We start from the raw sequence: 72,089 nt of genomic DNA on the forward strand, positions 1-72,089 counted from the left end.
AGAAAAGCAACCAGGATGGTGAAGGATCTTGTCCATGTCATAGGAAGATTGATTAGAGAAACTGAGGATGTTGAGCTTAGAGAAGAATTTATACATGGGAACATAATAACTGTCTTCTAGTGTCTGAAGGACAGTCACATAGAAGGGGGATTATATTAGTTCTGATTGGCCCTACAAGGCTTAACCGAGAACTATGGATGGAAGCTGAAAAGACATTAGGCTTGACGTCAGGAAAAACTTCATAGTAATTAGAGATGTTCATATGGGCTGCTTCAAAGAGTGGGGAAATCCCCCTTGAATGTCTTCAAATAGAGCCTGACCTTTTGTCAGGTATGTTATAATGGGAGTTATTGTGAGAATTCCTTTTATGTATGGGTTTGACTAGATGGTTGCTGAAGTCTCTCAAATTCTGTTATTCTATGAAGTTGCATCAATTTTAAGTTAATATAAGAAAAAATAAACTGTCTACAATTAGCTTAATCCAAAAGTGGAATGGGCTGCTTCAAGAGCTAAGTAGGTAAGTTGAGGCTGGCTGATCATTTGTCAGGGATATTGTAGAGGAGATTGCTGCTTAGGTGTAGACTGAATGAGGTCCCTTCCAACTCTGAAGTCCTGTGATTCTGGGAAGCTGTCCTAGACTAGGATTCAGGAAACCTGGGTCCTCTCCTATGCTTTGGTGCAGACCAGTTTGTTGACCTTGGATCATTTGCTTTGACACCTGCGGCTTGATTGGTCTCAAGGCATTTTCCATTCTATACTGCTGCAGTCCCTCTGGAATGCATCAGGCAACAGCATTATCATCTCTGCTCTTCTGATGAAACTCTTACAAGGGTCTACAATTCATCTTGACTGCGGTAATTCTTCTCTTCCTTCCCAGCCCCCTCCACTTGTCTTCTCTCTGTGAGGCAATTTGTCACCTCATCCTTCCCCAAAACAGCATCCAGAATCTTCTTGGTTCCTATCCACTACAAGAATCTTATGCAATATTCCTTTTTAAACTATAAAAACTTCCATAGACCTTCCTCTCCTTCTCTTGTTATTGATCTAAACACATCTCTTTTACAGTTCAAAAATCAGTCCTTATTTTGCTTGGTGGAGAAGCAGATCCTTACCCTTGTCATAGTTTGTTTGTTGCTATATTCCACTTAATTCTTTGAATCCCAGCCTGTCCTATCCCACCCCATTCCATCCCACCCCTCCCATCCCATTCTATCAATCCCATCCCATCCCATCCTATTTCACCTCATCTAATCCCACCCCTCCCACCCCATTCTATCCCATCCTACCATATTTCATTCTGTCTCATCTCATACCAATCTTTCCCAGCTCAATTCTTCCCATCCCAATTTTTTTTAGTTTTTGATTCTTACCCTTCCCCTATTTTGTTAAATTTACCCCCTAAACTCCTGCATTTTCCCTACCTTTCCTAAAATGTCACCATTTTGTGCACTTTCAACCACCAGAGGAAAAGTGCTGAACTTGTAATCCAGAAGAACTTGGTTCAAATCTTGTTTCAAATACTTGCTGTCTGTGTGATCTTGGGCAAGTCATTTAACTTCTCAACCTTACTTTTCTCATTTGTAGAATAAATAAAATAATAGCTCCTAGCTCACAGGGTTGTTGTAAGGAAAAAAATGAGATAATATACATGAAGTTCTTTGGGATTCCTAAAGTATTTATGTAATTCTCAGCTGTTATTATCCTAGTCTACATTAAAAGAGGCTTGGTGTAGTGTAAAATCATTGAATTAGAAACAAAGAAAGCCAGGTTCTAGGCCCCTGGCCCAATGATTGTGGGACATTAGGTTATGTCATTTGCCTCCTCTAGGTCTCAGTTTTCTCATCTGTAAACTAATGGAACTATAATACATGTTTTCTAAGGTCCTTCCCATGTCTAAAAGTCTTTGTTGTTACACTTTCTCCCTGCAAAAAAGGTCTATTTAAAAGAATACTATTATTCTTCTTGTAAGGCTGCATGACTATGAGTCATTAAAAAAACCTATTTTTTAGAGAAGAAAATGAAGTTGAGGATAACCCAGATAGGAATGGAGGAGTTCAGACATGACTGGAGTGACTGGACTGCAACATATTACAAAGAACTATAAAGGATGATATCAAAGAAATGCCCAATTGAAAAAGAAAATGGGCTGGTTTGTAGGGAGAGCCAGGGATAACAGATAAGACTGTTCTCATGCTGCTTTGGTGTGTTCCTGATACCAAGTGAATGTGAGGAAGGCTTCTGACTTGTTGAGTGGATTGCCACCACTTCATCTCCTCAAGGGCTTATGGGAAGGCATGGACAATGGCAAGGGATGGACAGGGACTGATGGGTCACTATCTGCATTTGGGAGGAGATGCCTACACAGATGATATAATCAATCCAATGGAGAGCTAGAGTATATGTACAAGAGAGGCTTTAAGGATAGAAATGTTGTGACTGAAGTCAGGAAGATCTGAGTTCAAAATCCTCTTCCAACTTCTGTGGGCTGATCAACTCTGGGACCTCTTCCAACTTTTCTGAGCTGACAAACCTTGGGCAAGTCATTCAGCTGCTAAGGGCTTCAAGCAGCTCCTTAGGACTGATATCCTAACTCATAGAGGGGGTATTCCCTAGCTGATAATAATAGCTGACACTTATTTAAGACATTAAGGTTTGAGAAGTGTTTTCCATACAGGATCTCATTTGATCATCGTAACAACCCTTTGAGACAAATGCGATTACTATCCCCATTTTACAGATGAGGACACTGGAGCTCAGAGCCCTGGATATGTCTGGACTATAATTTGCAGAGAAGGAGACTTGCATGAGACAGATGCTCCAGAAAAAAAACAAACCAAAACAATGGCAGTGAATGTGGCAAAGCAAAGGAATCATGGAGCTTATTTGAAGTCCTTGTACAGAGAAAGATGAAGGCGAGGGGCTTGGCAGGAAGGCAGCAAGCAATGAACAGGCTTCTTTGTGCCTAAGCAAGCAAGGTCGTGGTTTATTAACCTGGTTAAAGCTGGTCAAGTTAAAGAGATTCAACTGCAATGAGGGTAAACATGAAACCCTCCCTCCCTTTCTCTTTTCTAGCCCAGGAGTTGAAAAAAAAAAGTGCCTCTCTGTCGTCTAGAGAATTAAGTTTCCATTCTGTAATAAAAAAAAAAAAACGAAACCAAACATGCCCTTTATTTCAAACAAAAACCAGTTAAGAAGGTGGATCCGGGATGGGAAAAAAAACGCACACATTATTCTACATAGCTGATGTGGTACATCGGAGGCATAAACCATTGCATATACTATAAACAAGTGAAGAGTCCCCATCAGTCGGGTTTGGACCAGCGCTGTGATAGATGGCAAACCGGAGGTCATAAAATAACTATCAGTCTGGAACCATGGTTTTATCAACAGTTTTATTTTCCCTGAGACAAGTTATTCTGGAGGGCTGGCAAAGTACCGCCTCTGTTCGAAAAAGGCCTTTTGCGGCTGTGAAGCGCTCACTCTGTTTCATGGCCCCGACGTACGTTCCCCTCGCTTACTAGCTCACTCGCACACCACAAAGTTTCTTTCTTGAACTCCTACACAAAATGTATTTTGGCATAACGGAGAGCTTTCAGAGGTTTTTATTAGCCCCTTGGGCTGGCCCAGAGAAAAATACACTTGAAAATGTAAGGCACAAACTGGAAAAATATTATTTTGACTCTAAAAAAAGCCAAGAAGATATAAAAACCTGAAATGCCCGGTATACCTCTGTGGATTTTTCTCTCTCTTTTTTTCCTTCCTTCTGCTAGAGGAGGGGAATGTGTGTATGTATGTCTGGAAGAGGTGTGGGGGCTGGTGAGCATTTTATTCCGTCTCCCTTAATAGGAATTTCCAAGTATTCAATACATCCATCCTTTCAAAGGCCCACTCCTTTTAGATGGGATGGGAAGAGAGGATGCTTTTATGGTGCTCTTCCACACCCCCTCTTCCCCAACCCCCATGCCCGCTCTCATATATCTGACAGGGCCCATTTGCCAGGTCCTCTGAGTTCCGTTGAAACCCCCTTTCCTTAAAAAAAAAAATCCCCAAATGCCGATTAATCCAAGCAGTAGCAAGGTGTAGCCGGGAGGAAAGAAAGGCAGGCCTCACTGTGGATGCCGTGCCATCTGATGTCGTGATTTCAGCCCCCTTCCTCGCCTCCCGGTGCAAGCACAATCATATTTCAGCTCTAGTCTGCCTGCAGCAACCTGCCCCCCAAATGTACCCTGGGCCTCCCCCGACAGGGCACCTAGACGCGCCGCGCAGGGAGCAGGCCTGGCTAGCCACAGCTATTCATCGCAGACGCTCGTTTTCTCCGAGAGGGCCCGGCACCAACAAAGGGCAGGACTGAAGTGGTTAATGACAAAGACCAAATTGCTCCGGAAAGGGGGTGGGGAGGTGAGGGGCGCTCAGGCTGAGCCGGCGCCTGCAGCAGGAGAGGCAGCAGCAGCTGCCGGGGAGAGGCACGCGCGGGCGGGCGGGCAGGAGCGGGAAGCTGGGAGCGAGCGGAGCGGGGCAGAGCGCAGGGGCGGCGGGAGCTGCGGCGCCCAGAGACCCCCAGAGAAAGGGCAGCCCCGCCGCCCGCAGTCCTCAGCGCGGTTAATCACGCGCTCCCCTCTCGCGGCTGATTTGCAAGAGCAGATTAATCAGAGCGCGCGGCTTGATGAAATTTGCTGTTATTGTGCCCATTTTTAGCAACATCTTTTATTATCTTCATTATTCATTTACAGGGGGACCGGCATCAATTATGCAAATGAGTTCGCAGACTTTGCAGATTACTTCATTTGCTGCTATTGTTTGTGGAAATTTAATTATTAAATATTATTAAGCTCGCGTTTTCTTCAATTTTCCGAGGCTTAGTTTCATTTGATTTTTCCTCCAGCTGCTCTTCTTCCCTTTCAGTGCCAAAACAGCCCCTCATCAAAGCGGCGCTGGCATGTGAAGACCAAATAAAATCTCTTCAATTTAATAATTTTGATGTTAGTCCCTTGTTCTCAGCTGCTTGCTCAAAGCAATGCAGAGAGAAACGCCGAGCACATTCAATTTAATGAGCAGAAATTGAATTCAAGTTTGTTCGGAATTGACTTCAATTAAGCAGAGTCTTAATGATAAATTAATCTCTTTTCTTTATTCCCCAGAATTTGTTTTTCAAAGTAGGAAATTGGACTGCATTGAAAGACCGAAGAAAGAATACCAATTTTAAACTCGATCCTGGGACTGATAGCAAAATTTAATTCTTTATAGGAATATACTTGGACAAATAGCATGCGCTCTATGGCATGTATTATAATTTATATTCATTGTTACAGCTTCCACTTTCATGCGTGGATAAAATGGCAGCTGAATTAAATATGGGCTTGTAATAGACTTCAGAGTTTTAATCTTTATTAAGAAACTCTAATTGAATGCATAATTAGCTTTTCCGGCTTTCGGAAACTAGGTTTAATATCTATGTGGACTGCAAACATGGATCAGGCATTTTCAAGCCATTTTTCCCCCATGAGTTTTATTTTTGAGGACAAATGATCACTCTGTATATGAAATCTGATTTCCCTCTGAAACAAGAAACTGCGAAGCAACAAACTCGGTGCCCCCTGTTTTGGCTGCAGAGACAGCCACCGGTCTTTATTGGAACTGGGGCCAAGGCTGGTAATTTTAAGTTCCTTTTATTAAAACCTCTAATATTCCTCCGGGCCACCCGGATCCATTATTCCTGCCTGGGCCCTGCTGAAAATCTACTACGAAGCTACTTGGGGATTTTAATGAGGACGTCCATATTGATTGGATGGTTACACGGTTTGGGTTAGCTGCTGCCGTCAAAAATGTACCTGCCATTTTTTACCCTTGAATCATGGATCATCTTTCCCGGAACATGCAGTGCATAATTCTCCATGCTCCGTCTGCAAAGCACTGTATCTACATATGCCAAAAGTTATTATTACCGTTCCTTTAGGATTGACCTTAAAAGAGAGGATGTTCGTTCCAAAGAACTTCAAGCTGTTCACTGCAGTGGATTCATAGTCACACATTTTAAATCAATCAGAGTGAGAAAATACATTTAGGATGTTTATGTTTCACTGATCTGCATGGGTCCTCTCTCCTCCCACTCTCCCTCTCATATTCCCACATACGTTTCAATCCTCACCATCCCCATCAGTCTCAGTACGCAGAAAATCGGGATTTTTTTTTAACATGAATTGCTAGTGGTGGAGGGATTATCTTCCCTGTGGCATTGCTATATTAAGGATCTAACATCTTTTCAAGTAATATTAAGTGGCCACCTGCCCTTACTAGAACTAGAAGATTATGGATTTTTAGACGGCAGGGTACAGTGAAAAGAGTCTGAGTTAGGATACTAGGGTTCTGAGCCCAGCTCTGCTGCTAACCAGGTCTTTGAGCCTGAACAAATCTCTTTGCCTCTATGCGCCTCAGTTTCCCCATCTGTAAGTGAGGGAATTGATCTAGATGATTGCTAAGTCATTTCCAAGTCTAAAATTCCATGACTTGAGAAAGACCTTCCAAGTCAGGAAGGGTGTCCTCTTCACGTTGAAGAGGAAGCTAAATAGAAAAAATTACTTCTAATCTTCCAGATGATTAGTGGTAGAGGCTGCACTAGAACCCAGATTTCTTAACTATGCCATCCTATCTCTTAATCATAGCTCTCAGCAGAGCCATAAGTAGAAATTTTGGAACCTGAGAAGGGAGCTCACCAAATGTGATCTGTAGTGTCGGAAGTAGAAAGGAACAGGTAGAGTGGAAAATATGCCGTGGTACCATGCAAGGTTTCCATGATGCTTAAAGACTTGGCAAATCTGGGAGTGGTGGGGCAACAGATTCTGGGGAAAAGAAATACATCCCCAGATGGTGCTGTCAGAACTCTTATATTTTCAGCATCAAAGGGCACCAATGAGACCCAGTCATCCCATCTTAGTTTTGTCTCTGTTGTTCAGTAACTTCTTCATGCAAATATAAATTAGATCTCAGGATCCTAAAGCTGAAAGCGACATTAGAGGTAATCTAATCCAACCTCCTTGTTTTAATCTACAAAGTGCCTTGCTCATAGTCACATAGGATGTTTGGTATTAATTTGCTGTCTTCTTTAAACTAGGAGGTTTATCAGAAATTCTGGTAACTGAAAAGTTTAAAGAATTGGAATTCACACTATGATAACTGGACTTGGAGTTAGAAAAAAAGGGTTTGAGTCTTTCTGGCTTCAACACTTACTAGTTTTATGACTTGTGGGCCAAACATTTAATTTTGATAAGTCCAATTCACCTGGTTCAAATAGTACATTCTTGGGCACTGGAAGAACTGGCAGATATGATTGCTGAGATGGTGCCAGTGATATTTGAAAGATCATGGAGAACAGAAGATGTACCAAAGGACTAGAGAAGAGCAAACATCCTGATTTTCAAAGAATGGGAGAGAGGTAGAGAGAGAGAGAGAGAGAGAGAGAGAGAGAGAGAGAGAGAGAGAGAGAGAGAGAGAGAGAGAGAGAGTCTGCAAATGAGCTTGACTGTGATTCCTAGCAAGTTTCTAGAATGGATAATTAGAGAAATGGATAGAAAATAATATAGGAAAAGGAGTGGTACAAAGAGACAGCATAACGTAGTTAAGAACACTTCATGCCATATTGACCAGATTTCCTTTTACTAAATGGATAGATCTGAGAAAGTTACCGAGAATTTATCAATGCAATGATAAAGTATCAAATTATTTTGGAGGAAAAGATGGAGAGATAAGGACTGTATGATATTACAGTAAGATAAATGCTAATAGTACAATGTTAGTTTAATACTGCGGTTGTGGGGGTATAGCTGTGCACTACAGGTATAGGATGTAATTTGGCTGACACATGTTTGATATTACCCTTTCTTCCCTATTGTATTTGTCTCTGGTTATTTAATCAGCTACACCCTGTTATAACAATAAGGTTTTTTTTAAATTCTATGGCTAATATGATGACAATATCAGCACAGTGGTCTCTTCTTTTGCTGATTTATGGAGCTTTTTCAAGCAAAAACTTGATAGCCAAAGTGCAATAGCTTTGTGCCCCCAGGTACAAAACCTTTTAACTTTCAGGCAGAGGTTTAGCTCTCTGATCTAATGTGAATGTATGTTTATAGTTGTCTGTAACTGGATAGATATAGGGAGGGGAACGACACCTTTTTGTTAGAATTTCTCTTGGTCTTTGAAGATATAAGTACAACCAATAGCTTTAGCCCAAGACTTCTGCTCAGAAATGCCTGTAAGAGACAGCCAATGGCTCTCCTTTGACTTACTCTTTTTGCATCCAAACCTCTATTATATCATATTATTGGGAGGTTCCCAATGGAGAGCAACAAGGATTTGCATTTAGCCCACTTGGTTTCACATTTTTATCTGTGATTTGGATAAAGGCAAAGATGGCATGCTTATGAAATAGGCAAATGATGCAAAGCTAGATTGAGAGAGCAAGCATACTGAATAAAAGAGTAGAGTCCCAAAAGATGTTTTTGGGCTAGAGCATTGGATTGAATATAAGAAGATGAAATTCAGAAGGAAAAAATATATAAATGTTCAGGCTCATCTGGACAATGAGAAGGTTGGGTTAGGTGACCTCCAAAGTATCCTTCAGCTCCAGTTCCTATGGTTTAGTTAAGGGTAGAGATGAGAGTGGAACCCAGGTGTTCAGAATCCATGTCCAGGATTCTTACCCACATATGATGCTGCCTTGTTTAGGCTTTGCCATTGTGTCTATGCAGGTATATCTTCCCAGCCTCAGCCACTAGACAACTAAGCGTTGTCTTCCTCAGCACCTTTGAGACATGTGCTATAGATTGCTGGCTCCTGACCTGAGACTCTTAATTTCCTGATTTGGCATTCCCCAGAATGGCACTGCAGGAACTTTTAATATCCTCTAAATAATCAAAGAGTCTATTTTATTTTATTCTCCCTTAAGTGGTGGTAGTGATGGTACATACAGTAACTCTCCATCACCTTGGAAGACTTGTTCCTCAATCAATTTATATAAACACTGGTTCACTACAATGTTTCCAAGCGGTGTTTTGAGGAAATCTTGAGGCTAGGAATATTTCCCTCCTCTAATATGTAAAATGTGAAATCTTGTGTGTATAAAAAACCCTTATTTGTGCTGTGATTATTTTTAGTATCCAACAGGCTTAACTTCCTTCATTCTGTTCTAGATTGTTTTTATGTATTCCCCCTCCCCATCATTTAATTCAATTGAACAAACATTTATTAAGTAGCTACAACATGCAAAGCCCTGTGCTATTAGCCAGGGATAGAAAGACAAGAAACAAAACAGTCCCTGCCATCGAGGAGTTTTTACCTTTTTATTTACTTTGTATATACACAGATACATACCTCTCTGTCTCTTTACAAAAAAGGAAAAAAAAGAAAAAAAAGAAATTTACATGATAACTTTATCATATATTTAAAAAGAATAACAAGCTGTACATAATAGATTTGCAGTTTCATGTGCGATCATCTTTTTATTATGCTATGTTATGGAAATGCTTGTTTTATTCCATAAATTAAAAATAAAATAAATAAAACTAAATAAAAATAGATAATTTACTTACATGCACACATGTGTATGTATGTGTATATATAATTGTAAACCTCAAATTATATATACACATGTGTGTATATGTATGTGCATAAAATTTTATATATATCAGATTATACGTGTATGTATGTGTCTGTGTGTGTGTATGTAAAGTATGCATGCAGGTGTGTGTATACATACGCACCTCAAGGAGATTATTTTTTATCGGTGGAGATAATGGATATATGTGTGTATACACACATGTATATATACACATACATACGTATGGAGATCTATCTATCTATCTATCTATCTATCTCTTATTCCTCCTTATAGAAAGCAATCTCCTTGAGGTCAGGGTATGTTTCTTTTTTTTTCTTTCTTCTATTTTTTTTTGGTCTTTATATTTCAATGGTTTAGCAGAGCTGGCACATCCTAGGCCCCTTGATAACTCCTTATTGGTTGATTGATTCTCCTGGGAGGATACAACATTTGCATAGCTAAGTAAGCACAAGATAATCTGAAGAGAGAGAAAGAACCCTGATAATTTAGAGCGATCAGGAAAGCTTTCTGTAGGAGTTGGTCTCTGAGATAAACTTTATAGGAAGCTAACAATTCTGGGAAGTGTAGGTGGAAAAGGTGTGTCAGACCTCCCCAAGCCTGGATCAATATTTGTACTTTCCATCCACACATCCCACGGACAGAATGTTCTAGGACAGAATCAGCTTAGGAAACAGTGGTTTGCAGTATCTGTTTTCTCATTTTCATGCCTATAACAGATCCTTTTTTTGCTAGAAGTGTGAGGAAACCACACAGATAGCTAGAAAGCATGAATTTAGAAGGTCAAAGTAATTTTCTTGCATTCTTTTTTTATCTGGAGCAAAATTCAATAAGACCATGGTCAAAATGGAAGGGTACCAGCAATAGCATGTGAAGGTAGAAAAGTGGATTTTTTTTTTCATTTCCAAAGGAAGCTTTAGGGACACAAGCAAAAAAAAATGTACATTGTTCTAGGGAGAAGATCTCATGGCTAATGAGGCTTGTGTCATCTGTGCTGATTCCATGCAAAGGGGGCTAGGTAGAGAAGAAAACGAGCAAGCAAGCCTTAGGTACATCAGGGACAAGATGGTGCATTTGAAGAAATATCTGTGGTCTTAGGTGAAATGCAACCATTCCTAATAGGTGCGTATGTTGCAGTGGGCAAGTGACTGTCTACTAAACACTCTCATCAGATGTGAAGTAGGGGTGGGGTGGGGACCCCACACCTGGGAAAAAGGAGAAGATGGTGTAAGCAACATCTAAGTCTAAAATAGTAATCCCAGAGGACAGCCAGGGGCCACATGCAGAACTTCATAGGATGATGGAACTAAGATCTGGAAGGGACCTCAGGGCAATCCAGTCCAACCCTCTCATTTCAGTGAGAAGGAAAGTAAGACCCAGGAAATGCAAAGGATTTGCCCAACGTCCTACAAGTAGTAAGCATCACAGGCAGGATTCAAATGCAGCTCCTTTGACTTTATAGCCAATGCTTACTCCACCATACCATGCCCCAGAAATAATAAGGGGATGTAAGAAATGTTTGTACTTTGTGGGGAAGATTCTCAGCTGGAGCTTGGACATTCCAGAATAATAAAAACAATAACAACCGTAATAATAGCTATCATTTTAAAGTGCTTTATTGTTTGTGAAGAGCTTTATTGATCTTCACAAATAACTCTTTGAGGTAAGGGCTATCATTATCCTCATTTTGTTGTTTAGTCCTGTCCAGTTCTTCATGTCCCCATTTTGGAGTTTTCTCAGCAAAGATACTGGAGTGGTTTGCCTTCTCCAGTTCATTTTACAGATAAAGAAACTGAGGCTAGAAAAGTGACTTTCCCAGGTTATCAACCAGGAAGTGTCTGAGGCAGAATTTGAGATCAGATTTTCCTGACTCCAAGTCTTCTCCTCTATCTAGTGTCCCATTTAGCTGCCTCTAGACATGAGGCCATTGTGACCTCCCCCTCATCCTCTCCTGCACTTCACATTCTAAGAACACACATTGTAAACCCTGGCAGAAGGAACACCACTCCCCTACTCTTTCCCTGGAGGCCTGTTGCCTTGTCAGTCTTGACCGTTTCTTCCTTATTTTCAACCTCTCTAATAAAGACTCAGCCAATTAGGTTCTCTTGTCCTTGATCACAGCCTGCACAGATTTCTCTTTGGGAAACTGGTGCATTTCATCTGACCCCTGTCTATGCATCTATGCTTCTGAAGGTTGGAGTGGTGATCCTGCACTGGTTTCCAATTTTCACTGGCCCCTAGAACACGATTCTCTTCCTCATTCCCAAACCCATGACTTGCCCCAAAGTTCCAAAGCCAGTATGTAATTAGAGGTAGCACTTGAACCCAGGTTTTAATGACTCAAAGGCCAGCTGTCTATTCCCTACTTCAAGCCACCTCTATTACACACACACACACACACACACACACACTCACGCACATCTGTATGTATGTGTGTGTGTGTATATATAGAGAGACAGAGACAGAGACACACATACACAGAGTTTATTTATCTCTATACCTGTTGTTTCTCACCAATATCCTGTAATCTCCTTGAGGGAAAGAATATTTTGTTTTCGTCTCTGTCTCCATACTCTATAGTTAGCACAGTGCTTCACACCTACTAAGCTCTTGATAAGCCTTTTGAACAAACAAAGCTCAACCATGTTAGTACAATTGTAACTGAGAGATGGATAGTACATGTGGAAAGAAGATTTGACTAGAATAGCATTAGATGGAGGGTGGAGAACTGGATCGACAACATCTTGACCTTGTGACTTCAGACAAGGCATTCAAGCTTTTTGGTCCTCAGTTTCCTGATCTGTAAAATGGTGAGGTTAATTCTTGCCTTACTTCACAGGGTTGTTGTATGGATTGAATGAGAGAACATGGATGGAAAAGGGCTTTGTAATTATGAGGATCTGTATGAGTGCAATCTATCATGAAATATTTTAGCTGAGTGGTTTTTTCTTCAGAGAGTAAAGATTTGAAGTTGAGGATTACCCCATGGAATGGGGCATGGTGGGCATGAGCGGGCTTTTAAGAGGTTGTAAACAAGGATTTATGCAAGAGAAGTGGCGCAAAAACATTAGACCCAAATATAGCAATGGACATATAATTTTTACCAATGTTGAGTATTCCTTATACACACATACATATGTATACATATATACACATATATTTTACCGGGGCAAGGCTGCTGCACATACTACAGCTTCTTGGAGCCATAGGTGGGAGTTGGGTAGAATAGGTGGACACCAAAGGTGGAAAGCAGTCCTGAAAAGGGCTTGACAGCCATCACACCAGAAGCACCAGCCCTCCTGCATGCATTGCCAGAGCTAGCTCAGTGTTTGGGAAGTTCTTACCCAGATCCTTCCCAAACCCTTTTCACTTTCCTTTTCTGTGTTGTTGCCTTCCCTCTTTACTTCTGCCCTCGTTGAAGTGTAAACTCCTTGAGGGCAGGAGTTGTCTTTTTGTTTGCATCTGTATTCCCAGTGTTTAGAACAGTACCTGGTACGTGCTAAGGGCTTAGTGACTGGCTGACTGACAGAGGATCTACCCAATCTGTTAAAGGCTTTCCTCTGGTCCTGAAAGCTCCTCACCACAAAAAAGACAGGCACTGGGAGCAGGAACAAAGAAAATCACTAAGGGGATTGGGCTACTGCTTTGCTAGTTTAATAAATACCTTAAACATTAGCATTTCTAGATCCAAGAGATAAAGTTCAGAAGTTGGGGTCTGATCCTCAATGGGGCTAAAAGTGAATGCTTGATTGATGAACGCTAGTGGGGCTGTGTGAGCACAATGGTTTTAAGACTGTGTTCTAAATGCATCCTTGAATGTAGGAGGTGGTGGGGGCTGGCAGTCTTTTTTGTGAATCAGAACCATTGACCTTGAGAAACAATCAATTGGAAATAAAAGGGAATTTCATTAGCTTCTTTCCCTCCTTATTCAGAAAGATATTTATTATTTTATTCTGTCACTATTTATCAACTGCCTATTATGTGTATGAGGTAGCTAAAGCTAGGCAAAGGGTGGAAGAGAGAGTCACAGGTGGAAAGGAAGTTAGAGCGAGGAATAAAAGGGAGAGGGAGAGATTGATTCTAGGAAGATCAGAGGCAGCTAGATGGCGCCATAGTGCACAGAGTGCTGGACCTGGAACAACTTCATCATCATACACTTACTACTAGACGTGTGATCTTGGGCAAGTCATGTCTCCTCATAGACTCAGTTTTTTCTTCTGTGAAATGGGAATCATAATAGCACCTGCCTCTCAGGGTTGTGGTGCGGATCAAATGAGATAACGTTTGCAAAGTGCTTTGCAAACTTTACAACTCTCTAGAGATACTGGATTTAGAAAGAGAAAGGCAAGAGGGAGGCACACTCAGCAGGTGTTGAAGCATTCATCTGAGTGAAAACATGGTGTGGGTTCGTGATTCTTGAACTTGTTTTGTCCATAGGATTTTTCCGGTGATGAAGAATCTCAACAAACTGTAGGGGTGTTGGTAGGTTCACACATGTGCAGTGACAAGTGTAAATTTCGTACAATTTGTGGGACACCCTTTGAGGACCACTGGTGCAGTGAGATAAGCACTAGTCTTAGACTTAGGAGGCTCGAATTGGAACTTTTGGCCTGCCACATCCTAGTGACTTGATGCTGGGGAGGGCATTGAACCTGTCTCAACCTGTTTCCTAATCGGTAAAATGGGACTAATACTGCTTGTATCACCTACTTCACAGGTTTGCTGTGAGTAAAATACTTTCTAAACTTCAAAGTACTATGTAAATGAGAAGTTTCTATTATCATCTCCTCTTGTCACAGTCTGGCCTTGATTCAGGAAGTTTTCCACTCTATTTATACCATGCATATGAAGCATAGACTCCCTAGTAAACTATATGGCCCTTGAGGTAAAGACTATGCCATTTTTAATCTTTGTACCTAAGGGTATGGCAGAGAGTAAGCCCTTCGTAAATGTTTTTGAATTAAATTGGTCCTATTCTCCCCTAGAGCCTTTTCCAGTGCCCTCCACAAACTGGGCAGACCCATAAAAAGGATGCAGAAGGACTTATGTGGTTCCACCTCTGTCCTTCATTGTTGATTTGGATTGCCAAGCATTTCCCATAATTGATGCTCCAAAGCTACAAGGGTCCATGATCTCACCAATAGGAGTACTCCCTCCAGTAGTACAAATCACAGCCCATCCTCATCTTCTTGTCTTGTTCCTTTCCTGGAGGTGAGGTAACATGGTATAGTAGATGGTGTGTGGACTTGGAGTCAGGAAGACAGGGGTTCAAACCCTATCTTTGGTACTCGCTATGCATGAGACCATGAGAAAGTCACTTAATGTCCCTGAAGTTTCAGTTTCCCCATTTGTAAAATGAAGCAGTTAAACTAGATGGCCCCTAAAGTCCCTTAGCTCTAGATCTATGATCCTCCCATACATCCTCCCAAAAGGACCCACCTGAGTCTTGGGGAGGGACAGGGGCGTCTTCCAGTTCATTTAAGATTCCATTTCTTCCAATCAACCCTTGGATTAGACTCACCTTTTATACTTCCTCACTAACCCACCTCCTTCTCTTGTTGTGCACTTCCTGGGTGATGTCTTCTAAGTGACTTCTTATGCATTTTGTTCTTATGTTGCCCCCTTAGCCATACCCCAAACGAGCTGCTCCAAAGTCTGGCCAATTCCACTTCTGTCTCCTCCCCAAAGGGCTGCTTCCTGGTGTCCCAGAATCACCTGCAGTCTCTCTCCTATGTGACTTTGTATTCTAAGGTTCAAGGTTCCTCCCTGGGATGTATCTTCCTTTGCTCCCTATCCAATTATGGTTATCCAAGGTGACAGAATTTCTAGATATGTTCTTGGGCACTCGAAATCTCAATCTTTCTCTCCCTTCCCTTTGTACTTCTCTCCTTCCCTCTCTCTCACATACCTCCTTTTCCCCTTTCTCCCTCACTTCCTCTTTCTTCTTTCTTTCCTTCCCCTCTCTCCCTCTTTCTTCTCTCTCTCCTTCTCTCACCCCTTCTGTCTCCCTTTCTTCTTTCTACCTTCCTTCCTTCCTTCCTTCCTTCCTTCCTTCCTTCCTTCCTTCCTTCCTTCCTTCCTTCCCTCCTCCTCCTTCTCCTCCTTCTTCTCCTCCTCCTCCATCTCCTCCTCCTCCTTCCTTCCTTCTCTCTCTGCCTCTCTCCCTCTTGCCCCTTCACCTGATTTATAGTTTCATTAATGTGAGGAACTTCCAATAGGGAAACTCTCTTCACCAGTTCAGATCAGCAGCTCCCCTGAAACTTCTATTATCAGAGAGTTGCCCAGATGCACTGAAGAGTTCAATGACTTGTCTGAGGTCACATACCTATTTGCCAGAGGCAGGATTTGAAGCCAAGCTTCCCTGAGTCCAAAATTAGCCACTTTGCACACTCCAGCCACTAGACTATATTGCTCCTTAGGTTTTTTAAAAATACAGCAATTTGTTCACACAGTTTAAAATATGGCTCCTTTTCTTTATGTCAGAGAGAAAATGAGTTTTTAAAGGAAAATCAATGGAGGGGTTTACTCTCTGAAGGAGTTTTTTGGATTCTTAGGTCATGTGGCCCTATCTGATGGGTGGCAGCTACTATGGGGGATGGACCTTGGTGGTACCTACCGTCTGTGCTCATTCCGAAGCTTGCCTCCGGAGCTTAGCCACTCCTTTCTCCCCAGAAGGCTCATCCCTTTGGGGACCTTCCCTCCCTGATGCCTGCTGTGCTTCTCTAATTGGCATTTGAACACGGCTAACCAAAGATGTTTACTGTCCTTCAGTGAGCTCAAACTTGTGTTTCTCTCTCTTGGGGTGGGTGGAGGTGGGTTGGCAACACACGGTTTGGAAATCTGCGTTCGAAAAAAAAATCTGTCACCCGTCTTATTTAGCATTGTCCTTCATAATACAAATTGCAAATAAGGCAGTGTGCCAAATCTGGAAAATAATTTCAATTAAAATTCCCAGTGCTTTGCAGGGGCAGCACAGGACTAAGCCTTAACACACTGTCCTTGAGCCCCCACATAGCTTACCTGGATAGCTGCTAAGGGGACGAGTAATATTCATCCCTCCCTTCCAGCCTCCTCCCTTCACCAGCTCCCCAAAGGCTTCCCACGAAACAACAAAACAACAATTGTCTTTCTCTGCAGAAGAGGAGGTCTAGCAATGGTTTGTTTGGAAGAGCTAATGATGGAATATTAAAGAGTTGTTTGTGAGATTGCAGTATAGTGCTCTCTCTCTTTTTCTTTCTCTCTCTTTCTCCCTTCTGTCCTTCCTTTTTCTCCCTCCCTCCCTCCCTTCCTTCCTTCCTTCCTTCCTTCCTTTCTTTCTTTCTTTTTCTTTCTTTCTTTCTTTCTTTCTTCCTTCCTTTCTTTCTTTCTTTCTTCCTTTCTTCCTTCCTTCTTTCCTCTTTCTCTCTTCCTTCCTTTCTCTCTCTCTTCCTCCCTTCTTTCTTTCTTTCTTTCTTTCTTTCTTTCTTTCTTTCTTTCTTTCTTTCTTCCCTTCTTCTCTTTCTTTCTTCTCTTTTTTCTCTCTCTTTCTTTCTCTCTTTCTTTTTCTTCCTTCCTTCCTTCTTACCTTCCTTCCTTCTTTCCTTTCCTCCCTTCCTTTTTTCCTCCTTCCTTTCTCAAAGCTTTCTACTCACCCTATTTTTAAGGAAGGGCCTAGACATGGAGTGTAGTCCCTGACACTGACCCTTAGACCGCCTGTCTTGTTCTCAGGGGTTTTCTGCAGATAGCATGAGGCAGATGTTTTAGGATCATCATTGGATCATAGACTTAGAGCCAGAAATGATCTCATGCATCATTCATTTCAACTCTCTTATTTTAGAGATGGAGAAAATGAGGATCCCTGGGATTGAGTGACTCAAACAAGGTCACACAGGTAGAAATCAAGAATCAATCAAGAAGCATTTAGTAAGTGCCTCAGGTGTGAAAGCACTATGCTAAACATGAAGGAGACAAAGAAAAACCAAAAACAATCTTTCTCCTCAAGGAACTTAGGTTCTAATGGCAAAGAGGATATGTCCATATGTAAGGGTGGAACTTGACTGAATTGATCAAACACCCCACCTTAAATGACTAAGGAGATGTTCTAGCACTGATGCCTCCCGTTGAATTAATCAGTTATTGGGGGCATTAAGCTGGGGTGAGAGAAAGTCTTTATTTGAAAGGAATGAAAGCTGTTGGATGAAATGAAATGATACTTCACATGATGTGTATTGGGGATTGGTTGAGGACACTTGGCCACACCCTCAGGGATTTATATGAAATACCAGGCCCATTAGTATCCTGGACCAGCTGAGTTGGAGGAGCGGTTATAGCCAAGACACTGAGTGGGAACTGCTTAGGAGAGGGAAAAGAACCTTGGCTCCTTCTTGACCAGAGGATGACCTTGTGAACTTCAGAAAAACTGGAAGAGCGAGCCCACTTTCACCTGTATTCTGTAGGATACTGGTAGGAAAGCATGCCCCTGGTTTGGGGAGATGTTTGCTATCAGCTATTTTTACTATGTCACTTTAGTAAATCTCTAACTCTAAAAGTGAATTAATCTGGCTGGCTATTTGCTATCAGCTGGTAATCAATGGTAAGAAAACATGGGTGGGGGCCCATGAGCTGTAGTCCTAGACAAAACCGTTCCCAACACCTCTAGAACTCTGAGGAAGAGAAATAGTTTATCTCTGGGGACCTGGCCTGCAAGTACAAGTAGGGATTGAGAAAGTAAGCCCAGGACATGTACTGCAAATTACTGCCGCCCCCTCGCCCACATATATATACATATACATGTGTGTGTATGTATGTATATGTGTGTATGTATATATTGTATGTACATATACACATATATGTGTATATGTGTATGCATGTGTGTGCATTTATTCATTTATGAAAGATAAATACTTAGGAGATGAAGCTAACCTTGCCAAGGGAGGCACTAGCAACCTGGGGGACCAGGAAGAAATCTGCAGCAGGTGATGTTTGAGCTGAGTCTTGAAAGAAGTCAGGGGTTCTATGAGGCAGAGGTGACGGAAGAGAGCATTAGAATACTAGCGTATTGTGTGACTTGGTCACAATAGCTAACATTTATGTAGGGCCATAAGGTTTAGAAATCCCTTTGCATACGTTATCACACCTGAGTCTTGCAACAACCCTGTGAGGGCTGCTAGGTGGCACCCTAGTGCATGGTGCTGGACCCAGAGTCAGCAAGACTCATCTTCCTGAGTTCAAGTCCAGCTTCAGACGCTTACTAACTGTGTGACCCTGGGCAAGTCACTTAATCCTGCTTGCCTCAGTTTATAGTTCATCTATAAAATAAACTCAAGTATCTTTGCCAAGAAAACTCCAAATGGGGTCATAAAGAGTCGGACGTAACTGAAACAACACCAACACCAACACCAACGCCAACACCAACAATAACAACAACAACCCCATGAGGTCAGTATACAGGTACATAGTTTACAGATGAGGAAAGTTAAACTCTTGCAGGTTTATGTGACCCAGCTAGCTAGCGCCAAGGTTTGAACCTAGACTCAAGTCCCTTAACTAGAAGGCATCTCTCTTTTCATTTTTCCAGTGTTAAGCACTGGGAATCCAGACTCTTTCTACTGTGCCAAGCTGCTGCTCATTTCTTTAATAGAATATTGGGAGAAGCACTCTATTCAAACTTAGAAAACCTTAAGGCTGACTCAGGTTTTACCCGGTATTTCCTGTGTAATCTTGGGCAAGTGACAAACCTCTCTGAAATTCAGATGTTCTTCCTCCCTGCACAATGGAGATGATAACACTTTATAGGGTCATAGTCTGAGACTTGGAAGGGGAGCTCATGCTTATCCACATTTTATAGTTGAGGAAACTGAAGCCCAGAGAGGCTAGTTAATTTGCTCAAGGTAAGATAGGTGGTAAGTAACAGAGTCAGATTCGAATCTAGGGCCTTCCTATTAATCCAATGTTCTTTTGATATCCCCTGATATTCAGTACCTGTCCTTATATAAATGTCCTTGTTGTAGAAATCAATTTAAATAACGCACATGACTCCTCTATAGAATGTAAGCTTCTTAAGACCAGGGACAGTTTCATTTTTGTTTCTGTATCCTTAACATTTAGCACCAACCCTGGAACATAGTAGGTGCTTGCTGATTGATTAGTTCATCGATATAAAATGCATGTAAATGTCAGCTATTGTGAGTGATTTTTTTGATTTCTTACTTCTAGTTTAGGGGTTCCATTTCATGGCCCTCTTGTAGCCCACTGTCCCTCTCCTTCCTGCTGGCTCTCTCTCCTTCATTTTGCCCCATTCCTGCTGTCTGCCTTGTCTATTTCTAATAGATGGCAGTAAGAATTACACATGCATGGCTGAAACCTCAGCCTGGTATTTGGGCCCCGTTAACTCATTGTTATGGCGGGTAAGCCTTCGCCGAAAGACAACAAACGGCACTCTTACGGAAAATATCATTCTCCCTTAATGTATATTTACTAACTGTATTTATTATTCATCAGGATACGCAGTTTAAAAATGTGATTCTAGATTCCCTCACTTTTAATCCCAAACAAATGTTAAAAGATTTATTTTTATAATAATCCCAGAATGAGAGCTAAGTAAGCCTCCTCTGAACAGAGCTTGCCAAATGGTGAATGTGAGCTCTATATATTCAAAAGGGAAGCTAAATTGATGCTTGCTCATCTTCTCTTACTTTTTCTAGTGGTATATCAGTTTGCTGGGGCCTCTCCATGGCTTCAATTATTTGGCACTGACTCTAGGGAATTAATATGGGGATGGACAATGTTTACATCTCTTGGAAATAGAGGTCTTAGAATGCAATAACCACACAGTTAGTCAACAAGCATTTATCAAGTGTCTACTACGGGCCAACCATTGTGCTAAGCACCAGAAATACAAAGAAAGGCAAAGGACAATCTGTGCCCTCAAGGAACTCACAGTTTAATGGGGAAGTCAACAAAAAATTACTATGTACAAGTAAGATCTATCCAGGATTAACTGGAGATACTCAATACATGAGGGATAAAAAATGCTGTAAAATCAATGAAAGAAAAGATCGCTTTTGGTTGGACTAATCAGGGAAGGCTTCCAGTAGGAGGTAGCATTGAGTTTGAAGAATTGGCAAACTATCCATATATAATGGTGGAAACGAGGGCAGATAGAAGGGAAAAAGAAGATTGAGAGAGTTGGTTTGGGTGCAATAAGAAATACATGGGAAATACCATTCTAAGGATCTGAGACCCAACCAACGTGTTAAGTCATTTTAGCAATTTCAGTTCACTAAAGCATTTATTAAATTCTTATTATATGAGATAGTATGATTCAATGGTTAGGGGGCTAGCCTTAGAGTCAGAAAGACCTGGGTTCATGTCTTACCTCTAACATACCAGCTGTATAACCCTGAGACAATCACACTTCAGTTAATCTTCAAATGCTTGAAGGCTACAAGTTGGAACAGCTGCTGGCCTGCATTAATGGAAATGTTTAGTTCTTCACACCCATAATATGATGGACCTACCCCACCAAAATAAAATGTGATAGGCACCGTGATGGGCTCTGGTGTTACCAAGAGTAAAACAAATGAACAAACAAGCAAAAATCAGTCCATGATCTTAAGAAGTACACATCCTTTTGGGGGATGCAACCTGAAGACAGTCAAGTAAATACAAGGTTATTTAAAGGAGAGAATGCTAAAATTTATGGATGCCAGGTAAGGTTTTCCTTGGCAGGTGACGTCTGATTTGAGCCTTGAAGAAAAAAATAATTCCAAGAGGCAGAGGTAAGGAGAGAATATATTTCAGGAACACAGGACTGACTATGCAAAGACATGGACATCTGAATTCAGAGAGGAAAAAGTAGGCCAGTTTCACTGGAACTCAGACTGCATGAATTGGTGCAATGTGAAATAAAATAAATCTGGAAAGGTTGACTGGAACCAGACTGTGAAGAGTTTTAATGTCAACCTGAGGAGTCTGTATTTTATTTTGAGGGCAATAGGGAGCCACTGAAGTTTATTGTGCAGGGGACTTGACATGATTGGACTTGTGCTTTGGGAAGATGGTTTTTGCAGTTACATAGACAAGGGATTGAAGAGCATTGGGAGACTAGAAGGAAGGGAGCCAATTAGGAGGCTATTGTAATCAGCTAGGGAAAAGGTGATAAGGACCTGAGCCAGGGTGAGGCATATGAGTGCTGAAAAGGGGAACAATACCACTTGTGCTGTAGAAGTCAAATCAACCAATCTAGTCAATAGATTTGATTTCTGGGGTGAGGGGAGGGAAGAGCAAGGCTGTGAACCTGCATGACTGGGAGGATGGTCATACCCGCAACAGACATCAGGAAGTCAGTCATCTTATTCAGTTGTTACCTGAATTCAGCAGATATTTCTTAAGTGTCTATTATGAACAATAGTCTCTAATAGGACGGGAGGAGATATAAAAATAAGTAAGACAGAGTTCTTGCCCTTGCCATCTGCAATCTAGTTATAGGGGAAAGTATACTGCACTTGGAATCAAGAGAAAGAGTCCTGGGTTCCACTCTCATTTGTGTCAAATCCAGGCGGGGCAAATTTCCCTTAATTTTTCTGAGCTTCACTTTCCATATCTGTAAAATGGAGACTGTGATGCATGTACTTCTTACTTCTAAGGGTTATTATGAGGATCACACGAGTTAATGTCTTTAAACCACACTGGAGGCTTTAAAGGGCTATATAGTTGACTTGCCCAGGATTACAACAGCCTATATATGTTGGAGATCAGAGTGGAACTCAGATCTTCCTGGCTTTAATGATGAGTCTCTATCCACTCTACCAAGACATGTGAATACATAAATTTGATACAAATCAGAACACAATTATTGCATCAGAGGGATAAAAAGTGCCTTGAGATCAAAGGAGAAAGACATTGCTTACAGCTAGGGAAATCAGAGAAGGCTTCCTGGAAGAGGTAGCATTTGGACTGGACCTTTGGGAGGATGGCCAGTGATAGTCAAGAACTTCAGAGGAAGTGATTCTCTTTACTAGCAGGAATATTGGGCTGGAGACAGGACTTAAGTGTGGGCTTGGTACAGCTGGACATGGTTAGCAATAATCAAAGGCAAGCTCCCATTACAAATATGAGTAGGTGGGTGCTTATGCTCTCTTTGATCCAGTTATGTAACTATCAGGCCAGGCTCTAAGGGAAGGGAAACTGGCTGGTTTGTCATCTTTGCTGTGACTAGAGGTAGATGCTATTTTTGGACTTTTTCAAAGTCCAGAAGTGTGAAAATCCTTGGGTGAACAGCCTTATCTCCTGGCCCTCCTTTTTTAAAAAAAGAAAATTGTCAATGTTTATGAGCTTCTGATATCTAGGAAAGGGCCACACCTACCAGATCAAGCTGTCTCTATCCAAAGACATTTTGTGCTTAAATACACATGTCAGTCATCCTTTATAATATTGATAATTAAAATTGGATCTACATGTGTGGTAGAATCAGAGATGCTTCACAACAAAAATCCTTGTTTATTATTATTATTTTTAACATTGAACAAATGTTCCATCCTACTCATTATTACGACTGATTTGAAATTTTAGTGTTAAAGATGTACTTGGCCTGATTTCTCTGTAATCTTAGCACTTAGCACAGTGCCTGGCACATAGTAGGTGCTTAGTGAATGCTTGTTGACTGATTGACTGACAAAGGATTTGATCTTTTATGCCCAAATCAAGGCTTAGAAATTATATCTCCTACAATTAAAAATCATTCCTCGCTGTGTGCTACCACCAACCATGGGCATGAAACCTTCACTGACATCACAAAATAGTTACCTACCCACCATGGAACATTGGATCATGAATATGGAGCCAAAAGGGACCTTTTAGGCTAGCTAGTCCAACCTCCTCATTTCAGATGAGGAAATTGAGGCCCAGACAGGATTAAAAGACTTGCCCAAGGTCACATAGATTCTAAATGGAAGAACTGGGATTAAAATGGAGGTCCTCTGATTCCATACAGAGCACCCTTCCTACTACATCATATATAGACTATTTTGGCATTATCTTTATCTTAAAAAATAAATAATATATACTGATGAATGAACCTTATAGGTTATTTATTTAACTTCATGTCATAACCTGAATGATAGACATTGTCATCCACTTAGTTATGCCTATTTGGATGGTTAAACCAAACTCCTTTGAGTGATTATATATCTCATCCAGGATGTAACCGTTATAATGTTATATACAAACAGGAGCATCAAGAATGACCATGTATATACATATATCACCACGTGTAGAGAATCACTTTTCAGCTTTGCAATGAATTTTTTCCATTGTAGCATAAATGCCTTTGGTTTTGGAGTCTATACCTTCCCTTTTTTGCTTTGTTTGATACTAATAATTATGGTGTTATTGAATTAGCTTGTCTCAGTTGTTAAATCTTTCAAGAAGTCTTTTACACATGCATAGGAGACAGCTTTTATTAATATTATAAAACAGTAAACTGTACAAATATTAAATAGTGATTTTTGAGCCAACTTCTATGTCTAATCTTGGTTAAGAGAAGAAATAGCAAGTTCTAGAGATTACTGACTTTTTAAATCAAAACATCCTTTTGCTGGCATCCTCTGGAGCTATTCAGGCTTCTAAGATAATAGACTGGGCTCCCTCCCCCATTTCCATTGGATTGAATCAATTAAAACAAAATCCCAATTTACGTGACTATGAATGTTCTAAAATTTGGAGGATCAAAGATGGATCTATATTTACATGCAGACAGAAGCAAAAGACTATCCCTGTCTACCACACCCCCTTCCCCACCCAAAGAAATTATGATTAGTTCTTCAGATATAGTTTTTCTTAGTATTCACATGATATTAAATGTGTATGGAGTGGTATTACCGAATGAAAAACGAGATAAGATCCCTACCTCAATTTAAAACATAACCTAATCACACAACTAATTGCATAACAAAAAGACAATGATTGATACTGAACAATCAAATTAACCTGAAAGATTTGTCTTATTTCTGTAATTGAGTAATTTTTAAAAGAAGAGAAAAATATCAAAGAAATACTGAAAAACAGCCCTTTGAAACTTAAAAATCAGACAGTAAACAACTTCACCCCTTTATTCTTGGACTAACCTTTGACCTCCATCTATAGTCTCTAAGTTGAAACCTACTATTCCTTCTCTTCTGGCAGACTTCCCATTGCCTGGTGCCTGTCAAGTTTCCTCTTCTGACCAGGGGTAAAACTATTCCCCTCACTATGAGAATCTTAAGTGACATGACCTCTAAATTCTTACCCCAGCTAAGGTCCCTAGAATTTGATGTAAGAATTAAATGGACATCATTGAGCATTTTTGTAGAAGGTAGAAACCTGTAATAAATGTCAGTGGTGTCATACAAAACCATTTATAAATTATTTTGAAAAGAATTGTTTCAACTATAAAGCAGGAAGTGAAGAAGACAAATGGGAAGCATTTGAGAGAGGGCATTACTATAGTGATATCATAGGAGCCAGAAGGATTATGGTAGCAATTCTATTCATGCCAAGAACAGGAAAATATGGCGGGGATATTGCTGTTTTGATTCTTTACCCTAATTTGCCAGCCTTTCTTGGGTTGTGGGAGCAAAGAAAGGTGGATGGGAATTCTTAGATAATGCAGATCAGTGTTTGCCAAACTAATTTGGCCCACAGAACACTTCTGCACTTGAAAAATGCTGACGAAAACCATAAATATCATTCTGTGGCATCTGGACTACATGGAGTACCTCCTAGGATAAAGGGAACTTAGGCAAATTAGGGGCAAGAATCAAGGAAATTAAACCCATTTTTCATATAAAAATTCTGCACACAATAAATATTTTGATACATTTTTTCATATTATTATTTTGAAGGGGAAAAAAGTGTTGACATTAAATAAGGTGGGATGATATGGTAGAAAAAGCATTGAATGAGAAGTTGGGAAACCTGAGCTTTGGTCTTGGTTTTGCTGCTGACTGGCGCTGTGACTCTGAGCAAATTACTGCTCCTTCTGTGCCTCAGTTTCCTCATTTGCAGAAAGGATTCATACTACAGAGATACTGAGTTATCTTTTAGCTCTGAGATTCTATGACAATAAAACAGTTTGTAAGATGGGCCTAGGAGATGGGTATATTTATAGATTATACACAATATGTATGTGTATATATGTGATATGTGTGTTTCTACGTATATGTATTCTCTCACGTTGCACACCAGTCATTTCCTTGATATCTTCACTATTAGGTAACTAAATGACCAGGCAGATACAAAACATTGTGCATTTTATGTCTTTCTTGGTGTCGTAAGAGTGTGGATGAAATTGAGAGTGACCAGGACCTTAGAATCCTCTGAACTTAAGTCCCAAATCTCTCAATTTTGGATCATGGCTGGAAGGGACCTCAATAACCATTTGGTCCAACTGAAACCGGGACAAGATGGTGCCCCACTAGCTAGCATGACAATATGTTACATCGTATCTGATATACTCTGTCATCCAGCCTTTGTCCGAATTCTTCTAGTGATGGGGAACACAATTTCCCGAAACAACCCATTTTACTTCGGGATAGCTCTAATTACTAGAACTTATATCAAGCCCAAGTTTGTCTCTTTGTGGTTTCTGCCTATTGTTCCTGGTTTTCTCATCTGTGAAATGGGAACGATAATAGCACCGACTTCCCAAAGTTATTGTGAGGATCAAATGAGATAATTGTAAAATGCTTTTCAAACCTTAACACACTATACAAATGTAGGCTGTTGTAGCTACTATTTTTGATGTTGCTTTTGTTTTTTCTGACCCCTGAGGCAAAACAGAACAAGTCCAATCCTTAGCACAGAATACTGAAAGAAGTCAGGGTCAGCTCTGGAACCAGAGGTCCTGGGTTCAAATCCGACCTTTATGACTTTCGGCAAGCCATTTAACTTCTTCTCATCTGTAAAATAAGGTGTGGGGAGTGGGACTAGATGGCTTCTGAGATCCCTTCCAGTTTGAAATCTGTAATTCTTCAATTCTCCCACCTGAAGGGTTAGAGCTATCCTTCATTTTATAGGTGAGGAAACTTACCCAGAAAGGTTAACTTACTTAGGTCATAAAGCTAGAAAGCTAGGATATAAAACTCTGATCTAATTAGGGGGTAGACCTCCGGTCTTCCTGAATCCAATTACAGGACAATGATTGTTATACTCAATGCCACTGCTTCCTGAGAGGCATGAAACACCAAACAGATTTTTATGTGTTTAGTCAAACTTTTGTATTTTGAGCCTTGTAAGCTACTGGAGTAAGCTTGTCGGCCCCTTCACCTTGCTTAAGCTGATGGAAAGAACCTGTGCTTTCCTGGTCAACCCCTTCACCTTGCTTAAGCAGATTGAAAGAACCTGTGCTTTCCCCGGCGTACCTTACCCCCCCCCCCCCCCCCCTGCAGAAGCCGGATGGTTAAAAGCGGCTCCCGTTGGAGCCAGAGGCTGCTATAGCCACAGCCACAGCAGGAGCTGCCAGTGGCAGAGCTGACCTACGGGAGGAAGCTGAACAAGGACTTCAGGCCAGTGGATAATCTTTTTACCATAGAGGAGGAAGCATGATTTTGCTTTATGCAATCATGCTTCTCTGTAGCCTCCTGGTTACTCTTTCAAGGCGTACTTATTGGGCCTGGAAGCTTTTGATCAATATATCAAAATGGGGTTGCTGGTTCATGGGTTGGTTACTGTGGAGCCTAAATATATGTTTTGATTCTTCTACCTTCTACTTTGAGAGTTTCTTATATCCGGCGGTTCCGAACCTTTCAGACATGTTTATGATCCTCTTTGAGATTATAAACTCTGCCCTCCTAATACATAAGCTTGGAGGGCGAGCCAAGACTATGTCTGGTTTAGGAGACAGATTCAGAACAACACGGCTTCTTTGCTGTACAACTAACTCTATTGTTTGTTGTTCCATCATGTTCAACCCTATTTGGGGCTTTGCCATTTCCTCCTATAGCTCATTTTACAGATGGGGCAACTGAGGCAAGCAGGGTTAAGCAATGACTTGTTGGTCACCCAACCAGTAAGTGTCTGAGACTGGATTTGAACTCAGGTCTTCCTGATCCCAGGCCAGCGCTCCATCCACTGTGCCACCTAGCTGCAACTAACTCTAGCAGGCCAGGAAAAAGAAAAACAAATTAGAGGGCAAAGAGTATAAATGAGACATGATTTCCCCAAAGTTTTTTTTATTGCTTGCCAAGAAAATATCTTTTAGGTGATGGACTGAAAATGGAGAGGTTTTAACAGTGAGCATCTGAACTGCAGCAGATTTGTAGATATTATTGGCTTTCCTAGGCATCAAATGCAATCGGTGTGAAAGATGATGGAGGTGCTCGAACAGGAATGGGGAATGGGAATGAGCAAATAGGAGATTGTGCTCAATAAAAACACAAAATGATAATCAGAATAAATGAGACCTTCAGTGCACAAGTGGGAGAAAATCAGCTAGAAACATCTGTTCAGGTGAGACTGAAATTAAGAGAATAATCAGGCTCCGTTTGTGCGCATGTGGAAGGAGGCTGCAGAAGATGTGATGGTGAACTCTGGCAACGAGGACTGTGCTAAGTCATCTGACCGTGTGGGGTTTAGACTTTCATTATGGGCGGGTCTTGTCAATGTTATGTCTTCTGGCAAATGGAGGAGGGAATTGAGACAAAAGGAAACATCAGGGGAATGTATATGGCAGGGAAGAGGATGCCTAGACTGAAATTAAAATCCACGATGAAATACGCAAGGAAATGAGTAGTCAAGAAAAATATTTCTAAGTGTATCTCCTTGTTCTGCCCTCAACCCCAACCCAGTGAAGGAAATTGCTGTGGTAACAGGTCACAGAATCTGAGAGAGACAGAAACTATTGGAACCTGGATGGGGCTTTCAAAACAATGAAGTTCGGTGAACTTTAACGGGCACCTGCTGAGTTCATCTTTTCAACTGAACTTTCCCTCTGGCTGTGTTCTTACAGGACCAACCAACCAGTCAATTAATTAATTAATCAGTCAAACAATATTACGTACCTTATATATTTCAGGCATGGGGCTAAGCACTGGAGATAGAAATACAGTAAGTATTTGTGGCTGCCTTATGTAGTAAACTTTGCATTGTGAGTAAAAGGCAATAGGTTAGGAATGAGGTAGGACGTGAGGGCGTGGGAGAGTGTCCTATTTCAAGGTTGGACCTATGCATTATGACTGGAAGGGCTTACCATCACAAATGACTTCTGTTAATACAAGAAGTTGACTTTACAGATGGCTGTGGAGTCAGCCAGACCTGTGTACAAGTCCATCTCAGACACTCTTACTGAGCAACCTGTCACTTCAAGCTCTTTTAAAGACAATAACTGTAAAACTTGCAATTTCTTCTCAAGGTGCAGTATTCTTTGCTACGAGGAATCACAGCACAGTGAACCTTAAAGTTAGTGTAGCAAACCAGCAGGTTGTAATGTATTCTAGAGAAAGCCCTGAGGGATTGTGGCTTCTAATACTATTGCCCGGGAGTCTCTATATAGAATGTTCCATCTAATATCAATCAACCAGCTGACATAAATTAGCTTTTACAAAAGAGAATGTACTGATAAGTTATAGCAGGAACAGGAATCATAAACCAATCCCCCTAACTGGAGACTGTACACTCTCTTTGCATATGCAAGGTCCCTGGGGAGAGTAGGCTCAAATTTGAAATACACAGGTAGTGAGGCTTGCATGTAGGGAACATGTGGGGCTCAGGAGTATCACATAGTTGCAAAATGTACCCAGATGAATAAATCTCCGCCCCTTTTCTGGCCCAGAGTACATGAGGAACACAGTAGTAGGGTAAAGACCTGCATTATTATAGTATAGAGGAGGAAAAACATTTGGTATGCCCATTCTTAGTGTAGTTTGCCATTGGGAAATCAGAATGACCAGCCTTCAGTTTTTGAGGGAACCATTAGCTCTGGACCAGAGACTATTACATATATAATTGTTTCCATGGTCTGAATACCACACAAACACATTCATGTCTTTAATTAGCTAAAAGGTAAAACTAGAGTAGAAAATAATTTTATTCCATGTATTTCATTGTTGCTTTTAGATTTAAAGGATGTTGAAAAATGCTGTTAATACTGACAAAAATGGGGAATTCGGAGAAAGCTGGAAGGTCCTTTATGAAATAATGCAAAATTAAAATAAGTAGAACCAGGAGAATGGAATTCACATAAGTTGTGACCATATAGCGGAGAAAAGGAATGAGAATCATTCAATCACTAAACAATCAATAAACATTTGTTAAGAGCCCACTATGCGCTAAATGCTGGAGGATTAAGGGACAAAGGAAGATCCCTGATGGAGATTTGGAATGACTGGAAAGTTGGTGTGATATTTTACATGCTGAAATTAATGAATAGAAATAGTTACTAAACAAGTTTAGTTGTTTGCGTTGATGTTCAAGATTAAGTTTTTAATAAAATAATTAATTTAAAAAAGACAGGAGAAAAAGAATATTGAGGAGCCTGTAATTTGCATCTTAAAAATATATACTCTAAAAATTCCTTATTTTCTCTAGAAGAAAGTCAGAAGCCATAGGATCATGGATTTAGGATGAGAAAAGACCTTAGAGGCTGTCAGATCTGACTCTTCAATTTTATAGATGATGAAATGTAGTCTCAGGGAGGTTAAGTGATTTGTGCAAGGTCACACAGCTAAGAAGGATCTGAGGTAAGATTTGAACTCAGGTCTTTATGACTCCAAATCCGGCACTTCGTCCACCCTGCCACTTAGATATCGTCCCACGATTTGTCAGAAGCATGACCTACAACTGACCTAAATTCTCCTAAATATTCATGGTTCTCTTTCACCCTCAATATTTTTCATTTGTTTTTATGCAAGTACATATTTATATATATGTATGGAAAAAAAGAGAAGAACATTAAATCTGGCATCATACTGTCAGCTGTTGTCCATATGGAAAAATTTAAATTGTCATGAAAGCCGGCCAGTTATGAAATGTTTGAGATAGATTAAAAAAAAATCTCATTTCAAACATATGAGCAATATGCTCAAAAATATAGTGTTGGACTGCCCCAAGAGCAGCCCCCAATGTAATTTCCAAGTGTCTCTCTCTACATGTAATTGTTCACCAGATCTAACAGTGCAAAGAGCAATGGAATACATTTTGTGCTAGGGGAAAATGTGTAAAAAAGAGAAAAAGCTTTCCTAACAACCACAACAATTTCTAGATACCATCTATGTGCATCTAGATGACTTCTACGAACATTAACAAGTCATTTACTGATCTCCAAGTACCTAATTTGCAGACCCCAGCAATGAGCCATCTCAATACAGTTACCGGTTATTGTACATTTGGCTGAAGTTGAGGCAAAAATCCTCTTGGATGATCCCAAGTAGCTTGATGCTAATCACTTGACATTCCTGTGCATAATTTGCCTCATTTGAGGAGAATATAAGCTTCTTGAAAACAGGGACTATTCTGCATTTGTCTTTGTATTTCAGTCATCTAGCATGAATGTTACATATAAGAAGCATTCTTTTTTGAATTGAGTGGAGGATTCATTTGTGGTGGTTGGGGGCTCATTTGAAAGTCCTGCTGATAGAAGAGTTTATAGGGAAAATCTTCATGACCATTGAGTTAGAACTGGAAAGAACCTTTGAGACTCTGAAGTCTTTTCTAATATTCTTGCTCCTCTCATGCTCTCCAATTACCTTACATTAATAATTTCATATGGATTTTAAAAAACTTATATGTGTAAATATTGTTTCCTTTGGTAGAATAAAAGTTATCTCCTAGCAGACAGAGAATGTTGTATTTTTGACACTGTCTTTCTGGAATTTTTCACAGTACCTCGTACATCATGGGTACTAGATAAATGCTTTTTGATTAATTGATCTAATATGTCTCTCTAATTTTACAAGTGGGAAATGGAGACCTTGAGAGGTTAGGCGAGTTGCTCTTGGTCACACAGGTAGTAAGAACCAGAATCTGGATTTGAATCCAGGACCTCTAACTCCAAATCTAGTGCTCTTCCCAGAACACCAGGCTCCTTCCTTATAGGGAACCAGAATGGATCACAGTGGTCTAACAAATATAATGGAATTAATTGGATTCCTTGGCCTTAGTAACCTGGCTTTTCTGAATTCTAAAAAATGGGTTGTTAAATACTGTTAATAACTGTGATAATGAAAATGATTATAGCTAGCATTTATATTTTTCTGAAGTCCACCTGCTCATTATTTCTTATAGTACAGTAGTATTCCATTATATTCATATACCATAATGTCAAGGTTTGCAAAAGCCTTACAAATATCATCTCATTTGATCCTCACCCCAACCCTGGGAGGTAGGTGCCATTATATTATTCCTATTTTCTAGAGAAGAAAACAGAGGCTGAGGGAGGTCAAGTGACTCGCCCAGGGTCACACAGGTAGGAAGAGTCTAAAACAGGATTTGAACTCAAATCTTCCTGACTGTGAGTCTAACCTGTATTCACAGTGCCAATTTCCTTGCCTCAACATGCTGACATTAACCAGCAAGTTCAACTGTAGGTTCCTGGTCTCAGGCTTAGATGCCTAAAGAAAAGATTTACTGGCCCTTTTGGAATCTATGTGGTGAAATGCAGTAGTTAAGATATGGGTGGTATTGGTTTGAATGCATTCTGCATTTCTGCAGGATTGTGCAAGATTTTTTGGTCAGATATTTTCTGGGGATTTATTTGACTATCACTTTCAACGAGTTTCCTAACTTTTCACTTCAGGAATTGACTTGTTTCTTGGAAGCAGATTTCTGATGTCATGCAAATGTTCTAATATTGAAGAGGCAATGTGCATAAGTTAAGTTAATTCAATTTCACAATCATACATTCTGTTAGGTGCTGTGTTTCAGAGACCAATTTTTTTTTTTAAAATGGCACAATGGAAAGAGTGTCAGATTCTTCTGAGAATCTGGGTTTAAATCCTCGTGAGGCCACTTAATACCTGTGTGATCTCAACCTCTCTGTTTCCTCCTCTATAAATTGAGGGGGTTGGATTGGATGGCCTCTGAAATCCCTTCCATCTCTAAAGCTATGAACCTATGAATGCAAACTACAAATGTCTCTGTCAGCAAGACATTTGCTTCTGTAAGTTCCTTGTGGAAAGTAGAAGATTATAGTATTAGAGCTGAGAGCAGCCTTAGAGGCCATCTAACTCAATGCCCCTATTTTACAGATGACGATAGTGAGGCCCAGAGAGGCTAAGTGACTGTATACATTACACTGGGTAATAGAAAGTATAGGGACCAGTCCTAGCTCCACGACTCATTGGCTTGTGTCTTAATTTCTCTGTGCTTCATTTAAGAAAAAATCTATATAATAAGAGAGTCAAGTGTAGACAATCTGATAATAAGAAATTATGATTCTACAATACAAATTTACTCTCTTAAAAATGGGAGGCATGTTTAGGCTTGTTTTCCTACTCGATTCCCCATGTTTGATAAATGATAGTTGACAAAATGGTGTATTAGCGTCAGTGTCTATTTTCTTTTGCAATAATCTGGCTTCACTCATCAAACATACTGTACAACAGATTTTACAAACCACAGGAAAACTGGCACTGGGTTGGAGTATTTTGCTTTACCAAATGAAATACTGTATTTACTAAAGCTGAAAAAAATGTTTTTGATCTTGTTTCAATAAATTCCTGGCCTGGAAAACAAATGCAAACGAAATGTTTAAGCATTAAGCATTTGCTATAGGTAAAATATCGTATGCCACTCAAGTGATCGGGGAGGAGGCAGAAGTGGGTTGCAATTAGAGTCTATTTTTCCTACTTAAAACTTTCCTACCTGTGAGCTATTGGGATGATGTATGCATATCTAGAGAAAGACATAATCGAAGAATTCAGTTCAGAGATTGCTGCTTGGAAAGTATCAGACAAAAGTTCTGGGGCTGGGTTGAGCTGCTGAACACATATCTAATTTATGGTGGTATGAAAAACATTATAGAAATGCATGTAGCTAAAAATGTCTGGGGCTTCAGACTTAAACAATCATAGAAACCAGGTCAAGTTAGATAGACATAAAAAATGCATGTCTATCGGTGACAGTTAACTAGTATACGGCATATTAAGCATGCTATCAAAATGTACCTTGTACTTTGGCTGTGTCCTCTATGGTGTATCATTGGACACTTCCCTTCCAAAAATATGAAGAAGTTTTTTTTCTTTAATTGATATATGTATTTTTCCATTAAGTTTCATGGAAAATACATAGGATGCTGAAGAGGCATCTTAATCAGGGCCACTGTGTCAGTATAGAACCCAGAAATGTTGTTATCGACATTAGCATCAGTGGTGCAGTACTAGGCTTTTTTTAAAGAAGCAACAGAGCTCTTGTCTCTGAAGTGAAATACTAACATACTAATGTTCTTATTTAGCATACATTTGCATACCAAATTCCCAGAGCCCTAATTTGAAGTAAGTAAAGGAAAAAGAACACAACCTACTACAATTGTATTCAGACCTTGATATTTCGGACTGGCACAAATATTACATCTTGAATCAATTAATTTGTTCATCTTCTAGATTAAGAGAAAAGGGAACAAATGCAGGGAGGGGTGGAAGGAAAGATGTGGAGGGAGGGAGAGACAGACAGAGACAAAGATAGAGGGAGAGAGACAGAGAGAGAGGGAGATAGAAAGAGACAAAGATAGAAACAAAGCGACACAGAGAGAAACTAGACAGAGGGAGATGGAGAGAGACAAAGACAGAGACAGAGAGACTCACAAGAGAAAGAAGAGACAGAGAGACACTGTCAGAGACAAAGTGCACAGGCACCTATCTGGCTGGAATAAATATCTTCACAAATATGTCTTCATAAACCTTGCTTGATATAAAGCCAGGGTCTAAATGACTTTGAGGTTAAATTTAATTCAGTGAACATTTATTAAGCACTCACCGTATGCAGGGTACTGTGCTAACTTCTGGGGATACAAAAAGAAAAGCAAATAGTTCCTGGCCTCAGAATGCTTACATTCTACTGGGGACTTTGGTGGTGTGGTGGGTATGGAGCATGTGCAGAGCTATATGAGTAGCGACCAATTTGAGAAGGGAGGAAACTGTACCAACTGGATGTATCAGTGAAGACTTCACAGGATGTGTGGCACCTCAACCAAATCTGAGAAGATAAGGGAAACAAGTGGACTAATACAAGTATCATAGGGGACTGGTCAGTGAGCCTGGTCCTTAGAGTATGTGCAGCATGACCTTTATGGTTCGATTCCATGTGGAGGCTCCAGCTTCTGGGCATTGTAATGGAAAGGACATCACCCACATCTAAGGACATATGGGTATTCTTGGACTTTTCCTGTCAGCTTCCTGTATGGTGATAGAGCCCTGTAACTGGCTGCTCAACCAGAATCAAACTGCATACAAAAGGTTCAAGTGAACAATCTATTGGTCTCTTCCCTGATGACTTTTGAGGGAGGCTGTTGGGATTTTGAGAGCTGCTGTTGGCCTCCTGTTGTAGAGGGATATCAGGTTCTACTTTCCCCTTGAGCCTCTTTTGACTGCGAGCGCAGGAAACCTCTGATCCTTTTGCTACTTGTGTTTATCTTGTGGATCTTAGGTGAATTAGTATTTCCATATGGACCATACCAGGCTATGACCATGTAGAGGTCCAGGAACTGGAGCCAGTATCAGAGTTAGCTGGTAGCTAAAGTAGCGAAGTCCAATGAAGAGCTAGCCCTGAGAAGGGACCTGCTTAACTTGTCTGGCAATAAATTGACGTGGCTAACTCACCACTTCCTATAACAAAGGGATTGATGTATCCATCAGTTAGACCACACCTAGAAATGAACTTTGTAGAAACTCCTTGAAGGGGAGAAATGGACTCTTATGACTAACAGGTGCCCTTTGGCCTCACTTGTTCCCTACATGTATGTTTCAGTTCTTCTTGCTTCAAGTTTGAGTCCATTCTCTAAAGGGACTTTGTTCATGTTCGAGAGGAGAGAGAGAGAGAGAGAGAGAGAGAGAGAGCAGACAGAGGAGAGAGCGAGAGAGAGAGACACAGAGAGCAGCAGAGATAGGAACAGAGACACACACACACAATACAGAGACAGACAGTAGACAGAGAGACAGACAGAGAAGAGGGCAGAGACAGGGATAGACAGAGATAGATAGATAGATAGATAATGATGATAGATAAGACAGATAGAGAAGATAGGCAACATACACACAGACTTCCTTCCCTTCCCAGTCCCCTTACCTTCCTTCCTTCCCTTCCCTTCCCTTCCCTTCCCTTCCCTTCCCTTCCCTTCCCTTCCCTTCCCTTTCTTCCAAACATGGCTAATATAGAAATGTGTTTTATATGACTATACATATTTGTAATGTTTTTTTTCTTTCTTTCTCAATGGGTGAAGGAGCAGGGGAAGAGGAAGTGAATTTAGCACTGAAAATTATAAAAGACCGAATAAAATTTAGATGATTGGGAAAGACTTCTTGCAGAAGGTAGGATTTTATCTGGGATTTTAAGAAGCCAGGAAATGCAGGATACAGAGATGAGAAGGGGAGAATTTTAGGTATAGGGGAAAAGTCAATGAAAATGCCTGGAGTTGGGAGACAAAGTGTCATGTTCCAGTAACAGCAAGGAGGCCAGTATCATTGGATCACAGACTATATTGGGATCAGGGTGGGGAAAGGGCAGTAAGGTATAAGAAGACTAGAAAAGTAGGAAGTAGTAAGGTTTTGAATGGCTTCAAAAGCCAAATGGAGGGTTTTAATTTTTATTCTTGAGGTAAAACAGAGTCACTGGAGTTTATTGAGTGAAGGGGTGACATAGTCAGACCTGTGTTCTAGGAAGATCATTTTGATAACTGAGTAAAGGATGGAACGGAGAGAGGAGTGACTGAGGCAGCAGGCTATTTTAATAGTCCAGGTGTGAAGCGATGAGGGCATCAGAGTGGTGGTAGTGTCAGAAGAGAGAAGGGGATGGATACAAAAGATGTTATGAAAACAGAATCAGTAAGACTTGGCAACATGTTGGATATGGGGTGAGTGAAAGAATGAGGAATCAAAGAAGGAGTCTTGGTTGTGAGTCTTGATGACTATAAGGATGTTGTTGCTTTTGACAGAAATTGGGAAATTGGGCTTTGGTGAGGGGGAAGGTAATAGGTTCACATTTGGACATGCTGAGTTTAAGATGTCTATGGGATATTCATTTCAGGTGAATTAAGAGAAAAAATTTGGCAGCTCTAGCCTTGATTTTCTCACTATGGCAGGCAAATTCACCTGTTGAGAAAGAGGCAAGCAATGAATGGTACAAAGGACATGAGAAGAGAGGGGAAGGTTTGTAAGAGCCCTACCCGGGACCTTGATGGAGAGTTGTACGATCATAGATTTAGAATGGAAAGGGGCTTAGAGGTGTTAATGAGTCCAACTCCCTAACTTACAACTGAAGAAGGTGAGGTCTAAAGGAGTTTAAATGAATTCACAGGGTCATACAACTAGTGTTCAAAAAACTTGCTTTTTCTTGAATCCATGTCTAATAGCCTATCTACTATAAAAACAACAGTAACAACTATAGTAATGATAATAGTTATCATTTATGTAGGACCTACTATGTGCCAGGCACTGGCTAAGCACTTTGTGAATATTCACTTGAATTGTCTTCCTGACTCCAGGATTCAAACTCAGGTCTTCCTGACTCCAAGTCTGATATCCACTACAGTGCTTTGGATTGCCTGGAAGTACTGAAGCCTAGGTGAGATTAGAGAAAAGAATTTGTAGTTTGTTGTTTAATTGACCAAGCCAGACTTATTGAATGCCTACCTCTAGCAGTCTAAGAGTAAGATCAGAAAAGGCAGGTGATGGAACTGACCTAAGGTGGAGGGCTGGGTGGGAAGGAGGATAAGGGGGTAAGGAATTCAGAGGTGGAGGACATTATTGAAGTGGATAATTATAAGGTCAACCCATAAAGGGAAGAAAGTGATGTAAAAGCAGGGGTGATGGTGAACAGGGACTAGTAAAACAGGGAGGAAGTAGATCTCCAAATGCAAACAACAGAAGGAAGAAAATAAGCATGTGTTACACACTTATTATATGTCAGGCATTGTTCTAAGCATTTCATAAATACTATCTCGCTCTAGCCTTACAATAGCACTGGCAGAGAGGTGCTATTATCACCCCATTTTAAAGTTGAGGAAACTGAAGCAAATAGAAGTTAACTGACTTGCCCAGGCTTACACAGCTAGTCTAAGGTAGGATTTGAACTTGGGTCTTCCCAACTCCAGGCCCAGTGCCCTACTCCCTGTGCCATCTAGCTGTCCCAAACTCAGGGAGCAGAGTACTAGGAGAGCAAATGAGAGAAGATTAGGATCAGACAGGAGAATTTCAGAATTTAATATTATGGAGAAAGTATATTGGGTGTTGGCGAAGTCCCAGCTGTGAATGCTTCTGTGGCTGGTTGAATAGAGTGGAAATGTAGATCATAGGATTGACATGGTTGATAAACTGGAAAGTCAGAGTGTTTAAGAGAACATAACAGTGAATATATTGAATCCCAAAGTAGGAATGGCAGGGGTTTGAGTGGAGAGCATGACCATGAGACAAGTTCTGGACTCTCCAGGAAAGGAGGGAGAGTGAGTTGATTACAACAAGGATCTGGTATAGGAGGTAGAACTGAATGGAGTGAATCTTTCAAAGATGGAGAAGGTGCTGAATGACCACAAGAGCAGAAGAGTCTGGAACTGGCATTGGGAAGCAAGGAAGATGCTTGCTCCAATGAGGACTGGAGAGGATGGTCAAGGATGGTATGTGTCCCAAAGAAAGTTAGCTTTACCAAAATGTATGAAATTGGCAAGAGTTTGAGATGGATAGAGCTCAGAGGGGCAGTGATTATAGAAGGCATTAGTCCTTCAGTAGACATTTATTAAGCACCTATTATGTGCCAGGCATTCTGCTAAGTCTGGGGATACAAAAAGAGGCAAAAGACAGTTCTTGCCTTCAACAAGCTTGCAATCTAGTGGGGAGACAACAAACAAACAAATATGTACAAACAAGCTACATACAAGATAAATATAGGAAAAATTAAGAGAAAGAATATTCTTGAATTGAGAGGCTAGAAAAGGCTGCTTGTAGAATATGAGATTTTAGTTAGGACGCAAAGGAAGCCAGAGGAGCCAGTGAGTGAAGATGAGGAGGGAGAGCATTCTAGGCATGGAGGACGACCAGAGAAAATGGCCGTAGTCAGGAGATGAATTATATAGTTTGTGGACAGGCAAGGAGGTCAGTTTCCTTTCACTAAAGAGTTTGTGGTGAGGAGGAAAGTATAAGAAGACTAAAAAGATAGGAGGGGGTAGGCTATGTAGGGCTTTAAATGCCAAACAGAGGATTTTGTATTTGATCCTGGAAGCAATAGGGAACCACTTGAGTTTATTGACTAGGGGGGGTGGCATGGATGAATCTGTGCTTTAGAAAAATCACTTTGTTGGCTGAAAGGAAGCTGAATTAGAGTGGAGAGAGGGCAGGCAGACAGACTGGGAGGCTATTGTAAAAGTCCAGGTGTGAGGTGATGAGGGTCTGTACCAGAGTGGTTGTAGGTTCAGAGGAGAGAAGGGGGGCATGATTCATCATATATAACCATACTACAGGTCTTAGAGATTTGGTTTAGATTAGATCCCACATGGTGTTTATCTCAACTAATGCAATGTTGTATAGTCACTGGACCTGGAGTTGGGAAGACTTGAATTCAAATCTAGCCCTAGATACTTATTAGGTGATCCTCGGCAAGCCACTTAACCTCTGTTTGCTTCAGTTTCCAAAACTGTAACATGGGGATAATAATAGCAACCACCTCTCGGCTGGTTCACAAAGATCAAATGAGACAATATTTGAAAAGTGCACAGCACAGTGTCTGGCACATTGAAGGTGCTATATAAATTGATGATGGTGGTGACTACCACAGTAATGCTGTGTTGGGCTAGGTAGAAGTGACAATTGACTTTCCACTTCAGATGTAAGAGTAATTGAGGAATAGTGAGCAATATGAGAAAGGTATTCTGGGGCCAATGGCTTTAAGTGCTAGAGTTTCCATCCACAGGGGAAGTTTAGCAGTTTGTGACATTGTCAATCAGTTAATCAATCCGCAAATGCTTATTGATCTCCTACTGCGTGCCAGGCCCCGTGCTAGGCTCTGTAGGGGGTTTAAATAAGTATTCCCAGCCTCTGTGCTTAAGGAGCTAATAATTGAGATGAATTTTACATTAACTTCACCCTTCACTCATTTATTTGTGGCTTTGCCGTGTAAAACAGAAACAAAGAATTCCAGTGACAAATACATTTTGCTCTGTGTTCAAAATTCACCTCCTTTAGCAAGCATTCTTTAAATATCACAACCCCATTGACTTCTTCTTTTCCTCAGATCCCCTTGGTCTTTCCATATTCATTGTTTTAGGTGTACTTTTGTTATTGCATAGAATGCAGCACTCAATGGGAAAGGACCTTAGAAATCAGCTGTCCTCATCTCTTTGTTTTAGAGAAGAAACTGAAGCTTAAGAAAAACCTAATGGAACCTAAGCAGCTTAATGATTTATTCTAAAGTCACACTAGCAGTTTGTGTCAGAACAGGGACTAGAACCCAGAAATTCTGCCTCCCAGTCCAATACTCCATTATACCACACAGTTGTATCTGGTTTTTTCCCCTTTCAACTAGTAAGCACTCCGAGGCAGAGCATGTGCAACATCAGCAGCTTTTCTGCTCCCCACCACAACCCCATACCTCTGGTCTTCCACCAGCAAGCCCCAGGACTTCATCCACTAGCACCTCTTCCTAGGTTCTCCTACCACCACCTTTCCTTTCTAGATATTGTTGCCCACCATACAGCTTAGCTTGAATTGCAAATCTTTTTTCATTTTTTCCCTTGGCCTGTTTCCAGAGAACAATCCACAATCCTTCCCTAGTTTGTATTGAGGTTTACTGTCACAGGGAAAAAAGACAGGGGAATTAGAACAGGAAATTAAATGGGAAAATGACAAGTTACACAGGTTTTGTCCATTTAGACACACCTGTTTCCAATGCAGGAAATGCTGGTAGTGACTGGGAGCTGTCCATAGCTGAATAACGTTTGAAGGAGCAAGGAGGTCAGGGTTATTACTTCATGTTTAAGTTTCAAAGAACCTTATATGACTGAGCCTGACATGTTGTGTGTGGCTCCTCTTTGCTCAAGCTCAGAACTTGGTGGGGTTCTTTGGACCTTAGACTTATCCCATGCTGTATTTTTCCCTACTTGGATCTTATCAAAGCCTTGATGCCTATGAACTCTTTGAGTCAATGGACATTCCCCCTTCCTTGGGCTCCTAATTGCTTTGGATTTCATCCTCAACACTTTAGTAACTGATATCCTGTTCTAATTGACCAGCCTTTTATTTATGCATCCTCATGAACTATAGACTTACCTGGCTCTTCAGGTATCCTGCCTTGCAAAATCTTGACCAATTCCTTGGTGAACTCTTGGCTATAACCATTGGCTGCTCCTTATCCTCTATCCTTCACCAGAGCCAGAGGAGGTCTTATTTAATCCTGATCTCACCTGAAAATTACAATGATCTAAGATCTTTTTTCTGAGCTCTATCCTTTTTCGAGGCTGTCCATATTCCTTCTTACTACTCCCAGGAATTAGTTTCTTCCAAGATCCTAACCCTAACACCACCATCAAGGACAAATCTTCTAGATCAACTCTGGAGTCAGTTGGTCTACTCTCTAAACTACTTGGGCATCATAAAAACAGTGTGGTATAGTGGATATACATAGCATTAGACTTAAAGTTAGACTTGAATCTCTTAGATACTTGCTAGAGATGACCCTGGGTAAGCAACTTAACTGTTCTGGGGCTCAATTTCCTCATCTGTGAAATGGAAATAATACTAGCATTTTCCTCACAGGGCTGGATTACCTTATAGGTGAGTATCAAATGACATAATGTATGTAGAATATTTTGCAGACCTTAAGGCATTATCTCAATGTGACCTATTATTATTCTAGGCTTCTTTCTAATAAAGTCAAGGTTGTTGTGTGGTTCCACCTCTTTAGACTCTGTTCCCTTGGTTCTTAGCTGTTTGTCTGAGTGCTTAGGATCTGTGACAAATATTTTTCTCCTATTGCTCCCTTCCCCAAAGAAGAACCCTTTCTCTAGGGCTTCCGGACTCAAAAGAACTTATAGTGCCTTCTGTCACTCAATTCAGAAGATCATAGGAGCATAAATTTAGAGCTAAAAGAGAAAAAGGAAAAGGGTCATTGAGTTCACCTCACCTCATATTCTAGGTGAAGAAACTGAGGCACACAGAAGCTAAATGGCTTACCCAGGTTCACATAGCTAGTAAATGTTTGAGGTGGGATTTGAATCCAGGTTTTCCTGATTCCAGGTCCAGCAATCCTTCCATTACATCATACTAACATGTTCTCTGGCCATGGACCTAGCCTCTGCCCTCATGTCCCTGAAGCAGAATGACCCTTCTTAACCTTGGGTACCAAGCTCTCTAACTCTGGACTTTTAAAAAACTCAATGATGCTAAATGAATATCCTGACTCAGTTACTTGCTACCAATGAAAATGTGGACAGGTCACTTTGTTTCCTAATCTAAAGAGACGGTTGGACAAAATAATCTTTAAGGTCTTTTCTAACTCTGAATCTTATGATCCTGTTCCCTCCTGGAGATATTGGGACTCAGATACTGAAAGGTCTCTTTTGCCTACCACTCATCCACTTTGTCCTGGGTGGTATCTCCCCATGTGCTCTGTTTTCAAGTCAGTTTTCCTTTCAGAATGTGGCATCCTTGGGCAAGAAATGGAGGATGCCCTTCTTACACCTTTGATTATGGGCTAACCATGGCTACATTTTGGCCTATAGTCCTTTTACTCTGGATTGGATCTACATAGGGCTGAAGGGTCCCCCATCTTTACTCAATCCATTCTGGGCTTTAGTGGGGTTGGAGGCTTCTTTGGGCAGAGATCCTTTATCCAGAGAGTTGCACTTGGCTCTTCCCTTTGTGATGAAGTTGGCTTCTCTGTCCTACTGTCCTACGCTGACATCTGACCCCATTTCATTTCCAGAGACTGTATGGCCCTAGGATGCTGAAGCCATAAGTTTCCCTAGTTATCCTCTTTAAGCCTGTATTTTCCACAGTGCTTTTAGTGTAGGGTCTCCCCTAATACTGACACAGGTCAATTTCTTGGTCTAACTGCTCCCTCTGCTTACCTGGCTTTATGTTCCTGAGATGACTACACCACCTAGCTGCCTCTAGTTAATGCAAGGCAGTCTCTTCTTTGCAACTTGTAATATTCCTTAGAGAGTTCCCCAGAGCCTTGAGAGGCTGAGTGACTTGTTCAGGGTTACATAGTCAATATGTTATCAAAGGCAGACCTTGAATCCTGGTTTCCCTGGTTTTAAGGCTCACTTTCCATCTATTATTCCTTGTTGCTTCTTGGTTCAAATCTGAACCACTGGATTCTACTGGCTTTAAACACATGATGTCTAAAGCCAAAAGTCTAAATTTCCCCCTGTTTTTCTATATTTCTGACTTCAACTGAATACCCATCCAATTATACTTACTCCTTACTTGATATGAAATCAGAGGATTATTGCAACAATCTTGCTAGCAGCTATTGTGGCTGTGTAAAACCAACAACAACCAGCACACAGAAGGCTGCCAACACAGGTTCTTTTGATCTGCTTTACTAAGGAAAGCAACGTTAAGGGGTTAACAATCTCAATTTAATCAAACATACAAATATCATTCACCTAGTTCAGGGGAAAAAGCCAGCACCCTGTACTTCAGAGCAAATACAAACAAATTACAAACATCAACAGACAGACTTGTCTGATTCAAATCTCAATGCATAGTTACCAGGGTTTAACAAAGTCCAAATGTCCCGGTTTATAAGCTGGAAGGCTCTTAACTACACCTGCGCAGAGTCTCCACATTAACACACCTTCAAGAGTCATCTGAGCTACCAGAACTTAGGCTCCTACTATTGGCTTTGGTCTTAGCAACTTCCCTTAGGAACCTGATGACTTCACGCCCACATAGGCTTAAGCACCTAGTAGATAGGGGTTTGGGCCTGGGGCTTTGCACCTAGTAAAGCTCAATCAAAGACACTTAATTAATCATTTTAAAACTGTAAGAGAGTCCCACCTTAACTGATTTTACAAGAATCTACAAAAAGTAATTCTAGATTGAAATACATAGATTGTAATCTCCATGAGTAAAGGGATCAGGTCTTATTAAAATATTCTATTTTTGTCTCTACCTAGAACAATGGTCTCTATTCAATATATATTTAACAAATGCTTGTTGAATACAAAAAGCATTTCCTCTGCCAGTATAAAAACCAGATTTACAACTAAAATTACGGTAACCTGGGCCGAATCTCTTTCTTTGTGTTAGACCATGAAGAAGACAGTGGGAGTAGGAGCTGGATACCCGAGGTCGCTAGGAGGCACATGATTGTTCATAGTGGCCAGTTATACTCGAGTTGTTTAGAAGGCATCAAGGCAGTGATGCTGTTGTTTGGGTTTGTGATTTGTTGGAAATGGATCCCTGGGTATGGTGAGAAGGAACAAGGATAGAAATAACAGTTGATGATGATTCAAGAGAGCTGAGTTTGTCCATAAGGAAAGAGAATATGAAAATGTCTAGGAACCTGGAACCCTGGAAGTTAGATTGGGGGAATTGTATGTGGAGGCTGACAGAACTATTGTGTGTGAAAGCTTGGGTTAGAGGCTCAAGTGAGTGGAGTGTATGGGGCAGGGGTGGATTCTGTGGAGTGAGATCTGGGCTGTGTTTTAGATTCTAGTGTCTCCTTGGCATATCAAAACCAATACTGAGAGAAGATGAATGACTGTTAATCAGCTTGACACTTACATGAGTTATCCCAGTGAGCATTTTTGAGCTTCTTGTAGACTCTGTGAGGCGAAAGAGACTGATCACAGTGCTACTACTACCACCACCACCACCACCACCAACACTACTATTACTACTACTACTACTACTACTACTACTACACTACTACTACACTACTACCACTACTACTACCATTACTACACTACTACCACTACTACTATTAATATCATAATAATAAAAGTAGCACTTTAAGGTTTGTAAAACACTAGAAATATTATCTCATCTTTATCCTCGTACATAGGTGCTATTATCACCCCCCATTTTCCAGATGAAGAAACTGAGGCATATCCCATGATGGTGATGTGTTAAGTGATTTGCCTGGGGGTCACATAGATAGTACACAGCTGAGGTTGAATTTGAACTTGGGTCTTCGTGACTCTCAGTCTAGTGCTCTACACATGGTGCCATCTTACTACCTTTCTCTGTGATCTTGGGTAAATCACTTTCTCTCTCTGGGGCTCTGTTTCCTCATTTGTAAAATGTGCAGAAAGGACTGGAAAATTTATCTCCAACTGTTCAAGCCTTTTGAAAATAAATACAAGCCTAGCAAGGAAGACAAATGATCAAAAGAGATACCCCGATAGACTCCAAAATATTCTTAGTAGCACTTTTTGTAGTAGCAAAGAATCGAGAACAAAGTAGATGCCCTTTAGGGGATAGTTAAACAAGCTGTGGTACATGGGTGTAATGGGGAGAAATAATGAATAAGATGAATACAGAGAAATGTGCAAGGACCGATGTGAACTGTTTTGATATGAAGTAAGCAGAATCAGGAAAAATTAAATGTACAATGACTATAACAACGAAAATGGAAATGTGTGGGACGAGTGAAGACCTCTCATAAAAGGGAACAAATCAAATAAATAGAAATAAGTAGGATAGTGAGTCCCATTTCTCTACTTAGATATTTTCCTTTCTGTAAAGCCATTTCTCTACTTAGATGTTTTCCCCTCCACAAGCTTAGCTAGTGACCATAAGGCCCCTGAGGTTAAGAACAGGACACAGGATGCTCGCATCCTGTGTATTTACCTAATGGCGAGAGGCCTGAAAGAAAGAAGGGTTGAGGTGAATAAGTCAGCAACTATAAAATCCTCTGAAAGTAAGGATAGGACACAGGATGCTCACCCCCTGTGTATTGACCACAGGATAAGGGACCCTCAGCTCAGCAGAAAAATGGATGAAAAGCCGGAAAGCCAGGTGCAATGTAGATGTGCAAGACCAGTTAGGTATGAATGATGGGAGACAAGGTGTAAGGGTACTGGGGATATCCGTCGTAGCCACAGATGTGAAGATGAGGTAACCAACAACTAATTCCTGCCTGTTACCGATAACCGAACTGTTTGTTCAATCGTCATTGTCATTGTCATTAAGACAGATTTACTACCTTGAGGTTGATGGTAGAATGAAATAAGAATGGTGGGAAGTTCGTGTTCGTCATCTGCTTGTCAAAAATAACCATACTGTTTGTTCCTTGCCATTGTCCCTGGGATAGATTTATCGCGTCCAGATTGTACCCTCAAAGCTTACGTCTGCAAGCTGAGAGAAAGGAGGTTGGGAGGGGGCATTGCGGTTAGGGACCTATATAAACACCCCAATTTTCTGTGTCCAGTGCGCTCTGACACTGAGAGGACCCCCAGTCCTTTCGGTATCCGGGTGGCCCTTTCCCGCGGGATCGTAATAAATTTTCCTTTCTACTTTCACCTTGAGATGCCTCTGTTTTTAATTCTTGGATTCGTAAAATCCATCCCACACAGAAACAACAGCACCAAAAAAATAGAAATAGAATGCCACAAAATTATAATGACTAAACTTGACCCCAGAGAAGAGAGATGACAAATCACCTACTTCTTTCTTTGTAGAGGTGGGGGACTATGGGTGTGGAACATTGTCTATAATGCTAAAATTTCTTCCTGTGTTATTTAGTTTTGCTAATCTTCTCCTACCCCTCCCACCCCCTTTGTTATTCTTTGTATCCTTGGTGCTTAGTACAAGGTCTGGCATACAGTAAGTATTTAACAAATGCTTATTAACTGTTGTTCACTTTGTGAACAATAAACTGATGGCTCTTAGGGAAAAGAGAAGGGGAGATGTAGAAGCAAAAACAACAGGTTTTGGAGACAACTGGTTGGTATAGTAATTAGGGTATTGAAGCTGAGATTAACAAGGCCTGAGTTAAAATTTAGCTGAGATCAAATGTAACCCTGGGCAAATCGCTTAACCTCTGTCTGCCTCAGTTTCCTTTTTCTAAAGTAGAGATAATAATAGCACCTACCTCCTAAGGCTGTTGTGAGGACAAAATGAGATAATATTTCTAAAGCACTTTGTAAATCTTAAAGTGCTTTATAAACATTAGTTGTTACTATTACTAAAATCTATCAATAAAATTTATTTAAAATAGTTTTAAATTGCAAGCTTGCCATCCATTTTAAAGTAGGCAGACAATGATATAGCTTGAATGGAGAAAATAAACATGTGTGAAATGAAATATTAAGTATTCCTCCTCTGTCTTGAAGCAGAGAACTCATTTCCTGTTAAGGTCAGTTGTGTTCAGTCAAGACCTCCTGGTCACCTAAGGCAGCCCTCCTGTGTAGTCATCATCTTTGTTCATCTTTTCAGCGTACTATTAGGAGTGGGCAAATGTAATTTTTCTATGACAGATCAGCTCCATTTTTCCCTTTTGGAGTGGCTGTTGATATTCATTGGCTGGTTAGAGCAAAGCTATTCTTCTCAAGCCTGATAAAATCATTAGGGTAAAGACATACATATTGAACCAAAGAACTCCCATCCGTTTGCACACAATGAGTGAGTCTGGAACTAATGATTTTTCTTGGCTTTTGCATTCATCTTTCAGCCTGCTTTATAGTGGAATGGTCTGTTCCGTGATGATGTTTTGTTGGTCTATGGGGCCTGTAAAGCATCTTTATAGAGCTGTAGGCCATGGGGTGATATTTTATGAGACCATAAGGTTTTCTCTGATATGTATTACTATCCTTATTATCTGAAAGTTTGGATTGTTTGTAAACAGTTTAACTCACAGTGTGGTGGTAGTTGTGGGTGATGTCACCTACAATATAGCACTTGGGGAATTGGAAGTTGTGGTTCCTGGGAAAAATCACATGGAACTAAGTAGTATGCTATTGTGTGCCTAAGAGGACCAGTTAGCCAACGATGCATTTTCACAAAGGTAAAAGTGGGATGTTGGAACCCTGCCAATAACATAATATGTTTGTTCCCTTGGTTTTAGCAGATCTCCTCTGTTAGAGAATCCTGGATAGATGTCAACGATTTTCTTAAATGATACAAAACTTCTTGGATATGAAGCCTAACTGTACATGTTACTAGTATGTTAAAAACTGTGACTGCTTGGGATAATTGTACACTTCCAAGAGTAAGAAATGACTTCTAGAGTGTCTGCTTAGAGGCTCTGAAACATTACCCTTTGCAGTTGAAACAGCAAATGAGATGTTGACAGAGGCCAACATAAGTCGGAGGCCTTAGGGCAGATCGCAATTAAATTATTATTGTCCGATGAAGAGTAAAGACAATAGTTGGCTGTATACAGATCACTTATTCTTCTGATTGGCCCCATGGGGCAGAACTGAGAGCAATGGGAAAAGTTGCAAAAAAGCAGATAGGCTTACTATTAGGAGAAAAAAAAGTCCTCATAATTTGGGCTGTCCAAAAACCAAATAGGCCACCTCTGGAGGCTGTAATGGCATTCTGCCATTGGAAGGATCAAAAGAAAGAAGGAAGTTAGGGAAGAAAATTAGGATGAAAGGAGGGAAGGATTGAAGAAAGGAAAGAAGGAAGTTAAGATGATAGGAAAGAAGGAAGGAAGAAATGAAGGAACGGAACAAAGATAGAAGAAAGGAAGGAAGGAAGGAGGAAGAATCAAAAGCAGGAAAGAAATTAGGGTGGAAGAATGTTCAGGAAGGCTGTTCAGCAAGCATTTAGAATGTAAGGGATGAGGTAAGGAAGGAAGGAAAGGAGGAAGGGAAGAAGGCTAGACAGACTATGTTGTGTCTATGTGTCCTGTTCTTTAGACTAAAAGGAATCAGAATAAAGAGATGTACTCCAAAGGGTCTGGTAATAAACCCACTCCAGCTCTCAATGGCTTTGCACCACATTCTGCATTCAGATGCAAATCTCGATGGCAAACATAAAGAATGCTTTCTGAGGCCGAAACAAATTTGTATATATTTGGGGGGAAAACACCCTAAGGACTTCTAGATCTTTTGAGTTTTTCTTACCTTCCAGTGTTCACTTCCTTTTATGATTATTTCCCGTGATTTATTTTTTAAAGGATGTAGTTCCAATAAAGTTTCTGAAGTACTCCGAGTTCCAAATGGACTTGAGTTCATTTGATTTTTATGGGCGGCTAGTCTTTAATCTCTTATCACAGAATCAGAAATGTACCTGTTCCATACTGGTAAATTAGTTATCAATCCCCTGGGCAGTATATTTTAATATCAGTATTATAGGAAAGATGATATAAATCTTGTGTACGGTATTATTAGCTTAGGCAGCTGCTGACTTAAAAAGGCCAGTTTAACAAGTCACCACTGTATTATGTTTAATTAGGTACAGTTTATATAATGAGGTGTTCACTTCTAATGGAAAGACATGCTGTGAGCAGCACATCTGCAGGAATAACTATTACAATCAGCATTGCAGAGACCCATGGAACTGCAAATTAGACTTACTTATCTAGAAATAAATTACATCCCAATGCCTTCATAAAGCTCATTAATTAATTCCACTGGCATAAAGGTCTTTTTCTTAATTTCATGTTCCATTAGCATAATAAACACAATTTGAGTTACAACGGTATGATCAGTTTAATGGATGCTATTTATTTTAGTTTTTTATTTAAAGTCCTGGTAACGTAGAATTAACATCAATATGCTGCTTGGTCCTTTATTAAAAATTCCCATAGGATAACCACCACAGATGTTGAATGCAGCATCATATATCTGCAGCATTTTATGGCTCCACTAATTGGCCATATGGAAAGGTGTTGCTTGGGTGTAATTTTTTTTAAAAAAACCTGCTAAATTATATGGATTGTAATAATTATAATCAGTTTATATATAAAGTTGGATAGGTTAATACAGGATGCCTGTTGCAAACAAAATAGGAGTAAACAAACTTTTGGTGCCATGTTTTGTTATAAATACTAGTTTACTTAAACATGTGCACATTAGCTCAAACAGCATTTTAAGTTCCTATTATAATTATGAGTAATTGTAACTTTTGCCTGTAGCCTAAAAGGAGGTTATATGCTCCTGAGCGCCTGGAACAATAGTGTTTTAGGGTGCCTGCTGTGAGGACTTCAATAGTGTACATTTTTTTTCATGATTTTGTTATAAAATTCTACATTTATAGTGAGTGTCCAGAATTTGGTTATTGTCATATGCCCCTTTTACATGACAGTAAAATAAGGTCTTGTTAATTTCTCATGTTAATTTCTCTTGCTGCCATAATAGAATGATGTACTTAAGCTTCACATACGTCACTCTCTTCTCATGACACATAATCTTTCTTCTCATCACACTTTCTTTCCTTTCACCCATTTTCCCCTTGTTAAAAGCATATATTTTATATTTATATAATAACAATTACATATGTGAATTATCCAGGAGAGGGGGTAGGGTGATAGATCAAGAGCTGGAATGGAAGTCAGGAAGCTCTGGATTCAAGCCCTGCTCATGACACATCCCTGCTGTTTGTCCCTGGGCGTATTGCTTAATGTCTCAGTGATCCATGCACCTGGGGAAGACTCTGAATTCAGGGGCATGTGGGGATATGCATTGGTGGAGGGAGTTCCCTTACTGGGAGTTCCCTATACGGATGAAATTTTAGATCTACTCCTTTTCTACCTTACTAAATTATACGTAGGATTGTTACATACAATCAGTCAACAAGCATTTATTAAAAGCTTTATTGTTGTTCACTTGTGTCTGACTCTTTGTAACCCCATTTGGAGCTTTCTTGGCAAAGATCCTGAAGTGTTTGCCATTTCATTCTCCAGCTCATTTTACAGATGAGGCAAACAGGGTGAAGTGACTTGCCCAAGGTCACAGGGAGTGTCTGAGGCTGGATTTGAACTCGGGTCTTCCTGACTCTAGGCCTGGTGCTCTAAACATTGAGCCACCTAGCTGCCCCCTTATTCAAGCCAGGAACATGTTATATCTAATATTGAGTATTAGATATATTATTAAATGTATACCTTTTGCTGGTTTATTTCCTTTTCTTCCTGGAATTAAAATCCCTTCTTTTCACTAGAGAAATTAATTCTTATTTCTCTTTTTCCTCCCCAAGTTGCACTAGGCCTCTGTTCCTACCAGTCTTCCTATCACATTTCTCTCCTTCCATGGAAGTCTCCTGTTTGCCTCACAGGCTTGTTGTACACTGATATTCTGCCAGATAAAGCTGCTTATCTGATTTTTCCTCAAGACATCCCAGCAGTCTGAACTAATTTATGTCTTTGTTCTCATTTTTTTTTCATTTTTCCTTGTCTCTGTCTGATTCCCTGTCTCTTCTTTCCCTTCCCTTGATCTTCCCTTTTCCCCTATGTTCTATGTGTGTGATGACAGATGATAAGGGGACAGAACATGAATTGTTCCATACCAAACCTTATAATTTATTACCTTCTTCCTAGCATATTCTGCAACCTGGCCTGGTCTGGGCACAGATTCCATTGTTTTTCACGAGAAGTCTGAGGTAGAAGTAAGGTCGAGATGAGCCTCCAACTATAATCCAAATGGCAAGGTATGGAAATCAGTCAAGGAAGATGAGGGTAGGGGTGTTGAGAGATGATGGTAGACTTTTCTCTCCTTCTCCCTTTTGAGCCCTAGTAGAATTCTCTACAACCACAGTGTCTTGCACATGGAAGTACAAGCTTCCTTTTAGCTGTTGTCTCTCCTCAGTAGACTGTCATCTCCTTTGGATTCTATTTGCATTTCCAGGGAGTGGCACATAAATACTTGTTGACTGGCATGAATGGAATAGATTTCATTGGTTTCTATGATTTCATTGGCATGGGGAACTCCCAATGAGGATACTACCTCTTGCAAGTCAGAGTGGCACTTTCTTTGAAACCTGTCTCCTTAGAATATTGCTTGGGGAACTGAGAGATTAAGGGATTTGCCCAGGGTTCACATATCCTTTCTGTAAGAGGTGGGACTTGAACCCAGGTTTTCCTGATCTAATGACCATGCTGCCTATCTGCCTTGCACATAGTAGGCACTTAATAAATATTTGTGAAATTGAATGGACTTATGCATGTTCAGACTCAATTTTGTGTGGTATTTATCCATTTGCATCTCATATTCCTCCCAGATAAGATGGCAAGTTATCTGAGGACAGTAAGTATGTATAATTCATCTTTGTATCTTTCCTTCTCCAAATCCTACCACCCTGCCTTGAACATAGGATGTACTCAATTGGTGAATTTAGTTGAATTGTGTATGAGTGTGATTTGAGAAATTCTGGTGCAGTAGAAAGAGAGGTAGCCTCAGAATCAGAAGAGTTAGGTTTGAACCCTACCTTGGCCACTTACAACAGCTGCAGGAAGTCACCTTCCATCTCTGAGTACCAGTTAAAGGGTTGGACTGGATGGCCTCTAGGTTCCCCATCTAGCTCTAAATCTATGGTCTTATCACTTCTCTTAATGACTTCGATGTCTGGCTTTCTCCTACATACCTCATGAGCCACCTTATTTCCATTGGACAGAATGAACTACTCTGGATGAGAGCTTACTCGGCAAAAGGAGCTACTTCCTGGTACACAAAGATCCACGTCATTATACTGGAGTCATTTTTGTCCTCGTTGTATTAGGGATGAGACCCTCAATAAAAGACATTTAATGATTTCTTCAAAGGATTGTTGAGCTGAAACCCATTTCCTCACCAGCATGAACTGATAGGTTGGAATTCTCTTTCCTTTCCTTATGGCATTGTGAATTGATGCCTAGTCTTGGGGTTAAGTATTTTCTCTAGGCTCATGTGCTGCTCCTGACCTGTACTAGCTGTGTGCCCATGGGAAAATCACTGAACTCCTCATTGTCCCAAGCAGATCTCTAGTTCCTGATTGGGATTTCCCAATGAAATGACAAATACAGACCATAGGAAAAAGGGCATGGGTGGGCCACAAAGTGATCAGATGTTGAGTAATATGTTGCTTTCAGGCTTATTAATTAACTGATTAACCATTAGCATTTGAAACTAAAGCGTTTTGCAACCTGGTACCCTCTACTTTTCTAGCCTTCATACTAATCCCTTTCATAAGCACTGTGGCCAACTAAGCCGGCCTTCTTGCTGTGACTCTTCTGGCATGGTGCCTGTCCCATAGTAATCTTCCCAAATGACTCTCTAGCTCCCACCTCTGTGCCTCCCCTATTCTTAGAATGTATTCTCTCCTTCTTGCAGGCTCTCAGAAGCACCAGTTTCCTTGAAGTCTCAGCTCAAACATTACCTTCTACATAAGCTTTCTTGGTCCCTCCGGCTGCCATTCCCATCATCCCCAGTCACCTTGTATCAATGTTTAAATATCTATGTGTGTACGTATTGCCTTTCCTAGCTAGAGCATAAGCTTCTTGAGGGCAGGGATTATTTCACCTTTGTCTTTTGTATCCCTAGTGCCCTATGTTCCAGGCCCAAACATAGAAGACATTTTAATAGATGTTTATGGGTCTCAAAATAATTTTTCATTATTTTGTGTTTTGGAAAAATTTAAAACATTTTCTTCTCCGAGCACATTTTTGTATCATACATGAGCACTAGCATTGATTTTAAAGAAATGTAATTCACATTTTGGGTGCATTTATAAAGCACCCAGTGATATATTGAAAAGCCATTGGATACTGATGAAGCAAAGTTCTCTCCCACACCCCTGCCTCCAAACCCCCCAAATTATAAAAAAACAAGTTTTGATGAAGGATCATGGCTTTAGAGCTGGAAGGCACTTCCGTAGGCGTATAATCCAATTTCATCATTTTATAGATGGGAAAACTGAAGACCAGTGAAGTTACATGACTTGCCCAAGGTCTCACTGGTTCCAGGTTACAGAGCTGGTTTTGGATCCAAAAAGAGAGGATTCTTTTTATTGTGCCATGTACTGTGCTTCTATTGGGGGTAGGAGGCAAGTGATCAATCGATATAGAGTAAGAGGACCTTGGTTTAAATCCCAGCTCTGCCCTGCTTCCTTATGTATGATCTAGGACAAAGCATGACCTCTCCCAGCCTCAGTTTTTGCAGCTGTAAACCAAAATGGATGATTCAGATGCTTCTGGGTTCCCTTCCAGTTCTAAATCTATGACTTTATGATTGCAGCATAATTTACAACTTCAAACCTGTAAGCCATGAGTGAACACAATGGTCAATAAAACAAACTGATGTTGCCTTAGTTTCTCTTCTGATTGAAATACCATTTTTTTTAAATTAGAAGTCACTGAGACATTCAGAAGATGTTTGGGACTCAACCTTGAACTCAGGGTCCTGTAGATCCCATCTGTCTTGGAGAAGGCTTGCTTTGCACAGCATGGGGCAGTCAGACAGAATAAATGTGCCTATTTTCCAATTCTGCTGGCGGGGAAGACGGGAAAGGAATTGAATGGAGTTTAAGTGACTGTTACAAGTTTGCAGATTCTCCAATTGTGACAAACAATCATGGTCTTCAGATGGCTGGGTGTTGGAGAGACACACATCGTAAGAAAAAAAAGCCCCCAACAATTCCGCATTGAAGGGCAAAGCTACCATTACCACACAGCTGTATTGTTGTCACTCTATGGTAACTAATGAAGCACGTCCATGTACTGAGCAGCCATGATGCCTTGCTTTTGGAAGCAGAGGCTTACAGTTTGTGTGATCACTAGGCAGAAAGGAATAAGGTTGCTTTGTTATGTCATGCAGCTAACCAGCATGGGGCATTTGCAACCTTGCGATTTTCTGATGTTTCTATGACTTTATTGAATTAGGAGCTAACCCTCTGGTTTAGGGGGCACAAATGATAGCACCTATTTCCCAAGGCTGTGGTAGGGATCAAATAGGATAATGTATATAAAATGTTTTGCAAACATTATTGTGCTATATATTTTTGTATAGTCATTTTTTTAGTTGTGTCCAACTCTTCATGACCCTTTCGGGGTTTTCTTGGCAAAGATACTGCAGTGGTTTGCCATTTCCTTCTCCAGCTCACTTTACAAACGAGAAAACTGAGTCAAATATGGTTACGTGACTTGTCCAGGGTCATACAGCTAGTAACTGTCTGAGGTTGGATTTAAATTCAGAGAGAGGAAGTCTTCCTGATTCTAGGCCTGGTAATCTATCCACTGTACTACCTAGCTGTGTTGTGCCATATCAATGTTAGCTATCATTATTATTAATTATTATTACTAAATGACTCATTGGCATTATGTATCATAGACAGGATTTGAGCTTACATTTTTCTTCGTGGCCCTTTATCTGATACAACATGGATGCATCTCATGACTTCTATTACCATAGGTGATTGGATGCTGACTACAACATTTAATATACCACTTCATGGTAAAATTGAGTCTTAACTCTTTTCCTCATTGGTGTGATCACTACTTGGTCTATAACATCCCACTGAAACATTCGTATATTTGAAGATCCAGTTCTGGTGGAAATGTCTGTTTTAAATGCTCAGGCTTAAAGTAGAGACTGATCAAAGAAAGGGTTGGTTTCAAGTTGCAAAAGTGGGTGAAATACTATGTAGGTAGAAAAGTGAAATACAAATGGGGGGAAGTTAAAAACAAGTCATTGTGTGGCATCGCAGACAAGGTATTACATTTTATTTGAGCCTTAATAGCAAAACTATATAGATGAAAGGTTGTTTAAAAACATGGCAGAAAACTACAGGTGTCACTTTTCCTAATAAAAACTGCATTTTCCCTGTAGTTTATGCCTTTGATTCCCACAAACTCAGGAAAAATAAATGAAATTTTTTCCCCACTTCCATCTGCTGTGAAATGATGTGCCTTACCAACCTGAAGGAAACAATATCGACCAGCGTGTTGGCATGTTGGGCTTCATAACGCCTGTTGGGTGAGGTGGCTTTCTGCCTGTTTATTTTCCACGTTTGTTACTTAGAAAAAAAAAGATGACGGCAAGATAAAAACAAGTCATGGGATGGTAATACACAAGGAAACTAAACAATAACATGTGTTTGTTGATCTACAGGCTTGGTGACCTTTCCTATTTGTTTAAACAGCTTGTTTTAATTAGTAATGGATACGGGCTCACTCTGATGAATGTTATTGACAATTGAAAACAGCACCTTATAAGCAGAAGAGTTGGCGAAATTTAATCTGGGGAGTAGAACCTTGCTTCTTTCAGGACCCACTTTGTTCTTGTCATAATGCATGACGCTAATGGACAAGGATAATGGAATGACTCTATGTGTCATACACTGAGTGAAGAGGACTGACAAAAATCCATTAGTGTCCAGGGAAGAAAGACAAAGGCAGAAATTCTATCGCTTCCAGATGAGTCCTCGCTATTCCCTAAACTCTATTAGTATGACAGGCAAAAGGCAGGACTATTAATGCAAAGGTCAGATGGTGCAATTTTAGCCAGATTCCTCAATTGAAACAGGAGCAGGGAAATGATCCCGAATGCTGGTGTTATGGAATCTAAGAGATGATCCTTTTAAAAAACAAAGCTAATGACTCAAGATGCTCTGAGGAACAATTCTACCTGTCGTGCTAAAAGGGGGAATGAGAACTTTGCCCATTGTCGGTGATTGAATGGTTACTAAAAGGAAAAGTTGGGTTATGCTTATTTCTAGCATTACTTTGAGAGACTTGGAAATAATTCTCCAACTTTGAAGTTCCTTTGCACTTTCAAAGAGAGCTTCTCTGTGCTACAGCAAAAATAAGTAGAGATGGCCTTACTTACGTGAGGTGACATCAGGAGTGGGAGCTTTGTTTAGTTTTCCCAGACCTGTAACTACGATTTGTTGTAAATAGGGCAAATGCTAGAAAGTAGTCGCAGGAGAAGAGACATGGAAGGGGTTGGGAGAGGGGAGGAGGGCTGGCAAACACCTCCCCTAGGTGTTTGCATGTGGGTAAGACAGACATCCAGACACCACAAGGTCATTGCTATCACCTCCCTCCTGTTATATATTTTGGTATTGGGTAGTTTCATATTGAAAAACTACCTTAGCACATAATTAATTGGTTCTTCACAACTGGCATGCAAAAACCTTGATTACCGTGGGGGAACGGAGGGTGTAAGGTTGGAGTGGTAATCTTTAGAGCAAATACTGTATGCTTTTGAGAAGGTACCTGAAAGAAGCATTCAATCAATCCTTCCCTTACCTGGGAGATGGGATCAGGAGGGAACTTTTAATTACATGGTTAGAACCAGAAAGTATGTTTACAGGTGAAGGAACTGACTCCATCGAGAAAGAAAATGATTTACCCAAAGTCATTGTGAAAGACTCATTCAGTAATTACTGAAATTAAGACTGAAATGAGGTAGATTCAATCAGAGAAGAAATCTCAGACTTGCCAGAACCCTAGGACTGAGGCACAGAGACTACCTTGACCAAGAAGGTCAAGAAATAGAGACCAAGATTTATTCTCAGAGTAGGGATTAGGCTTGATTGTTCTGACTTCTTATCCAATACCACTTCAGCTAGATTGTGAAATTTCTTGTTAAAGACTTCTAATGTAGAGAGAAAGTCCATAGAGAGCAACATAGTATAGTAGAGAAAGTAATAGATGGAGAATGGAGACCTGAGTTTAAATCTTGACTTTGGGGCTACTTGAGCATCCCTTGTAAAATTCCTTATGGGCTTCAGTCAGTCAGCAGCAAGTAACTATCATGAGGCTATGAAGGTTAAGGGAATAAGCACTTATAAAATGCCTCCTATGTGCTAAGTGCTTTTTATAATATCTCTTTTGATCCTTATAACAAACCTGTGAGGAAGGAGCTATGATTTGGCAGGCACTGATTTTCAATGCTTTAGGATGGAGTTTCTTAATCAGCGATTCATGAACTTATTTTGAAAAATATTTTGTCAATTATTCCAATAGAATTGATTTTCTTCATAATTCTCTGTATTATAGCATATATATTTTAAACATTTATTCTGAGAAGGAAATCAATTGGCCTACCACAAGAAGGATCAAATGAGATGATGTTTATAGAGAGCACTTAGATCTTAATGTTTATAGAGAACACTTAGAATCTAGAACATCATGGGCACTATACAAATGCTTCCTTCCTTATTTCCTTTCTTTTCTCTTCCTCTTCCCCACGAGACTATCAAAGACCTCTCAAAACATTAAAAACCCTTGGCCTAGGACTTATTTACTAAGTCAGTGACAGGTTGTTATCTATGTTGGTGGAGGGAGACCCAACATTGTGGAATTCATATATCTTCTGTGCATATAACAATGCATCATCTTTACTTCCCATATTTTTCAAATAGCTTGGAAGATGGTTTTCTCAATCTCTCCCATCCTTAAAAAAGCTCTCACCAGTAGAAACCAAATGATCAGTTTTACAGATGGTATAATAATCTATTCAGAGAACCCTAGGGAGTCAACTAAAAGTAATTGAAACCATGAATAACTTCAACAAAGTAGCAGAATAAAAAATAAACCCACACAAAATAATCAGCCTTTCTGTGTATTGCCAGCAAAACCCTGAAAGAAGAGATTAGAAGAAAATTCCATTCAAAATAACCCTAGGGTGTATAAAGTATTTGTGGGTCTACCTATTAAGGGACAGACTGTAGATACACACACACACACACACACACACACACACACACAATTATAACTACAAAAGACTCTTCACAGAAATTAAGACATCTGAATAATTAGAGAGATATTTATTGGTCATGGTTGGGCCAAGCCAATATTATAAGAATAATAACATTACTCAAATTAATTTACCAATTTGGTGCCATATGATCAAACTATGAAAAGATTAATTTAGAGAACCAGAAAAAAATAATAAAATTCATCTGGGGAAACAAAAGGTCAAGAGTCTAAAAAAAATGAAAAAAATGGAAAGGAATGGGTTAAGCCATGCTAGAGTTATAACTGTACTACGAATCAGTTATCATCAAATTATTTGGTACTGAATAAAACATGGAAAAGTCATTAGGTATATAGTGTATAGAAGCAAACAAATTCAGTAGCCTGGTGTTTTATAAACCCAAAGACCTCAATTACTGGGTCAAGGACTCACTACTAGACAGAAACCACTGGGGAAACTGGAAAGAAGTCAGACGGAAATTGGATTTGGACTAACTTTTCATGCTATACACCACAATAAACTCCAAATGGATATGACTCAGATACTAAATGTCATATTATAAACAAATGAGAGGAGCAAGAAAAGAAATATCTATCACATCCAAGAATAGGAGCAGAGTTTATGACCCAAAAAAGGAATAAAATGATTAATTTTGATTACATAAAATTGAAATAGTTAAAATTAGAAGGGAAGCAGTTGACTGGAGAAAAATCTTTGTGCCAAGTTTCTCTGATAAAGGTTTGATATCCAAGATATGTAAGAAACTGATTCAAACATAGAAGAATGAGAGCCATTTTTCAATAGATACATGATCAAAGACTATGAACAAGCAGGTCTCAGTGAAAGAGGTCCAAGCTATTAATGACTATATGGAAAGAAAATGATCCATATCACAATAAAGAAATACAAAATTAAACAACTCTGAGGTTCTACTTCTAACCCATCCCATTGGTTGAAATGACAAAAAAAGGAAGATGATAATCATTGGAATGGCTGTTGGAAGACAAGCATATTAATGTACCATTGGTGAATGAACCCATGGGTCTAACTATTCTGGAAAGCACTTTTGAAGTATACCACTGGATCATGGTTCTTTTGACCCAACTATACAATTATTAGGCTTAAACCCTAGAGATTTTTAAAAAAGAGGAAAAAGGACAATGTGTACAATAATATTCATAGTAGCTCTTTTTTTAAAGCAAAGAACTAGAAATAATAACAAAAATTACAATAATAACAACAGCTAGCATTATTTAGGGTGATAAGATTTGTAAAGTGCTTCACATATGTTGACTCATTTGATCCTCACAACAACACTGGGAGGTAGATGTTTTTATTATCCCCATTTTACTGAGAACTGAGGCAGACAGAGGTTAAGTGACTTACCCAGGGTCACGTAGCCAAGTATCTGAGCCTGGATTTGAACTCAGATCTTGTCTTTAAGTCTAATACTCTATCCACTGCACCACCTAGCTGCTTCCCATCAATTTAGAAATAGCTGAACTATTACGGTATATGAATGCTGTCTAATATTGTTGCATCATGAGAATTGGTAAAGGATGGCTTCAGAGAAACCTAGGAAGACATGTATGAACTGATGCACAGGGAAGTGAGCAGAACCTGGAGAAAAATTTATATGATCATAGCAACACTATAAAGGAGTTGTGGAAGACATAAAAAACAAATCAGTGAAGTGAACCACCACAATTCCAGAGGGCAGGTGATGAAACAGGCTACCCACTTCCTAACAGGGAGGTGATGAACCCAAGGTGAAGAATGAAATATACATTCTCAGACGTTGCCAACATGGGGATTTGTTTTGCTTGACTACGCATATATTTTATTAAAACATATATGTGTGGGTTTATTAAAACAAGGATTTTATTTTCCTTATTTCATTTGGGAGGGTGAAGTGAAGGTAAAAGGACTATCAATAGGGTTACTGAAATAAAAATAAGAGGAGACAGAAGATCATTAGAGTAATTAAAAACATAGACATACACACAAAAGGACAGAAGAAAGGTAATTAGGAAACACAGGCAAGCAGGACAGCTTTGAAAGTAAAAATTTGGATGCGTGATATGATTAAACGGAAAAGCAAGCTATATATAGCTTTGTTTCATAGTTTTATGTATGATCCTCTTTTCTCTATTTTGTTCATGGAAAACTATTCATCTTGTTTATGTATATGTTCAAAATAAAAACAGTAAACTCTTAACAGCGACAACAAAAGCCATCACCAGACCCCACCATCCCTGTTGGCTATTTTCTTATCTCCACTTTTCTTAGCCAAACCCTCCAAAAAAGTTAACTCTACCGTCTCCACTTCCCCTCCTCTCATGAGCCTTTTTTCTTCAATACGTTGCTGATGAATATGAAGACAATATGGGAAAACATTGTGTGACATGGAGGAGATAGCACCATTCTCAAAAGTAGAGGGTCTGGTTTCAATTTACTTTTTAGAACTAAAAACTAGAAGGTTCTTAATTTCTTAGGGCCTCAGTTTCCACCTATAGAAGATGGGGATAATGATATTTTGACCCTAAAGAGCATGTGAGATGAATGCATGTGGAAATGCTTCTTAGTATTCTCCTTTGAATACTCCAAGATCCAGCCTCCTTGCTGTTGCTCATTGGTGACAGGCTGTGTTCTGGTTCTAACTATTTTCATTGGCTGTCTTCCAGGCCTAGTGTTCTCACCCTCCTCATCTCTGCCTCCTGGCTTCCTCTTACTCTCAGCTCAGGTCCCACTTTCTGTAGGAAGCTTTTCCCAGCTCTCCTTCATCTTAGTGCCTTTCCCTTGAGATTATCTCCAATTCACCCTTGTTCATGCATAATTGTTTGCATGTTGTCTCCCTTATTTGACTGTGAGCTCCTTGAGGGTAGACCTGGTTTTTTTTTTTTTGCCTTTTTTGTATCCCTAGTGCTTAGTACAGTGCCTGGTACATAGTAGGTACTTAATTATTGCTAACTAGCCATAAAATACAATATAAATAGTTCAACCAAAAATCCTCTATTATGCATTTATTAAACACTATTATTAGGGAGCTGGGTGGCATAGTGGATTGAGTGTTGGATTTGGACACAGGAAGAACTGAGTTCTATTCCTGCTCCAGAGATTGTGTCCCTGGCCAAATACTTTGACCTCTTAAGCCTCATTTTCCTCATTATAATATAGAAATAGTAATAGTACCTGCCTTACAATGCTATTGTGAAGATCAACATGTATGTGTGCGTGTATATATATGTTATATGTATAAATAGATAAACATATACATACATATAAAATGTAAAACTCTTAATAAATCTTCAAGCTCTGCATATTAGCTATTATTATCTTTATTAATTCTACATCGTAGAAGGTCATAGATTGTAGTAGCTGCATTAGAACTAGAATTCAGAGTTCTCAGAAATCATCCCTCCCAACTCCATTTGCTTTACATTTGATGAAACCGAAGGCCAGGGAGATCAATTGACTTTCTCAAAGTTATATACAGTCCATCATTAACTTTCAGGGGGGTAATGTTCCTAGAAATGGGTGCAGCAGTAAAAAACATAAACGTTGATATATTGAACGGCCAGAAAATAAGGGGTTAGGTTCCCACAACCACCAAAAACTGTAATTTTTGTTAGAGATTGCTGAAAATACACTTTTCTGCATATGATTCTAAGAAGCAAAACATGAATTCTGGTAACATGCACTTTTCCTAAAATAATAACATGACATAACTCATGAAATGCAATTCACAAAATAAAATCAGTAACATGCTAAGCATTTTTTTTTCTCATTAGTAATTCCCTAGAATTTGGTGACCTTTTGTGCTAACACTTCAATTAAAAACATTGTAGACAATATTCACTTTTCCTAACATATGAAATCTATAATGCCCAAAGTGCCATACAGCAAATAAAATTCTTTTTTCTTTCGGAGGGGAGAAGGCAGTGCAATTGGGGTTAAGTGACTTGCCCAAGGTCACATGGCTATTAAGTGTGTCAAGCATCTTTAGTCGGATTTGAACTCAGGTCCTCCTGACTCCAGGGCTGGTGCTCTACTCAGTGCACCACCTAGCTGCCCCAAATAAAATTCTTAAAACAAACATTTTTAAACCTGAATCTTACCTTCTTCCACTGTGTCAGGTGGCAGTTTGTGAGTGTTATAGTTGTATTACATACTATGCTGCTGTAAACCTCTCAACCTTGGTCACCCTCTAAAGACCAAGGGAAAGGTTACTGGGATGTTAGTCACTGCTGTTAGAAGATGCTGAGGCTGATGAGTTCAGCACCTTAGAGACATCACCTTAGAGCCCAAAGACTTCTACTATGCTTTGGGTCTATAACTGCAACACAAAACTTGAGTTTTAAAGGCAACCAAAGAAAATATGCAATGAATGCACGGAGAACTCTTTACAGTAGTGGGGTGAGCAAGAAACTTGAGCTTATTATGCTTTTTGTTTTTTTCTTCTCTGAGCAGAGCTACAAAGATGCACCATCACCAACACAAGGGAAAGCACAAATGAGGTTCCTAATACCATCACAGGAACGTTGAGGATTGACTGTGAGTAGTGCACATTAACTTCTCGGATTCCAAAGCCAGTGCTTTTCACTGTGCTTACATTTCTAAAGGGATTATTATCTCCAAAGACCTAAAAGGTCCTTTACAGGCTCAATTGTAAATGATCATAATGACTCCAAGAAGAAATGGTGTCATTTTCTTTTCAAGGTTTATTCTTTTGTGCCAGATCACACCATCAAGTGACAGAAAAGCCAAGAAAACCACTACTACCAAGCTGCTTGAGTCCTTCATTCTTTTTTCTTGTACCGTTGAAGTGCACTGTTGTTGTTTAGTTGTTTTAGTTGTGTCTGATTCTCCATGACTCCACTTGGGGTTTTCTTGGCAAACATATTGGAGTGATTTGCCATTTCCTTCTCCGGCTTATTTTTACAGATGAGGAAACTGGGGCAAGTCACTTAACCTCTCCCTGCCCCAGTTTCCTCTGGTGCTCTATCCACTGTGCCACCTAGCTGCCTTTTTGCAATAAACTACTCTCTGATTATCCTATTTTAAATATTGTTCCTTTCTCTCCATTTAATCCAAACTGCCATAGCTTCCACTTCTAAAAGTATAGTTTTTTTTTTTCCAGGGGCGAAGGCAGGGCAATTAGGGTTAAGTGACGCATCCAAGGTCACACAGCTAGTAAGTATGTCAAGTGTCTGAGGCCGGATTTGAACTCAGGTCCTCCTGACTCCAGGGCCGGTGCTCTACTCACCTTACCACCTAGTTGCCCTCTGAAAGTGTAGCTCTTAATTAGATCACCCACCTGCTAAAAAAAACCTACCACGTCTCCCCATTTCCTACTAACTAACAAAATTCCTGTCTGGCATTCAAGGCTGCCCAAAATCAGGCCTCTATTTACTTTCCCTGGAGTCTTATCTCCTACTACTCCCCCATATGTACCCAATCCATTCATTAGACTATGAGTTCCTTGACAACAGGGATGCATTTTTGCCTTTCTTTGTATCTACCAGTGCTTTATACAGTGCCTGGCACATAAATGCTAACTGAGTGACTATGCCCAAGCTAAATTAGTTATTTTCCTAAGGATAGCAGCTGGGACAGTGGTGTCTCTGAATCTTTATTCATGATATGCCTTATGCCTGGGATATCTGCCCACGGATCTTTACTCATCAAAATCTTATGGATCTTTCAAGAGCTAGCTCCAATGGCTCCTGAAGCCTTCTCTGATCACTCTAGCTAGAAGTATCAATTAATTCCTCCTTTACCTCTGATCTCTCTTTGTTTTCTCCTATCAGGACACTGTCACAGTTGCTTGTGTACACATGCCTCTCTTTTTTTTTTGAGGGGGGGGGGAGGCAGGGCAATTGGGGTTAAGTGACTTACCCAAGGTCACACAGCTAATAAGTATGTCTAGTATCTGAGGCCAGATTTGAACTCAGGTCCTCCTGACCCCAGGGCTGGTACTCTACTCACTGTGCCACCTAGCTGTCCCATGCCTCTCTTGGAAATCCAAGTTCTGATCAATGCTTAGCTGTTCTACTTTGGTTGAAAAATGAGATGGAATCACAGAATGTTGGGGTTGGCATTAGCGAGCTTCATTGACCCTTGCTAGAATCTCAGACTTGGAAGAGACTTCAGAAAGCAACCTGATCAAGAATTAACATTCCCAGAAAAGGAAAGAAGAGGTGAGCTAACATTCATTTCCAATGGAGTCCTTTTCGATCTGCAGTAAATAGCTCTGAATCAACCCCCAAACCTTTCTAGTTCAACTCTTTAATCTTACAGTGATCATCTCAATGCACAAGCCTGGCCATGTCACGCCTTCTACCTCAATAAATTTCAGTGGCTCCCTGTTATCTCTAAGATCAAATATAAAATTCTGTTTGGCTTTCAAAGACCTTTACAACTTTCCTACATTTATAATCTCTTTATACTTTCTTCCCTTCCACAAACATTACATCAACCACCACTTACCTACCTACCTGCTGTTTCTCTATAGGAAACTCAGTCTCCTAACTCTATCCCTTTTTATTGGCTATCACCTAAACCTGGAATTTGCTGTCTCACCTCTACCCCCTGGGTTCCCTGGCTTCCTTCATGACTTAGCTCAAATCCTACCTTTTCCACACCCTTTGTGGTCCCTCTTGGCCCTCCCTGATAGTTCCTTTTTATGACAGCACTTTCTAATCAATTCATCAATAAATACATTAGCTTATTAGGTACTTAATGTGTGCCAGACACTGTGCTAAGTGTCTCCAGCTAAGACTGTATAGATCTTCTATGTATGATATTTGCTTGATGCCTCCTTTATTAAGTTATGAACTCCTTGAGGGTCACCACCATGGTTTTGCCTTTATTTGTAAGTATCCCAGTGCTTATGACGGTGTCTGGCCCATAGTAAATGCTCAATAAATGCTTGTTAACAGGCTGGCTGACCTTCAGTTGAAGAAATTGAGGCCCAGGGACATAGCGCAAATTTCTTCTTTTCTGCCTGTTTGCAGTTGGAAATTCATAGAATATGCAAATTAAAGTTTGAAGGGATCTCACTGAGCACCTAGTCTAACCTCTACATGAAAGAATGCCCTCTAGAACATACTTAGCAAGCATTTAGCTACCTGTGGCTTGAAGACTTCTAATGGGGGAAATCCATTCATTCCTGAGGTTGTCCATCTGGCCAAAATGTACCTCTTTTCCCTTACATGTTCCCTGCTGGCAGTGACTCTGTAAGTATATAACTCCCATAACGAGCAATTTGTCTAGTGCTTTGTGGGCAACTAGGTAGAATAGTAGAGTGCTGGCCTTAGAGCCAAGAAGACCTGAATTCAAATCCAGCCTCAAATAATTACTAGTTATGAAGCTATGTCACCCTGGGCAAGTCCCTTAACCTCTGTCTGCCTCAGTTTCCTCAACTGTAAAAGGGCTATAATAAAACCATCTATCTGCCAGGGTTGTTTTGAGGACCAAATGAGACAATTTATGCAAATTACTATATACAGTCAATCCTCAGTCATTGAGAGTTGAGCTTTCACGACTTCAAGCATTTGCGTGATTTTATTAGCAACCTCATTTTCACTTCCACATTCATTGGCAACCACACACTTTCATGGCTATGAGCTGTTGAGAAAAAAATGAGAGGTGTGATGTGCATGAGTCTGTGGAGCAGCCAGTATCCTAATAGGCACTTCACTGGTCTTGTTTACCCCACTGTTGTAGGGCAAATAGATCCCCATGCATTTGTTGCATAGTTTCACTGGCTGACTTTAAAACTCAAATTCTGTGTTGGAATTATGTACCAAAGCATAGTGCAAGTCCTTTGGGCTCTAAGCCCAAGTATGCAAAGCCAGTGTGATGTGGCTTCGTGAGAAAATAAAAGTGTTAGATAAACTTCATGTGGGAATGTCTACAATCACTCTCTGCCTGAGTTTGATGTTCATGAATTGATGATTCATCATATCCGCAAAAAGGAAGAAAGTAATTATGGCACTGTATGTTACACGTATTATGAAAAGAGAACATTGTCTGAAATCAATGTGTTTTTTTGACATGTTAGCACAAAAGGTCATAGAATTCCAGTGAATTACTGGTGAGAAAAATGTTTTGCATGTTTCCAATTTTACTTTGTGTGCTGTAATTTATGGGTTATTTCATTGTTACTATGTTAGGAAAAGTACATATTAGCACAATTAATGCTTTGTTTTAAAAGAATTGTATGCAGAAAATTGTATTTTCAGCAATCTAACAAAAGATTACAGGTTTTGGTGGCTGTGGGAACTTAACCCCATATTATCCATAGGTTCAATGTATCAACATTTGCTTAAAAAAAACCAAAACAAGCTTCTATGCTGTTTTCTAGGAACGTTACCCAGTGAAGGTTGAGGACTGATTTTAAATGCCAACCACTACTATTACTATTAATCTATCCTTTCTGTACTTTTTTCCATGGTGAAAAAAATGGAAAGCAAGTAGTGTGCTAATCTTTACTGTTTCTATAATATTTAATAACTTTAAATGTTCTCAGAGGCAGCTAGGTGGCAAAGTGAATAGAGCACCAGCCCTGGAGTCAGGAGGACCTGAGTTCAAATTAGACCTCATACACTTGACACTATCTGTGTGACCTTGGGCAAATCACTTAAACCCCAATTGCCTCACCTCCCCCCTCCAAAAAAAAGTATTCTCAGTGTACTTTAAATTCAATGCCCTTGGTCGAAGCTTCCCACCTTAGTCACAGCTTAGAGGGAAGCGATTTTGATTGCTTTACCTGACAATTCATTTTAGAATATTGGGCAAGAAGCACCAGAACAGCTCTCTTAGAAATGTTGGGGAATTTTTGTTTTTGTTTTTCCTTTGTCTTCATTTGGGCCACATGAGTTTGACTTTGAACTAGGAACTAGAAGTCCATGGATCTACCAAATGATCTCAAATAGAATTAAGCTTTCTTCTAAGAACAACCATCCCGCTAACTCCAAATGCACATAAGCTCTGAACTATGTGGAATGAGAAGTTTGAAAAATCTACAGAACAGAAGAAATCAAAACCATTGCTGGAGCTATCCCAAGTATGCTTTCAATGAGTCTACTGAGGATAGGCTTATATCCTAATGATAATTTTATTTATTGATACACCTTTAAAAAGTAGGTATTTTACCAACCTGTATAATTATCTACAAAACATTAAAAATAACAGAATAGAAAGGGAGTGACTTGTCCCAGGACTGTTTCTAAAGGGAAGAACTTTCATATAATAATAATGATAATGATAATAACACCATACCAAATACCCTTAATCTTCAAGTTATATGGAATGAAAAGTCTTCAAAATATAGAGACCCAGTATAATGATGATGATGATGATGATGATGATGATAACTAGCATTTATGTATCACTTTAAAGTTTACAAAGCACTTCACAAACATTATTTCATTTTATCCTCACAACAACCTTGGGAGGTAGGTGCTGTTAATATTTCCATGTTACAGTTGGGAAAACTGAGGCAGACAATGGTTAAGGGACTTGCCCAGTGTCACAAAGCTGGTAAGTATCTGAGGTCAGATTTGAACTCAGGTCTTTCTGATTCCAATTCCAGAGCTCTATCCACTTCACCACCTAGTGGCGAAACCATATGAGGAAAGGATCTGTATCTATATACATCTATATCAATCTTTCAGTCTTGTCTGCTACTAGAATTGTCTGAAGCTACTTTCTGTGAGCCTACAGAAGATAAACTTACATCCCAATAATCTTATTCAATTATAGAAAGTGTTTTTCTACCTATATACAGAATATTAAATATAGAGGAATATTAATAATTAATTAATGTAGAATATTAAGTATAGAAGAATAGTAGCAGGAAAGTTATTGGTGCCAAGACCATTTTTACTTGAGCTCCATCAAAAACACATGAGAATGAAAAGATGAAAAATGATCATAGGGAGCATTTATTAAGTACCCCCTGTATGTAAGATACTGTGCTGGAGAGAGAAAGACAACAATAAGGGTCCTTGTCCTTAAAGAAACTTGCATTCCATTGACAACAATGACAAAGAGTAACAGGGGACCAGATTTTGGGGAGGGCACCTTGAGCTGTACAATGCTCCTTCCCTCACATTCACCTCATACTCTGAGTGTCCCAAGTATCATCATTACTGTGAATGTTAAGGCCACATATTTGGGGATTGCTCCATCCTCACATGGGATGGGTGAGATGATTTTACCTGGGGTCTTCTACTCTGAATATAAATGGTTAAGGTGAGGTAAGACTTTCCCAGTGTAAAATTAGCCTGTAATTCTCTAGTGAAATGAAATCAGGCCTGCCTATTGTGTCAAAAAAGCCCTGAAACCAAAAAAGAAACCAACCACAAAAAGCAAGCCACTTCAAATCTTCCTCCTGTGCTTAGGTGCCAACTTAGGAGATCCTGTTGCCAGTAGTGAGGCATGAAAATGAATGTCTAGATGTCACAGAACTTTCACACAGAAGTCATGTTTTCATTTCCTTTCTGTGCTCACTTAAAAGAAAACTGTCTCTCCTATCAGTCAAGTGATATGAGTTTGAAATGAAGAGCTCATGCCCAATATTACTATGTTTAAATCAGAGCTTTTAACTAGGCAACCTGGAAATGACATTCATCTTTCTTTTCATTTTTCCCAACTCAAGAAACTTGCCAGGCTGCTCTGAAACATCTGCTCCTCCTAATGGGGAACCTATAGCTCTAATGCAGCCATGTGGCTCCAAGTCGATGCTGAAGAGCCCTCCGGACCAAAATGTTAAAGGAAGAAGCACTTGGCATTCTGAATTCTACCCACCGAATGTGGAAAGAATGGAGGAGGAAATGGGCTGCCCTCGCTGTGGGGCTGTACTAATTACTCTAACAGGAAGCTCAGCTGCGGTCAGAAAAGCATCTCATCAAGTGTAGACGCCCTCGACCAGAAGTGTAAAAGAAGGACCGAACGTGTTTTCCATTTTGATTCAGTGAGTATTGTCTGGCACATCCTTCAATTCTACTTGATGATGGGGTTATTCATTCCTTCTGGAACTAAGTTACTTTTAATTTCCTTCCTGAACACATTTGGGCTTCATAATCAGAGAGGGAGTAGGATGGAACAGAGAGAGCTGGGGTACTGGAATGGGAAGCCCAAGATTGGTGTACTAGCTCTGGCATCGAGTTGTTGTGGGACCGTGGGCAAGTCACTTATTATAATTACTGCTCCTCCTATTCCTTCCTTCCTTCCTTCCTTCCTTCCTTCCTTCCTTCCTTCCTTCCTTCCTTCCTTCCTTCCCTCCTTCCTTCCTTCCTTCCTACTACTACCACTACCCTTACTATTATAACACTTAACTTTATTATGTGATAACATGTACAGCACTTTATAAATCTTCCCTTTACACATGTTATTTCATTTGATCATCATAACAACCCTGGAAGGTAGTTGATTAGTACCAACAACAGCAACTAGAGACTTGTCCATGGACCTACAATGAGTATATTCCGGTGCCTCACCCTGACATATACTACTATTTACTATTATAGTAGTAATAATGATAATAATATTCTTTAGCATTATATTATGCTTTGCCTTATATGTGCTAACTCCTTTGAGCCTCACAATAACCCTACGGGGGAGGTGCTGTCATCTCTATTTTACAAATAAAACAACTCAGAGTGAGAAAGGGTAACTTGCTCGGAGTCACACAACTAGTAAGTGTCTGAGACTGGATATGAACTCAAGCCTTCCTTACTTCCGATCTCATATTCTCTCCATTGTATTACCTAGCTGCCTAGTTTCTGTGGAAGTCTATGTTTAGGTGTGAGCCCTAAGAGTATTTGCTATATATAGGGAGATGTATGTTCTCTTCATCCTGTGATCTGCACATAGATATGTAACTCTCTCCTTCCATTTGTCTCTCTGTTTCTCTGTCTCTGTCTTTCTCTCCCCCTCCCTCTCTCCTTCCCCCATTCCCTGTTCTCTTCCTTCCTCTCTCCCTCCAGTGGTACTGTGAACAGAGTGCTGGACCTGGAATCAGCAAGACCTGAGTTCAAGTCCAGCCTCAGACACTAGTTGTGTAAGCCTAGGCAAGTCGTTTTCTAAAAAAAAAACCAAAAAACAAACAAACAAACAACAACAACAAAAAACCCTCTGTCTGCCTCAGTTTCCCCACCTGTAAAATGGAGATAATAAATCACCTATCTCTAGGAGTTGTGAGAATCACATGAAATAATGTTTCTAGAGCACTTAGCACAGTGCCTGGCACATAGCAGGCACTTAATAAATGCTTGTTCCCTTTTCTCTTGATATAAATATGTATATACATACATATATACACACAATACATACATGTAAATGTATGTATGTATATCTATTTTCCCCCAGAGAAAAGAAAAAAGTCTTGGAGAAGCTAGCACATGTGGAGTTGACTCATGTGAGGCTTTTGAGCTGAACTTCTGGCATCCAATTACTGGAAGATATTTACAATTTTAAAATATTCCTTTGCTTTTTACTTTGCCCATTTGTGAAATGAAGATGGTGGTGTGGTAGAACCCCATTAGCTGGTGGGATCTGGTAGCTGTCTGTGTCTCTCTAAGTACAGACTTGAGGTAGAAGATCATGCCTAGAGGGAAAGAATATTTCCCCACCTTTAGATGTGGGCATTTCCAGCCAGCTCCAATCCCACTTTCTCTTCTCCCGCAGAGCAGATCCAACTCCCTAGTGACCACCCTGACTCAAAATGTATACTGCTGTCCCTTCTGCTGCCACCACTAGCTGCTTCTCTTGGTCCAAGGCTCATTTCCAAAACTCTCATCGTAGTGGAAGTAGATCAGCCCATTAACAATCATGTGTTATGCACTTCCTATGTGTCAGACAATGTATGTATTAAATGCTGGAGATACAAAGAAAAGCAAAAACATGATCCTTAGTCTCAAGGAAGTTCTATTCTATTGGAGAGACAACATACAAGTAACTATGCCATGTATAAAATATAGATAGTGGAAGGTAATCTGAGAGGGGATGGATGCACCAACAGTTGGGGGTGGGTGGAATAAGGGAGGAGGTAGGAAAGGCCTCCTGCAGAAGGTAGGATTTGAGCTGATTCTTGAAAGAAAGTAAGGGAAGCCAAGGGGTAGAAGTGAAGAGGGAGCCCAAGCATGGGGGACAACCAGTGAAAAGGCATGAAATGCTCCCACTCAAGCTCTTACAGCCAGACCCAACTGAAGAGTTCACAATAATCACAGTCTCTCTCAGAATGGGAAGAAAATTTCTCCCTATACAAGACTACATCTTCCAGAAGCCCATGCAGCCAAGCTGTGAATACTTCTCCCCGCCTGCAATGGTTCATCTCCCAAGCTAGATATAACAGTAATGCTTACATTTTAGTGAGATTGACATATGATACATTCCTATATTTCTAGGGTGTAGGGTTTAATAGATTTAATCCACAAAATAGAACAATTTTGTTTTACTTTTGTGAGGCAGCTCCTTGTGGACCAGCCACAAATCCATGCTAATGGCAGGACTGTGGTTGGGGATATGACTATTGCAGGAGGAATACAATGACAGTGCCTCTTGGGATTTTTTTTTATTCCTGTGCCTTTCTCTCCTCCTCATTTGCATTGGAGATTAAAAGAGTTTTCATTCTGAGGACTGGATACTTGAGAGCCCTTGATAGTTTTTAAGAAAGAGAGTCCCTAAATAAGGAGGTTTTGATCACTTTTGTGTCATGGACTCCATTGGCAAACTGATGAAATCTATGATACC

Source organism: Trichosurus vulpecula, chromosome 4 (assembly GCF_011100635.1).
Source record: "Trichosurus vulpecula isolate mTriVul1 chromosome 4, mTriVul1.pri, whole genome shotgun sequence".
In the NCBI taxonomy this organism is placed as follows: Eukaryota; Metazoa; Chordata; class Mammalia; order Diprotodontia; family Phalangeridae; genus Trichosurus; species Trichosurus vulpecula.